The 71576-nt window shown below is 38.3% G+C and overlaps 6 protein-coding genes, 1 long non-coding RNA gene and 2 pseudogenes across 25 annotated transcripts; 3 read left to right on the top strand and 6 right to left on the bottom strand.

Moving 5' to 3' along the window:
• Window positions 1–370: 370 nt before the first annotated feature.
• On the bottom strand, window positions 371–2426 carry LOC147490065 (uncharacterized). Of its 2 annotated transcripts, none has more exons than XM_086571771.1 (2): window positions 918–2426; window positions 371–681 (listed from the first exon to the last, which is right to left on the bottom strand). In XM_086571771.1, the coding sequence occupies exons 1-2, from the start codon at window positions 1345–1347 to the stop codon at window positions 653–655; spliced, it is 459 nt and encodes a 152-aa protein (XP_086427897.1). In that variant the 5' UTR covers window positions 1348–2426; the 3' UTR covers window positions 371–652. The 2 variants fall into 2 exon arrangements, with proteins under 2 accessions (XP_086427897.1, XP_086427898.1); XM_086571772.1 differs by having other exon boundaries at window positions 1002–2395.
• A 2916-nt stretch (window positions 2427–5342) lies between these two features.
• LOC147490064 (protein LURP-one-related 15-like) lies at window positions 5343–6865 on the top strand. Its single transcript, XM_086572103.1, has 3 exons — window positions 5343–5845; window positions 6213–6440; window positions 6553–6865. The coding sequence occupies exons 1-3, from the start codon at window positions 5600–5602 to the stop codon at window positions 6697–6699; spliced, it is 621 nt and encodes a 206-aa protein (XP_086428229.1). The 5' UTR covers window positions 5343–5599; the 3' UTR covers window positions 6700–6865.
• Window positions 6866–15158: 8293 nt separating this feature from the next.
• On the bottom strand, window positions 15159–16296 carry LOC147490063 (protein LURP-one-related 10-like). Its single transcript, XM_086573039.1, has 3 exons — window positions 15894–16296; window positions 15525–15752; window positions 15159–15406 (listed from the first exon to the last, which is right to left on the bottom strand). Exons 2-3 carry the CDS (start codon window positions 15663–15665, stop codon window positions 15266–15268), a joined length of 282 nt encoding a protein of 93 aa, XP_086429165.1. The 5' UTR covers window positions 15666–15752; window positions 15894–16296; the 3' UTR covers window positions 15159–15265.
• A 1566-nt stretch (window positions 16297–17862) lies between these two features.
• Window positions 17863–18867, bottom strand: LOC147490062 (PR5-like receptor kinase pseudogene; annotated as a pseudogene).
• A 741-nt stretch (window positions 18868–19608) lies between these two features.
• On the bottom strand, window positions 19609–59685 carry LOC147490057 (PR5-like receptor kinase). 18 transcript variants are annotated; one of them, XM_086573026.1, is made up of 9 exons: window positions 59217–59515; window positions 53714–54770; window positions 53488–53607; window positions 53245–53313; window positions 52434–52680; window positions 51555–51779; window positions 51400–51436; window positions 45943–46014; window positions 44177–45660 (listed from the first exon to the last, which is right to left on the bottom strand). In XM_086573026.1, exons 2-8 carry the CDS (start codon window positions 54742–54744, stop codon window positions 45965–45967), a joined length of 1779 nt encoding a protein of 592 aa, XP_086429152.1. In that variant the 5' UTR covers window positions 54745–54770; window positions 59217–59515; the 3' UTR covers window positions 44177–45660; window positions 45943–45964. The 18 variants fall into 18 exon arrangements, with proteins under 18 accessions (XP_086429150.1, XP_086429159.1, XP_086429152.1 ...); XM_086573023.1 differs by having other exon boundaries at window positions 45622–45660; window positions 45974–46014; XM_086573024.1 differs by lacking the exons at window positions 44177–45660; window positions 45943–46014 and adding an exon at window positions 19609–20002.
• LOC147490060 (uncharacterized) lies at window positions 34831–44070 on the bottom strand. The gene is made up of 4 exons (XM_086573038.1): window positions 40457–44070; window positions 40212–40356; window positions 39965–40036; window positions 34831–35179 (listed from the first exon to the last, which is right to left on the bottom strand). The coding sequence occupies exons 1-4, from the start codon at window positions 40530–40532 to the stop codon at window positions 35161–35163; spliced, it is 312 nt and encodes a 103-aa protein (XP_086429164.1). The 5' UTR covers window positions 40533–44070; the 3' UTR covers window positions 34831–35160.
• Window positions 36993–39936, bottom strand: LOC147490061 (protein LURP-one-related 15 pseudogene; annotated as a pseudogene).
• Window positions 47734–50986, top strand: LOC147490059 (uncharacterized). Its single transcript, XM_086573037.1, has one exon. It carries the CDS (start codon window positions 49252–49254, stop codon window positions 50818–50820), a length of 1569 nt encoding a protein of 522 aa, XP_086429163.1. The 5' UTR covers window positions 47734–49251; the 3' UTR covers window positions 50821–50986.
• Window positions 54769–59612, top strand: LOC147490058 (uncharacterized). Its single transcript, XR_015202389.1, has 2 exons — window positions 54769–55356; window positions 58903–59612. It is a non-coding gene; the product is annotated as an uncharacterized LOC147490058 (long non-coding RNA).
• Window positions 59686–71576: the final 11891 nt, after the last annotated feature.

The following is a 71576-nucleotide window of genomic DNA, read 5'->3' as shown; positions in this document are numbered from 1 at the left end:
TTCATGCATGCCAATAGACATAGCACGAGCAAGATCAAGAATATGACGGTTTTTTCTTTTTGATTTGCCATTTTGCTGTGGAGTCTGAGTGTTAGAGGTTTGAAGCAAAATACCATTGGCCTCATAGAACTGTCGAAGACCATGAGACAGAAATTCCCCACCCTTATCGGAATGAAATACTTTAACTGTTGTACCAAACTGTATACGAACCATTGCAGTAAAACTCTGGAAAATGGAGGAGACTTCATCTTTGGATTTCATTAAATAAACCCAAGTACACCTAGAGAAATCATTAATGAATAACACAAAATAACGAAATCCTAAAACATAAGTGACCGGGGCAGGACCCCAAACATCAGAGTGCACAATATCAAACAAAGACGAAGTTTTATTACTACTTAATGGATAAGGGCTATAATGATGTTTAGCCAGTTCACATGTCTCACAAGATAGACTTGACATGGATACTTTGGAAAAGAAAGATGGAAACAAATAACCTAGATACTTAAAAGAAATATGCCCTAAGCGGTGATGCCAATGTAACACCCGCTTTACATTTTCACTATCAGATGAAGACTCTAACTGGAGGGCATGGGGAGAGACTGAAGAAATAGGTCTATCCAATACATATAAACCACCCTCTTCACATCCACTACCAATCACCTTCTGCGACACCAGATCCTGGAAAACACAGTAAGATGGATAAAAGGTTACACTACAGTTTATATCTTTGGTAAGTTTACTAACAGAAATAAGATTGGTGGTCAACTTGGGGACCTGAAGAACATCAGGTAACAAAAATGAATCAGTAACTGGGATACAACCCTACCCTACAATAGGCATTTCAGCCCCATTGGCAAGACGAACTGTCCGTTTCCAAGAACTAGTTGCATAATTCCGAAAAAGAGAAGACATACCAGTCATATTATCAGTGGCACCTGAATCAACAATCCAGGGTGAAGTCCGGGATGCAAAAGCACTATTGGCAGATGTAAAATTACCTGCATGAGAAGGTCCCAGTTGAGAAGACATAGAGAGAAATTGCCGAAACCTGCTGATCTCTTCCGGAGAAAGAGCACTAGAAGCAGAAGACTCTAATGTACTAGAGTCAGCAGATAGGTGTGCTGAGGACTGAGATGTTGATCGTGGTGGTTGAAAACCAGGAGGACGACCGTGTAATTGATAACATGTTGCCTTTACATGCCCAAATCTACCACAATGATCACACTTCTTGTTTGGAGGACGAGAACTACCAGAGGCCGTTGGCAATGGCAAAAGCCCAGGTAATGGTGCCCGAAAAGTTTGTGGAGGAACCGGTGGTGGCGGATAAGCATAACGGACTGCCATAGCGTAAGTCTCGCATTAAGACCAGAGTATGAGGCACGGTATTTCGGCGACTCGATCGAGACAATAGGCATGTGCTTCCTCAAGAGTTGGGAACGGATGCTTGTCAAGCGGATGAACAACAAAGATACTCAAACTTCGAGATTGAGCCTAGCAAGAGCTGAAATACTCGATTCTTCTCCACAATTTTTGCATAAATCTCTGCTTTGCATTAGGCGGCCATTCAATAAAACTATCATAATGAGATAGTTCTTCCCAACCGATCGAAGTCTCGCGATAGTACACCCCAAGAGATCTAGTTCCCTGTTTGAAATTTCCAATCTCATTGGAAAGTTGGAAACTCCTTGCATTATTCGTCTTTGAGAATATCTTTGTCGAAGAGATTCCCAAATAAGATATGCAGTGTCTGTAAACAAATAGCCAGCAGAAATCGTTGGTTGCATAGAATTAATCAACCAAGTCCTCACCATAGAATCATCTGAGAACCACTTAGCATACTTCGGATCGGCGGGCAGTGCTTTTTTCTCGCCCGAAGAAATCCTATCTTTCCACGACCTCCAACAAACGGTTTTCTGATCGTACCCATCGAACATAGTTCAAACCATCTAGTAGCTGTGAGGTAACTTTCAAATTTGGATTATCATGAACAGGGTAGAAGGACTGGACATCTTCACCCGTTCTAACCGAAGAAACAGTCGAGATAGTAGACTCATCACTATTAGTCATATTGATTAAATAATTACCTCAAAAATAATAAACAGATCTGAGATTCAGATCAACACCTATCGCATCTCGCGATTGGTTATAAAAAAAAAAAAAGGAAAGACAGAAAAGAAGAAAAAAAAAAAACGTGGAAGCTTAGGTTGCAATCAGAACAATTTGCTTTAATGGTTCTGATACCATGTAGAAAGTAATTTAGAGAAAAGTTAAGTGAATGAGAGAGCTCATCACTTATTTTTATAGAATCATAATAGAAACCCTAGAAAGGGTAATAAAGTAATTATAGAGGTAATATAGGAAAAATACTATAATAGTCCTGCTAACAAAAGGGTAATTTGCTTGTGACTGAGAATTTTAACTCGATTAGGCTAAACCATGGATTGATGGAAGTAGGGTATATGGATCATCAGGTTGCGGCTCCTTCAGATTCTGGAGTTGTTGATTATTCACATACCATGTCCATATCAATGATAGCTACATTGGATGAAGCGGGCAACCTTGTTCTAGGGAGTAGTCGTTAGTTTGTTGGATTCAATACAGACTTAGATGAATCTATAGTTGATCGAATTTGGAAATGAGCTGGGGAGTTCATACCGAGCTTAAGAGATGTAGGTCTTGATCAAAGAGCTTTCCAAGAGTCGGAAAGTGAGAGTAGGACCGTGTCCCTATATGCCTGACGGAAAACCAATCATCTCTCCTGTTCCTTGTGTTCGCAAGGTATTGGTTGCAGCTGGACTATGAAGGAGCAGGACTAACTCTAGCTTGCTGAAATGGTTTTCGACCATGTTGTTTGGGAACCCTTCGGCAATCAATTATGCGCCTTTCTCTTTCCATGGTCAATGATGCAAGTGAAGGGATGATAAAAGAAATGAGATGGATGTAGCATGGGAAATGCTTACTATGAAGTGTCTAGATTGCAGATCAAGATTTGGGAGCTCTTTCATGCCTGCGTTATGAAGGTGCATCCCAGTGCTAGGCTAGTTGATCTTTCAGGCCAGAATAATGTTATATGCAATTCAAGAGTTTTTAAGAGAGTCTACATTTTGAAATCATGGAAGTTAAGTTCCACCAACCATGCTTCCATTGCACATTATATTGACAATCTCATCTTTATAACTAGAATGTGCGTTGCCATATCCTTTTTACCTCGGTGTTTTTTACATTGTAGCAACCACATGTTAATGACTTGCATTTGTTTTTCTCCTTAAAACTGAAAAGAAAAAGTTGCATGGGAGGAACCAAAATTGTATTGCATTGTTTGTAAACCGCATGTATAGCATACTCTTTATTGTGAACCTACTCTCAGCCTTTTTCACCAAAGGTACCCACTTTACCAAATAAATAAATAAATAGGTTTAGTCTAGTATAAATTATAAAAGCCACTTTCTAACATCAATTATATTGGAATCTTGAAAAAAAATGCAAAACAACTATATGGAAAGCCACTCCACCAATCAGAAGCTAAGGTTTTGTGGACAGTAAATAGTTGCCAGTCCACAAACTTATTCTGTAAAATAAATAAAATTTCCTAGTGCGTGTATCAGTAGTGCTGACAATGGGTTGGATCGGTCTGGATATAGGCAAATCCAAAACCAATTCGCTTTTCAACAATACAGACCCAGAATCGAACCTGACCCGAACGGATATTTGAGTTAGAGAACCAAAACCGAACCGAAAACTTATTTTTGATTCCGGATCCGATCTGTTCCGAACCAATAAGCTCAATTTCAACCCCGGTGAACCAAGTTTTTAATAATTGGATCCTAATTTTTGTTATATAAATATTAAATAATTTTTTTTTGCTAAACACAAAAACAATGTACACAAATAAAAAAGGCATAATGAATTATTTGAAATCCAAATTTGTAAGAGAGGATTTTCCTTTAGATAGAAACCATCTTTTTATTATGTAAAAAAATATCGTAATATTACATATGTATTTTGCATATCTGATTTTGGAACTTTAAATATTGCCATGTTGTATCAGGTAATAGAAATATATGGTGGAGGAAAATTAGGAAGAATAAGGGGTCATTTGTTTTTGGGGCCTCTTATAAGACCTTAAGGTCTTATAACCTCTTATAAGATATGACCCAGTGATTTAGGACATTTTTTTTGTTTGTTTTTTGCATCTTATAAGAGACATTCTACTATAAATGTCTTATAAGAAGCTCCAATTCTATAAGTACCAAAATTGGATCTACTTCAATTCTATAAGTCTTATAACTTGAAAAATAACTTAAACACCCCCGTCTATATACCCCTAGCCTCATTTCTCTCTTCTTCCCTTTTCATTATCTTCTTCTCCAAATAACTCCATTGTCTTAGCCACCACCGGCCACCACCACTGCCACTACTACCACCACCATCATCACCTTCACCACCACTACCACCGTACTATTAAGACTATCACTACCACCACCACCATCGTGCTATTAAAACCACAACCACTTCCACTACCACCACCACCACCACCATCACTACCACCATGCTATCAAGACCAATATCATCACCTCCACTACCACCACCACCACCACCACTACCACCGTACTATTAAGACTATCACCACCACCACCACCGTGCTATTAAGACATCCACCACTTCCACTACCACCACCACCACCGTGCTATTAAGACCAATATCATCACCTCCACTACCACCACCATCGTGCTATTAAGACCACTACCACTACCACCGCCAATTAAGATAGTTTTCTAAAGTTGATATTCTAATTATCAAAATTGATTTGAAACTGAAAATCAAACTATACGCTTGTTTCAAATTAATCTATTCAAGTTAAATGTGATGTAAAACAAAGTTATATTTGTCAAATAACCATCTATAGGATGTCGTGTATTTGTTTTTTCTATTTTTACAAGTGCTTATAAGAAGAACTTAAAATGAAAAACAAACCACTTTATAAGACCATCTTATAAGACCCTCTTATAACACATGGTCTTATAAGGCCCTCTTATAATTTAACCCAAAAAAACAAATTGCCCCTCAGACTAAAAATTTTAATTGGATTAGACCCATAACGGTTCGTACATACTTAATCCAAAACCAATCCAATAAGAGTCCAGTTCTGATTTTCAAGACCCATAACCGGTCCAATATGCTAACTACCTGTTCCAGAACCGCTTTTATTGGTTTGGATCGGATCAGATATCGGTTCTTATCCGATCCATTGCCAGTCCTATGGATCAGTACATTATACAAAAAGAATGTGAATGAAATAAAAAAGTACTTAGTCTGTGCCTTGGGTGTTTTGGCCTTTTGTTCCACATGGAATCAAATCAGACACGAGAAGGTTCGGTGCTCTGAAAACCGCGTTGAATTGATATATAACGCACTATAGCAACACCAAAGGACCAAGGCAAAAAAGGTACTTTTTATATCGGTCACCGACATCATGACAAGGCGCGTTTAATGGTCAAACAGATAAACTCAGTGATCTATAAATATACGTGCACATAAACTCTATTATTTGATCATCAATCTATCACCTTTAATTCTCTTAGTTTACTTTTTCGCCATGGCTCAACCAAGTTATGCACCAATAACAAATCCAATTAGTATTGTTGGACAACAGTTTTGTGCACCATATCCTGTTGATCTTACCATCATGAGGAAAGTTATTAGCATTACTGAAGGAAACTTTGCTGTTTCTGATGTTAATGGTAATGTTATTTTTAAAGTCAAAGGTTCTATGTTTTCTCTTCATGATAATCGTGTTCTTCTTGATGCTACTGGCAATCCTCTCCTCACTTTGCGCCAAAAGGTACACTCCTTGGTCCCAACCTTTTTCCTTTTTCCATCGGAAAATTTGTAATTGAATTGCTCGATCAACTTGGTTGGTAAATGCTTTGAGAAAGTTTAACAAGATATAATTGTACTGATGCATCTTGTAAACTCAGTAAACAATATGCATGCTTTATGTGAATCTATCACTCCTATTCATACTGATTCGTAGAAAGAACATTTTCATTCTCGTGATCTTTTCCATTGGCCGGAATCATCTTGATGAGAATATTGCATGAACATTTTTCTGAATACAAGTTATCAATTGGTTCATGGTTGTACTATTCTTTATCTGCCCTCTATTTCAATTCTAATTTTGCTTTGTTTTTTTTCTTTCTTTCTTTCAGATGATTTCTGCACATAGAAGATGGCAAGTATACAGGGGAGATAGCTCAGCTGACAAAGATCTCCTATTTAGTGTTAAGAAGTCCTCCATGCTTCAGTTTAAGACAGAATTAGATGTGTTCCTTGCACCAAACACCAAGGAGGATGTCTGTGATTTCAAAATCAAAGGAAGCTGGTTGGAGAGATCTTGTGTAGTCTATCTTGGCAACTCTTCAAACATCGTGGCTCAAGTAAGATATATACCACCTCCTCATATGTTATTTGTGCACTTCGTTTATATGAACTTATAGGGATGTTCATAGAGTAATCTCTCTAATGGTGTGTCTAATTGGGGCATTGCAGATGCACAAGAAACATAGTGTTCAGAGCATAGTGCTTGGAAAGGATACATTCATGGTGACTGTGTACCCACATGTCGACTATGCTTTCATTGTTTCTTTGGTAGTGGTTCTCAATGAAATTAACGCGGACAGGAAAGGCGAGGATTGATCTGGGACGGAACTGTTTGCTATCAGTGTAATTAGTGTTTCTTCGTTGTTTGGCTCAAGTGTGTTGCTGTGTAAAACTTTCATACGCTAATATTTAGTACTTTAGTGTTCATGTTGTATCAATTAATGTACTAGTGCTTATACAAAAAATATGGTTTAGCAGTGAAGCTCGCCTTTGTGGTTGGCATTTTGTGATCCTGATAGTGTTATTTTCTATGTAGTTCATCTAGACTCACTTGTTCACTTCTAAATCTTATTGATGTCGCAAAGGAATCATAATCAGAAGGTAATCCATTTAAAACATGCATCAGTAGATCTTCTTCTATTGGACTTTCAACAGCAGCAAGATTATCAGAAATTTCTTTAATTTTCTGGAAAAACTCAGAGATAGTTGAGTTACATTTTTTCAAAATTTAAAGTTTTGCTTTGAGTTGAAGTTTGTGAGAACGAGAAATTGACTCCATAGAACTCTTGCTGTTGGTGCACCAACTACATAGGGAAGTAGTGATTCTGATATTGTTGCGTTATGAGAAGATTTTGATCTTTCTTGTTCCATTCGACAAATTCTGGATTCATAATATCAACTCTTAATTCACCAGTTCCAGTAACAAGAAAATTTCTCTTGGACAAACTCCAGTTCCATCAATGATTTTTTTTTTTTTTTTTCGATAATGGTTTATATATATATATATATTATAGCGAAATAGTCTGGACATTGTCTAAAGCATTACAAGGTGGAAGAGTGATATGATCTACAGCCTTAGAAGCCCAAGCTGCTAGATCATGAGCCTCCCCTATAAAATTCCTACTGAGCCAACAGAACTTAACAGTTCCTACACACAGTAAAATACTTTTAATATGGTTCACAACACTTCTATATTTCCAACAGCACTCCTCAAGAGGGTTCTTCAAAGTCTTTATCACACTTTGATTGTCCCCGAAAAAGATCACCTTCTCGCATCCCAAATCCTTAGCTAGTAAGACAACCACTTCTGTAGCTACTAGTTCCGCTTCCTTAGAGGTAGTTGCACTGAAATTCCTGAATGCTGCCTTTAGAATTCCACCTCTCTCCAACTTAGCTATTGCTCCAGCTGCTGCTCTGCCACTAGCTCTATCAAAGGAAGCATCAAAAGAGATATTAGTACTGATGTGAGCTATCTCATTATTACTACTACTAGACTCATTATAATCTACAAAAAAGTTATTTTAGTCAAAGTTATAAGGTGCTTGACTAGCCGAGTCTTCAAAAACCTTCATAGTTCTGGTCCATAAAGCTGCTGTCTTCCTGATGATGGCGCTCCTATTCTTTTGCCCTGCCTAAAAAAGGATACTGTATCTGTGTTCCCAGATATTTAAAATCAGCAACAGTGCATAGATCCCCAAGCTCCTTATGTATTCCTCTGTGTTTTCAGTCTAGCCCAAGAACTCATCTAACCAATCCCTTGTACTTCTATACGGATACCCATCAACTCTTATGCTTGTGAGAGCAGTAAACCACAGCCCTTTGATCTACTGGCATTGGAAGAATATATGCTCAGTTGATTCCACCCCAGTTTGGCAGAAAGGACACAGGAAATCTCCTTCCAGCCATTTACTCAGCAGGACATTCCCTGTAGGAAGACCCCCCATATAGACTTTCCAAATGAAATGATGTGCTCTCACTGCCATCTTGGCCTTCCAAATCCTTTGGATAGTTTTTGATTGGAAAGATAATCTCTCTCTTTCCCATTTGTCTTGAGTGAGCATCTTGTATGCCGACTTGACTGTGTACTTACCTTTTGGGTGACATCTCCATTTTAGGCAATCCTCTTTATTAGAAGGTCTCACCATGATTGTCACACCCCAAATTCGACAGAATTCGGAAAAAACAATATTTGTTTCCGACTCTTCGATTTTCGAGGTGTGATGCACTCTCAACTTCCAAAAACCCATAAACAGTTTAAATATGCGGAAAATTAAAAACCAATAAAAATTTTCAATTAAACAAAAGTCCTCTTCATTACAAAAATTCACAAATAAGATTAGGTTACAAATCTCTTTTTAATAACTCTTTATTTAAAATTACAAATGAAAATACAAATAACATTGTCTCAACTGAAAATCTATATCACCTCAAGGGAAAACAAAACCTATCTTGAAATGCGACGCTAACGCAAACCACAAGCAGCAACCAACCTTCTTCAATACTAAACCTGCCAAGACTTATTAACTATGTTTATTTAATGAACACACCCGATAAGCAAACATGCAAATCGGGTCAGCATTATAAAAATGCTGGTGTGAGAAGCTCTAAAATACAGCATGTACTTATACATATATATACACAATCCATAAGGCAGTTAGTTCCTCCACCGAGGCGCCTTAACTTCCAACAACTAATACGACATCCTTAAGTACAATAATTAAGGCAGGTAGTTCCTCCACTGAGGCGCCTTGGCTTCCCAACAATAATACAAAAGCATTTAGTTCCTCCACCGAGGCGCCTTAGGTTCTAACTAAACTAATAACCAGTCAAACATATTTTATACTTACCGCATCAAGTAATTAGTTTGACCCACCCTTCTGCAAAACCATATACAATCATCTATCTAAAGATATATCATTAACCAACATATTACTATAATTATATTAATTAAGGCTTTCTTTGTGTGTCCCTAAAATCACGTCGTATCTATGTCTTACCTAGTTTCCCTGGCTACCACAATCGCTTTCCAACGCCGAACATGTACATCCACATGCCTCCCCTCACATAATGAACCACTCTGTGCGTAACTACCCTGAGTGGGATGCCGCACACCAGGTAACCCTCACACGAAAGCCATTATGTAAGTACTGCCACTATTCGGCATAAAATATTGTGCGTCTCGTTCTAATTTTGCAAACGGAATAATCAAGCCCCTATTCGGCTACGCCAGAAGGGCCATTCAGCTTCACTGAAACGCCAGAAGGACCAATCACATTACTTACACTAGAAGGGCCATTCAGATTCACTGAAACGCCCGAAGGGCCAATCATATCGCATATGCCCATCACAAGGGCCAAATCACATGAGTTGTGGTAGCTAAGTTCTAGGATTTTCGTTACGTAATTTATTCAAGTGTCATACATTAGTATCTCATAACCATTTCACTCTATCACGTGCCAAATAAATTATTGCATTAAGCCACCATATTTGGAAATATCTCAATAATAATTCTTGTTCTATCTCATGCCAGTATTCTTAATTGTACTGAAGCTCAACATTTCTCGTTATAATACAATCCACATTATCACGTGCCAATACTATTCATTGCACGATATCCAAGTATCTCTATATCAAATCTCAAAATTTATTATTTCACGTGCCAATCATATATTGCACTACACCATATGAAATATCTCAAGCTTTCATAAATACTACAATTCATTTAAGTAGCAACTCATTATAATAATCAATCATGTAATGTATTCGTTCCATATATTTATGTGAACTCAATACACCATTAAAGCCCAATACTAAAGTCCATGAATCTAAGTCCGTATACAATTTAATTCTCATAAAAACATATATATCTAAGTCTTATAAGAATTCTCCTCTTGTTACGTGCCAATATTTATATGTTTTACACACTACTCACGTCAAATCTCAATTAGATAATGACAACCAAAATTATACAATTTTCGACAATATTTTATTACTATATTTGTCCATATTCTTAAATATGTGAAAATCTGGAAAAAAACCAACATTCCACAGTCAACAGTCAACAGTCAACAGCCAATAGGCAATGGTCAAAGTCAAAGTCAACACGTCATTTCCATGTTCAACAGGTTCAGGGTCATAGCCATGGTTCATGGCTAAGGTCAAAGGTGCAGAGCTCATAGGCTCATGACTAAGGAAATGGTTCGGACCCAACTAGCCAAGCCCAAACCCAAACCTTAGAACCCAACCCCAAAAGTCTAAACATTTAAAGACCCAATTAGATCTATTTTAAGTTATATGGACCGGCCCCCAAAACAAACTTGAAACTGGCCCAAAACTTTAATTGGTTCGGCCCAAAGAAAACTAAAGTGGTATGACCCAAGAACAAAAATAGAACTGGCCCAACCAAACAACTAAAACCGGGCCCAAAGAAACAAAATAGAACTGGCCAAACCAACCCAAATAGAATAGGGCCCAAAGAAACAAAATAGAACTGGCCCAACCAACCCAAATAGAATTGGGCCCAAAGAAACAAAATAGAACTCTGCCCAACAACTAAACAAGCTAAGGCCCAACCAAACAAATGTTTAGGCCCAAGCCCCAAGCCCAAACACAGCAACAATGTCATCTTCTCCCTCCAGCATCCTCCACCACTGGATCGACCACCGTCAACCTCCACTCGTCCACCCATTTCAACCAAGCAATTGGACTCCTCATAAAAAACCAAACAACATTAATACACACAAAAACTCAATTCATTACCTCGATCCCCCTTCATCAATTCTAGATCTGGTTTTCGCGCCGCCATTAACGCCGGACTCAAAGCTTCAATCCGCCCTACTATCCAGCCCCCAATCAACCTTCCACAACCAATAACCAAACAATAACCAACATCCCAACTAAAAGAGTTCAAACAAATCAATAGGATTTCGTTCCTTTGGCTGAGCGACGCCATTAGTGCCCCTTCAGAGCTTCGCCAGCACCTATTCCACTACACAATCCAAATTTTCATTCCCTAAACCCAAGTCAACAACAACACCACTTCCCCATACCCCCGACAGTTCAACCACCCATTTCAATCTCGACAGCCCCAACAAACCTCAACAACCAAACCTCAAAACTATAAACACAACTATATACAAGTTCAATCCATAATGTACAGGGGCTTTAGCCGCCATTAACGGGCCCAAACAAGGTTCGACAGTTCAACGTCGATTTCCGAGTTTCAAGTTTTAACAACACGACAGATTTCAACAAAGTTTTAACAACATGACAGACAGGACGCCGAATAAAACAGGAGAATAAGCAGAAATAAAACGGAACCTTGGACAGACATAAATATCTCTGTATACATATATGTAAAACAACTATAGGTTCAATGAAATAGCAAAAATAACTACTCACTTTAATTAACAGCTCGACAAATCCCTCCTAGTCCGAATCGTCGCGCTCCAACGCTTGAGCCAAAGAGCTTTTATCTCCACCTCCATTTTTTTATTTTATTTTTATCTCCAAACCCTATTCTCTAGAAAAATATGAATGTATACCTAGGTTTGAAACCTAAGCCCAACACAGACTCGAGCCTAGAAATCAGGCCCACATATCCCAAATCCAATCCAGCGAATTTTAAATAAATAAATAAATACGTATTTTAAATACGGGCGTTACAATGATATTTCCAATATATCCACAATGGGTTTTGGAAATAAGAATTCCAGGAAATACTTGTTCCACCCATCCTTATTGTGGTTCAGAATCCCTTTGACTGGTGTGTTTCTATCAAAGTGTGGGTTCCATATGTGATCTTTCAACAGAATTGGCTTGTCATTAAGACAAATCAAGGATCATTACACCGAAGTGTGTTCACCATTATTGATAGCCCATAGCAGCCCAGGCTTAATGAGATCATAGCACCTAGCCACTCCTCTCCATAAGTAAGATGCATGTTGTGGGATACAAGTCTTTGTACTCCCTCCCCCCGGCCACCACTTCTTATAGATGGATCTGAAAGTAGTGGACCAAAGAGAGGACCTTTGCCCTCCACCCTCAACAACCTGAAGCATTGCTTGCCCAACAGAGCATTATTCATAGCCTTAGAGTCTCTGAACCCTAAACCTCCATGAGACTTAGGTCTACATAACCTTTCCCAGTTCATGGTGTGAATGGTATGACCTTCTTCCGTACCATTCCACCAAAAATCTTTACATGCTTTGTCTATCCTTTTACACATTTGTGAGGAAGGGAATAAGAAGACATAGCATAAATAGGCATAGCCTGAGCCACTGCCTTGACTAAGATAGTTCTACCAGCTTGTGAGATGACCTTTGCCCTCCACCCTCTAATTTTAGAATACACTTTGTCAAGAAGATATCCAAAATCTTCAGACTTATTCTTGGAAACCTTTATAGGAGCCCCCAAATACTTTTTAGTTTTCTTAAGAAAATTAACCCCCTAAAAATCCTTTAAAGCTATTTGTTGGTTAGTATGTACAATTTTACTACATAAAATACTAGTTTTGTCAAAATTTATTTTTTGCCCTGATGCCTCACAATAGACATCCAAAATCCTTTTCAAGTTCTCATTTTCCTTCATATCGGCTTTGCAGAATAAAATAAGGTCATCTGCATACATGAGATGTGACAAAGAGGAGAATTCCTTCTAACCTTTATGCCATGGAGGTTCCCATTCTCCTCTTCCTTAATAATAAGCTTGGAAAGGGCATCAGATAGCATAATGAACAGATAAGGGGACAATGGATCCCCCTGTCTCAATCCTCATTGAGGAAAGATATGGGGTAAGGGGGATCCGTTAAGAAGAACTCTGAAGGAAACAATACCCAAGCAATTGGATATAAGATTCCTCCACTTGGGTGAGAAACCCAGTTTATTCATGATATCATCCAAAAGACCCCATTCAACTCTATCATAGGCTTTTGCTATGTCAAGTTTGAGGGGCACACCAAACCATTTTTTTTTTTTTTTTTTTCATGAGTTTCATTTGGTGGAACACTTGACTTGCTAGCCCTATATTATCACCAATGTTTCTGCCCTTCATAAAAGCACCTTGAAAAGGTGAGATGAACTTGTGAAGGTGGGCTTTTAGTCTATTAGCAAGGATCTTTGATATGATCTTGTATGTAAAGTTGCATAAGCTTATTGGTCTGAATTTTGAAATGTGATCAGGGTTGGTAATTTTTGGGATCAGGGTGATGAAAGTTTCATTGATCTTGGGGTGGAGATTCCCATGAGTGAAAAAATACTTGACCATCTTTATGATATCAGGACCAATGAACTCCCATAATTGTTGGAAAAAAATGCCTTGGAATCCATCTGGTCCTGTGGCTTTAAGTTTGCCCATCTTCTTAACAACATTCCACACCTCACAATCTGAAGGAACCTCAGTAAGAATTTGGTTTTCCCTGCCAGTGATCACAAGGTGGAAAAGATCAGATATCTCTTGTGAGTGTTTTGGTTGATCAGAAGTAAAGAGATTAGTGAAATACTCATTAACTGTATCTCCAATCTCCTTCTTAGTGTTCTTCTAATTCCCCAAGTCATCTTTTATTTTCTCCACCAAATTTTTTCTTTTTCTATAGATGGTGGACAGGTGAAAATACTTAGTATTTTTCCCCCCATATTTAATCCCAATGTTCCCAGCCCTTTGGCTCCAGAGGGACTCCTCCCTTTCTAGCCATTCTTGCAACTCATTTTTAACTTGTTGTGACTTATTATAGTTCTCTTCAGTGTGCTCCTTTTCCAGAAGCTCAGTACGTAAGGGATTGTTTCAGCCTTTTGATATTTTGGAACACATTTCCAAAAACTTCCTTATTTCATATTTTAAGCTCAAGCTTAGTATTCATGAGTTTAGAGATAGCAGTAACATCGGCAGCTACTCTCAGGAATATTCCAAGCATGTTGGATAGTAGGAATACATGTATTATTATTTAGCCACATATCATAAAATCTAAAATGTTTAACCAAATTATTATAACTAATATACAAATTAACAACTAGAGCTAGGTGGTCAGAGGTGCCAACAACCACATTCTTAACTTTGGCCTGATGGAACATCTCAATCCACTCAGTAGAGCCCAAAGCTCTATCAAGTCTTTTCAAAATATGATTATTGAAAACTCTGTTGTTGGCCAAGTAAACTTAGGGCCAGAACAACCAAGATCAAACATGCTCAGATCAGAGATGAAATTATTAAAATCCCTCATACATTTATTAAAGATGGCCTTTCTTTCTGTTTTTTCTGTAAAATTGGATATAGCATTGAAATCTCCGAGCAACAGCCAAGGGTCACTAATAAAAGGGGCTAGGTCCCTAATCTCATTTCAAATTTTTATTCTAGGGCTCGAAACAGGATGACCATACACAATCATTACTTACTAGAATTGACGAAAACAACGCTTTCCAAATTCCAAAGAAGATAATTATCCTTCGTTATCTTTATTGGTACAAAATTTGCAATCTTTGTAATTGATTGATTACTAATGATGAATAGTTGTTTGTGAACATTTATCCAAGAGAAACTGAAAAATTGAATGATTATTGATTGAAAATCAAAAGCTTGATTTCAGTTGAGTACATATCTGAAAATTAGAATTTCAATTGATTATATCTAATGAAGATTAATCTTGATTTCTTGTGTTTTTTAAATAAATTGATGAATTTTGACGATGAGATTTGATGATTGTAGATTGAAATTAACTTTTGAGGATGAAGACATTTATTGAATTGGATCTTCACCGTTTGGTGTTCTATGCTCTGAAGCAATGATTGAAGAATGATTCTCATTATTTTGCAAATGAATTATTAAAACCTTGGAGATACGCAACAAACTATGAGGAGTAATATACAATAACAGACACAACAAACTTCTTCTAGTATCCTCTTCTAAGATTACTCTCATGGAGATACGCAAGCACAGCAAAAATGAAAGCATGGTCAACGTATGGGTACACAGTGACAGTGTATGTGCCCTTCCCTGGCACTTCGCCATCAGCATTATGATTCTTCTGCATCTGCATCAACAAAATAAATTAAGTGCTTGCGAGATCAGTTTAAGGCTATAGAAACCAAGTACACAATGCTTTTACCAAGGACAAAAACAAATACTGTTAGATGGTCTATAAATCTTACTCGAGCAATCACATTTGAAGAGTCTCCGAGATAGACAGAACAACAATTCGTCATCCAGCTTCCTCTGATATTGAAATCACACACCTTCTCTTGGGTGTTTGATGCAAGAAACACTTCATGTGCATGACTACGGTCATACATGGCAGAAGCCTTAACACTAAATAGATAGTGTTTGTCTTTAGAACTATTACCGCTGTACGCATTATATCTGTTGTGTGCACTAAAAAACTGAAAGAGAAACCAAAAAGTATCTTAAGAGTACTTTGAATACTAATATCACATACGTGGGCAAATAGCTACAAGCCCGAGTGTCTATAAATGACACCATTGAGAAACAGAACTAACTAAAAGTGTGATTAAGGACCAAACCTTTTCTCGTAAACCGACGAGAGGAGATCCATTAGCATCAAGAAGAACATTGTGGCCTGGATGTGTAGCATTAGCTTTAACACGAACAATACCTCTGATTGTGAAGATTGTATTTCCCTTAACGTCAACAGCAGCAAGGTCACCATATTTGAAGATGAAATAATGAACTGTTCTGGACGGTATAATTTACAGGAACAGGTGTGATGTATCTGAAGTATTGAGGTCCGATAACAACGATTGGATTAGCTGGTTGCATAGGTTGGCTGCGCCATGGTGGAGAAACTAAGTCAAGAAACAAAGAACTAGAGAGAGGTGCCAAGGTGGTGAGTGGCTTCAATGTGAATGTAGTTATCTATATCTATCTATTACCATATACTAAAGCAGAGTGCACCAAGCGAGGATTTCTCTCTACTACATGCCTCTCTCTAATATCAAAGAGTTGAGGCCTTGGGAGCTTACCAAGACAGGATATTATCTCTCCTACATGCCTGTCAATATCAAAGAGTTTAGGTCTTCCATGCCACCACGTGGCTCTCTAACATCAAAGATCTAACAAGTCTTAATATTAAAAGCTCGCACCTAGTGTATTTTTTTAAGCTATTAACATTGTCAACCACTATTTTGTTTTCTCTTTTAGTTTGGTGAGATCTAACAGTTGGCAAAGAAAATGTTATGTAGGGAATAATACACTAAATCAAATAGATCTAACTTTATAAATACACAAAGCATAAATAAATATAATTGAGAAAACGAAAAACTTATCGATTGATCGAGACATGTGCTTTGCACACTTTCCTTAAGGTATTATTGCCGCTGCAATGATGCTGACAACCTCTTGGCAACTACCTCCCAAGATACAACGATTAGTTCTCTACTAACAACATTGCAAAGAGAACTTAGAACTCTAGGTTTGTACTCCAGACAAAATTTGAAGAAAAACTATACTTCTCTCTCTCTCTCCCCCTCTCTCTCTCTCTCTGTACATATATAGATTAGATATAGATAACCATAACTCTCATTGGCACACAAAATTGTAACCACAAACTCTTTAAGTGGTGTTGACTCTATAATAATTAGCACAATTAAGTACACTTTTAAGACACAAAAATAGAGTTATAAAATATATGTAATCATTTCATTCTATTAAATATTATTATAAAATTGTTTATTTTAAAAAATAAATCATGTTTTATAAAATATATTTGACATGTTTTGTGTTTTGAAAGATCCCCAACTTAACAGGTCAAAAAACATGCTCGCGTAATCAAGTGAGCGGAGCGAACGTTCTGGGCCGAGGGGGGTATGTGGCCAAAATTTCATTTGGTTGGTTTCTGTTTGTCCTCATCTCTTCTCTTCATCTCCCTCTCCCTCTCCCCTCTCCACGCCCTTCCAACTCTCCGCTCACGCCCCCACTGCTATGCAATATACTAGTTAGTATTCATAGCACTACTATTCCACTCCTAACGCTAATTTGTATAACTATGATGAGTTTGTGAAAGACATTAGACTTTTCTTCGTACTATGATGAGTTTGTGAAAGACATTAAACTTTTTTTCGTACTCAGTCATCATATGTTTCCTGATGGAATTGTTGAAATATTGAAATAATTTGGTCTCCAGAAAATCATTCCAGCCTTTTACTGGGCACTTTATGAGCATAGTTAATTTGACAAGCTATTGATAATCATTTACGTTTTGTCTAAGATATTTTATAATAGTTGTATGGAGGAAATTATTGTAGCTGAATTTTCTTCAGCTAAATCTCTTTCACTGAAAATTATAACAATTGTTGTAAATACCAGTGATCATACCTTTTATCATATGGTGTTTGAACTTCAGTTTTCCAAAAAACTTTCATGCTCAAATGCTCGATGCAGCCGTAAGCAACATGAGTATCCAAAGCTAATTTCATATATAAAATGTAATCTTAATTTCATATACAAAAGAGAAATTAGTAATGGTACCTTTTATCAAAGCCGGCTGGGGGTGAGAATTCCTGCGAAACCATCACTTGTGCTGCTTTCACCGGAATCAGAGTACGGAAATGGGTTTGTGCTTGGAGGCTGAGGTTCTATTTCACCCTCGAGCATCTTCACCACACTGCTCATTGGTGGTCTGTCTTGAGGATTAGCCTGCTGGCCACACAATAGTGCAACCAAAGATAGCCTCTTTGCTTTGTTTCGATGATTCTCATTAATACCACATTCGATAAGAATTTCGTCCAGTCGACCGTTCTCAAAATATTTCCAAACTTTTCCTGGAAACCAGCCGTCTCCCTCACTATTCTTCTTCTTCCTCAAGATTTCAAACAACATCATACCAAAGCTGTAAACATCACATCTGGAAGTTATATCTTTTGATCCCAGACACACCTCTGGGGCTGCATAACCTCTGGTCCCCCTAAATCTGCTCTGTGCGACTAGACTTATATCCATATCAAAATTCCTAGCCAAACCAAAATCTGTAATCTTAGGACAAAATTTTGAATCCAGGAGCACATTAGCAGCCTTTATGTCATGGTGAATTATTTTCTGCTTGCAACTCTCGTGCAAGTAAGAGAGCCCCTTCGCTATTCCAATTGCAATATCATATAACTTCCCCCAGTCAATATTAAGATGGTTATTGTACAAAACCTTATCTAATGATCCATTCTCCATGAATTCATAGACAATTGCTTTCTTGTCAGCCTCAAAGCAAAACCCATATAATTTGATTAGGTTTTGATGGTCGGTTACACCCATTGTGCTCACTTCGGCCATAAATTGTTGTTGTGTTACGTCGTTTTTCAGTACCTTAACAACAACTTGTGCTCCACCACCAGGAAATTGACCTTTGTAGACGTCTCCAAATGCGCCTGAACCTACTTTTTCATTGAAGTTTGATGTAAAGCTCTGAAGCTCCGTTTGCGAAAATAGTTGTCCGACATCTTTGATTGATTCCCAATGCTCTTTTAAACTACTTAGCTTTTCCGACATCTTTGTTACACAAGAAAGGAAAGCCTGCAACTGAGATTCAACATATGAATCCGATCCTGGAGTGATATATTTCAGTGAAAGGATATTTTAAGTGCTTACTTCACCAAGCAAACTAGTTCTATCAAGATGTTGAGTGAAAAAAGTTAATTACAAAAATATAAAGAATAAAAAAAAAAAGAACATAAAGTGAGACTCATGGAAGGACTAAAGGCTAATTTTTGCAGGGGATAAGAGTGTACCTGGAATGAATGAATGACTTGATCAGCTATTTCCAGTCATGTTCCATGCCCATCAGCCCATGTCTGCTTTCATCTTTTTGCAACAATTTTAATTCAAAATAATGAGTAACAATTAAAGGCTTTCGTGCTGACCAAATAACCAATGCAATCTCAAGTAGTCTTTGTGCCAGGCCGGATTAGGCTAATAAGAAGGAGAAATGAAAGACTTTGACTTTCTAAGTCAATTGATTTTATTTCTTCCGAACATCGTGGTAGATCAGTTAAGAGCAGCCATGAATCCAAAGCCGCCACTTACAATGGCGGTAACGGGATAGTGTTTATGGACCCAATTCTTTTTGGCGTAATTTGAAATAGTAACCTATCCTAGCCGCCATTGGTAATGAAAAGCAAAAAATTTTTTGGTGGCCGCCACTTACAAAGGCGTGTGGACTGTGGAGTTTTAAAATTAAATTCCCTATCTAATTTGCCCTTTTTTTTACATTAACAGAGCCACACTACAATCTAAGAAGAGTTTTGGCATTAGGTGTACATTCTGACCCTGGATTGCCCACTTTGCCAACTCATGGGCATCCCTATTAACCTCCCTACCAATCCAATGAAACTTACAGAACCCAAAATACCTACTTATCTCATCTACCATAAGTTTTATAGGTACAAGTTTCCAATTACACAGATTTGATTCTATAGAGTTTATAGCATTTTGTATAGCTAGCTTGCTATCCCCCTCGAACAAGAAAGAGTTAGCTCCTATGCTCCTAACCAGCTTTACTGCACCCTCTATGGCCACCATTTCTGCTTTCTCTGCATCCCTTACTTTAAACCTCCTTGTCGCTGCTTCTAGTAGACCCCCTTCATTGTCCCATGCCATAGCTCCAGCAGTTGCATCTCCAGTCTCCCTGAAGAAAGCAGCATCAAATCTTATTAATACTGTGTCAATTTCAATTACAGGAAATAGATTTTCACTAAGACACTTATTAGACTTTATAGAAACTTTATTCTGGGACTGTTGATTCCCAACTCCCTGATTATCATCAAAAGCCCTGAGGACTCTGGTTCATGTTGCAAAGGTTCTTCTTATTAGACTCTCTCTATTCTTGCTTCTGCCTTCAAACTTCACTTTGTTTCTAGCCTCCCAAAGCTCATGCATGATTACCATAGCTAAAATTCCTTTTTCTGCTACTCCATCATCATGGTCCTTGGTCCATTCAACAAACATATCCAGCCATTCCTTTACAGTGTTTCCTGCTGCTGCTTCTTCCATTCTGCTCCCTATGTTAGATCCAAACCAGATGGATTGAACCCATTCACATTGGAAGAAAAGATGCTATGGATCTTCTTGGGCCACCCCACAAAGGGGCAGAGGAAATCACCCTTCATACCTCTTCTGCTGAGCAAATCCCCAGTGGGGAGGCTGCCAATATACAACTTCCACAGAAAAATCTGAATGTTGGCAGTGATAGGTGTTTTCCATATAGCTTTTGCAGTCCTCATATTGCAAGAGGAGGACTGTGCTATCTCTTGATTTCCCATCAACTTTTGATAAGTTGATTTAACAGTAAGAGTACCATTTCTAGTACTCAACCATCTTATCTTATCTTGATCATCATAATTTGGTCTAATGATCACTTGCTTGATGAGATTTGTATCAGCTGAGGGAAATAGGTACTCAATCCTATTTTCATCCCAGCCATTTCCATCTTCCATCATAATATCCTTCACTTTGAAAGCCAGAAGCTCTTGCCTCATAGACATTAGCTCATTAATGCTAATAGGTTTATTGTTAATACTCAGCCAAGGCTGGTTCATCAGGAAAACCTCATTCCCTTTACCAATACTCCACACCCACCCATCAGTGAGTGTTCTTGTCACCCTATATATCTCTTTCCAGAACCAGGATACATGAGGGAGTGGGTTTTCTTTGACATCAAACCAATGTCTACCATAGACAGCTAAAAAAGTTTTTGCCCACAAGGAGGTTTTATCTGTGAAAGCCTTCTATGCCAACTTGGCAAGCATAGCTTTATTCATATCTAGGGTTTTTCTGAACCCTAAGCCACCTTGGACCTTAGGTCTACAAATGCTATCCCACTTCTTGGTGTGGATGCTTTTACTTTCCTCTATTTCATGCCACCAAAAATTTCTGCAGGCCGGCCTTGTCTATCTTATCACAAGTGGACACTGGGAGGAGATAGGTTGCCATAGCAAAAATAGGAGTGGCCTGAACAACAGCCTGGATGAGAGTAGTTCTTCCAGCCAAGGAAAGAACTTTAGCCATCCATCCCTTGATCTTCCCATGAACTTTATCAACCAAGTAATCAAAGTCCTCTCTCTTCTTTCTTGAAAGGACTATAGGAACCCCCAAAGACTTATCTTTTTTTTTCAAAAAACCTCATTTTCCAAAAAAAAAATTATATTTATTATTCACATTCCTACTACTATAGAAACTAGACTTCTCATAGTTAATCTTTTGTCCAGACACCTCACAATAATCTTCCAATTTTTTTTTCAAATTCCCATTCTCAGTAAGATTTGCTTTAGTAAACAAAATAAGATCATCTGCATACAACAGATGTGTGATAAGAGGAGCTCCTTTCTTAATCTTAATCCCATGTATCTCCCCTTTGTGCTCAGCAGCAGCTATCATCCTAGATAGAGCTTCTGAGACCAAGATAAACAAGTAAGAGGGAGAGGATCTTCCCTGCCTCACCCCGCCTGCCAGGATAACAAGATATCGGAGGAGCCCCATTCAACAATACTTTAAAAGAGACCGTAGTAAGACATTGGGAGATGAGGAGTCTCCATTTTTCATTAAAATCCAAATTTTGGAAAATCTTATCTATAAAGGACCACTCTATGTTGTCATAAGCTTTAGACATATCCATTTTTAGAGCAACAAACCCTTTTTTTGCTTTCATATGTTTCATATTATGAAATATCTCACTAGCTTATAAACCTATGTTATCACCTATATTTCTATCTTTTATGAAAGCTCCTTGGAAAGGAGAAACAATCTTATTTATGTGAGCCTTTAATCTGTTGGCTAATAGCTTGGATATAATTTTATAACAAAAATTGCATAGACTAATAGGTCTAAACTTAGAAGCATGATCAGGATTAGAGATTTTTGGAATTAAAGCAATAAAAGTCTCATTAAAACTAGCATTCATCTTACCATGCATAAAAAAATCTTGAACACAGGCTATAATACTATCCCCAACCACATCCCGACATTATTAATAAAAAATACCTTGAAACCCATCTGGTCCAGGGGCTTTAAGTGCCCCCAACTTCTTAACCACATGCCAAATATCATCTCTGGAAGGGCAAGCACTGAGAATCTGGTTTTCCCTTTTCGGTGATCTGAGGAGTAAAAGATTACTAATCTCCTCATTCTCCGGAGGATTACTTGATTCAAACACATTCTCAAAATACTCATTGATGGTATTACCCACCCCTTTTCTGCCTTCTTTCCAAACCCCATCATCATCTTTAACTTTATCTATGTTATTTTTCCTACGCCTATAAATAGTATATAAATAAAAAAAAACTTAGTGTTCCTTCCTCCCTCTTTAATCCAGTGTTGACTAGACTTTTGTTTCTAGAACTCTTCCTCTTTTTCATACCAATCAAACAATAGATTTTTTAAACCCTTTGCTTTATCCAGATTAGAAGGGTTAAGAGGCCTTTGTAACACTCTATCTAACTCTTTCTAGGTCTTTTTTATATTATAAAAATTATTTCCAAAAACCTTTTTATTCCAGCTTTTAAGACTCTCAGCAGTACTTTTTAACTTATTTATAACATTCCAGTCTGGAAGATTATGAACAACTGAGTTCCAAGCTTTGTCTATTGTAGGTCTACAAGACTCATCTTGTAGCCACATATTATATAACCTAAAAGGGTCTCCTTGTTCCTCCCGGACAAATCTTCTTGAGAAAGATGGTCGGGGCGTAGCATTAACCACATTAGTAACCAGCATATGGGGGAACTTAGCAAGCCAGTCAGAAGAAGCAAGAGCTCTATCTAACCGTTCTATAATATTATCAGCAAACCTTCTATTATTATTCCAAGTAAACTTAGGACCTCTATAACCCAAGTCCATCAAGCCCAGATCAATCAAAACAGAATTAAACTTTTGCATGCTTTTTGTGAAAATAGATCTACCTCCTACCTTTTCATCAATAGATAAAATCGAATTGAAATATCCAAACACCAGCCATGAACCAGGAATGTAGGGAGCCACTTCCCTTAATTCTGTCCAGAACCGGTGTCTCAGACTTGCATTGGGTTCCCCATACACAAAAGTGAAAAACCAAGGTTCATTACTATGATAATTATTTAATTTACCTGAGATTTGGTTGGCATTTGCTCCCATCACCTCCAGGTCCACTCTCTCCTTCCACAAAAGAGCCAGACCACCTCTAGAACCAGCAACCGGTACACAAAAGACATGATCATACTTGATAACTTTTTCTAACATACTAACCCTACTAGAACTGACTTTAGTTTCTGATAAACATACGATATCTGGTTGATGTTGTCTCACCAGATCCTTTAGATTTTGAACTGCCGTGAAGGAACCCATTCCCCGACAGTTCCAGACGTGTATCATTTCTGGTGAGGCAGCTGTTTGGGGATAGCTACCGCGAACCCTAGAGAAGGACCACACAGACCTCCACTGCTGTTAGACTCACCACTGAAACCATCAAACCTTTTTTTCTCCCCATAGCCACTAGACTCTCCTTTTTTTTCTCCATAAAACTTTATTCTTTTCTTCTGTTTACCAAGCTTGAAGTTTGGATGTCTTACCACTGTTGAATCATCAATTGCCAGAGGTTGGGGTTGAGAAATGCTTCTTTCAGACTCATACCCCACCCCCTCTTGGCTGCCTTGAACCAACTCCTTTGGTGCATTTCCCAGAGAGACTTCATCATAATAATCTTCATTGAACACCACCATATCTTGACCCCCTCCCACTGATATATCCTCCTCTGATGTGTCATCATCTTCCTCTTCTGATGGGTCCTCTTCATCCTCATCAGTGAAAGCATCTGAGGGGATCTCATCTTCTGGAAAGCTTGCTCCAGAAAAGTGGGATGGGACACTAGAAGCCCTAGAGTGCTTGGAGAGGGTTGGTTCATTTTGCTCTGTCGTATCACTAGAGATAGTGATTGTGGGAGGATTCTCAGGTATCAGAAGATTCCCCATCCCTCTTGCCCTCAAATCATCAGCTTCCAGCTTTGCCCTTTTTTTATCTCTGCACAGCCAACCTTAAACTAATCCTTCCCCACCCATGATCTCCCATAGTAATTGCTTCCTTTTCTTTACCAAAAAGACTAACCGATTTCCTTTTTTTTCCCACACCAACCTCTTCAGAAAACTTCCTAACACATCCAAATAAACCCCTCCTTTTTCCTCCTCGATAAGCCAAGGATTTGTAACCCCTTCCACGTGTAGGTAGCCCAATAAATCAAAAGCTAGGTATCTCTGCCCTAGCCTTGAGCGAAGCACGTTTAGTCCCATCTGACTCTCTCTGTTCCAGCAGCGGAATAATTGCCTCGGAAAACTGAGTACAACTGTTAAGCGGCGAGGCATCATTATTATTCCCTACACCTTTTCCTGTTCCCAATCTATCAATCGCCAATTCTAGGTCTCCCCTTTCTACAGTATCGCGACCCATCTCATTCCCATTATCAGGACTTCCCACAAACTTGGGCCTATCTTGGGCCAGGCCCGTTTCTTTCATACTGCTTTCCTTACCCGTATCCATGTCCACTTCCATACCTACCCAATTTTCTATCGGGTTCCAAACCACCAAGGCCCCATGAGTTGGACCTTTTTTGTTCAGCCCATCTGCTTGTATTTTTTGAATTCCCTGGGCTTGGGTATTCCTCTATGGCCCCAAAACTTTTCCTGAATCATTTGGGCCCCCCCAGTCCATCTACAGTAACGGTCACTGACTCTGACTCTATCCTTGCAGAATTAGCCGTTTGTCCTTCGTCCTACCTAATTCTCTTTCCTCAGAAGCCATCTCCCTATTCCCATGCCTAGTTGCCACGTGTAGTGTTCTTGGTGGTGTTGCCAAAAGCCCAGCCCCATTCCACCTCCTTTTCACCGGAGAGCCTCTGTTTCTCATTGGAATCTAGTCATATCTCGGTTTTTGTGGTGTACCAGAGAACGTCACTGCCACTGGACAAGAGCTGGCCACCCCATTGTAGAACACATTTGCTCTCAGCATGAAAGAGAAATTGTTCTTGACATCTCTTGGAGATCCACCAAACTTCCTCATATCCATACTATATTTTTCGCGTTGATTACAGAAATGGATATCATGCCCAATGCAACCACAGAAATAACATAATATATCCAGCTGCTCATACTTAAAAGTTACTGGGAAAATTTCACCCAATTCCGTTATGAGGTCTAATCCTTTCAGGAGCTTTTCCTTGATATCCATCTTCACTCTGACCCTTGCCACCGGTTTTTTGAACTCCGACGAGCATAGTAGGTCTACATTCTTGACTTTGCCCAAACTGAGTCCCACCTTTTTAACGTTCTCTTCATTTATCCAGTTACTAGGGAGTCTATAGATCTGGACCCAAAAATCTACCATATCAAATTTCCATTCTTCACACACTAGATCAAAGAATTTCCATTTGTTAACAGAGATTATAAACCCCTGTACCATCCAAGGACCATTTTTTCTGACATGATCATATTCCTCCAAGTTCTCAAAACTCAGTTTATATAACCCTTTTGATATAGCTTCTACCTTTGTATTATCTCGCGTTTGCCAGCATCGGTGCAACTCCTTTGCCAGAGTTTGTATGGGTATCGCTTTTCCCCCAAACAACTTACCCATCAAGGATGTCTGCCCCTCAGAACTTGATTCTTCATTTTTGCAGCCGATATCTACCACTCTTTTTTTCTTAGAGCAGAAAAGGTTATGCATTTTCTCTTGCAATTTTTCAATTTTGGACTTTGATGCTTCTCCTGGCTCCAACCCACTAGGTGAAACCCCTACCCCGAGTTCCATGTAACCACCGCCATAAAGGGACCGGATAAGAAAGGCAAAAAGAAACCACTAACACTACCAGGAAACTAACAAACTCAACAAACCAAAAAAGTGAGAATCTCAGAAGGGGGGAGGAAAGTTCAGAGATACAAGAGAGAGGCAGCAATTAACTAAAGAAGAATATTAAAGAAGAAATTTAAAATTGAAGTTGTAGAGAAAGAGGGGGAAACTGTTTTCAGCCGCAGTAGAGCATCGAGAAGTTTGTATGATAATTTGTCATATATTTTGCCCTTCTTCCAATTCTCTCTCCTTATCACTAAAAATATGTTAAAAATATAAAATATTATGGATAAAAAGGTAATTGGACAAACTTAATTATTTAAAATCAAATTTGGTCAACACATTTTCTAGCCGCTTCTGATAGTGGCGTGTGTGAAATGCTTTATCTTCTACCCGCCATTCATAGTGGCGTTCAGAGCATACACTATCTCGCTAAAATTGGCAGTATAGATATAGATAAAATAATAGTGATAGCGTTAGCGGCATAGTGTATTGACGCACCATTAGATCTCAATTTTCCTCATATTTAGTGCGATGACGCACCATTGGACTTAGCCTTAGGCAGTATTAAGTGGTGCGATTGATGCGGTATGCCAAATTAAACCTCTTTGTAGATTGGGCTTGAACATTTGTGCACCATATGTGCCTAGACCAAGTGCTGAATGTAAGTACCCTCCGTTTTGCACTACAACACACGTGTCCACACACCAAGTTGTACTTCACCAGCTCGTACCAAGCCATTAGAACGTATCGATGACCCAAACCCAGGTCGTCCCAAATACTAGTTACAGCAAATGATCTAGTGCAATCCTGGAGCTCAGTCAACGCACCAATCAAGGAGATATTTACTTTGTAACATCAGGAGTAATGACGAATCATCAAGATAGCACAAAATATGGATCTACACTTGACAACGACCTAGAGCAAATATGGAAGGTCAGCTCAAACATCTAAAAGTAGAGAGAGATGAACTACGTAAGGCTTGATTCAAGTTTACCCCGAGAAACTTGATACGTGGGCAACACTTATCCCAAGAAAGAGTGCAGCCACTTCCTATCAATCCTAACCTCAGGCTGTAGATCCCAAAGTACCAAACCTTTACATTGGTGTCGTCTGCCGGTTCGTTCCCTTAAGAAAACACACACAAACTATTTTCTTAAGCCCACGAAGCTGGACAGAAAAACCACCATGGAAGCACAACTACAAGCTTTAGCAGATCAAATGAGGACGCTCCAAAATTCCTTCATAACCCTTCAACAAGATAACCAAACTATGCACGACCAAGCTACCTCCAACATTAACAACGACACTCCAGACACAGTGGAGAACAACGTAGTCACAATCCTCACCACTACCACCAATTAATGACTAGAAGACTTCTCCCAGAGATTGGAGAAGTCGAACGACAAAGCTAGCGCAGTCCATATTGCTCAAAATATGCTCTAGTCATACAAGGCATCACCATTCACCACTGAAATCAGGGACAAGCAGCCTCCCTCAGAATTCATCCAACCAAAGTTCCCGCTGTACGACAATAGCTCGTGTCCAGGCCAGCACGTAGCTCGTTTCAGCCAGATCCTCGCACTCTACAGTGCTCCAGATTACGACTACCTGAAGTGCAAACTCTTTCCAGCCAACTTGAAGGACGGAGCACTAGACTGGTTCTACACGCTCACCCCTGATTCAATCAACAACTTTGACAAGCTGGCTGAGACGTTCGCAACAGAGTTCGTCCACAACAGAAAAAAACAAGCCGACCTAGACTCCTTGTTTCAACTTAAGCAAGCACACGGCGAGACAATTCACGCTTTCCTAGGACGTTTCAAGAAGGAACTCCTATCAATGGAGCCATGCCTCAAGGACAGCTTTGCAACTTCTGCATTCACCAACGCCCTCCTAGATGACTCCGATCTAACAGGGTCTCTAATGTGCAACAATCCAGAACGCTTAGACGACCTGTACCACAGAATCGACAAGTACATCAAGTACGAAGAATGGATGGCCCTGCACAAGGGCAAAGAAGTCCTCGCAGTAAGCAACAAGCGAGGACCTAAATAAAACAATCACTACTCAGGCAATAACAACAACAACAACAATAACAACAACAAGGGCTCTAGCTCCCACAAGCCCTCATACACAAAAATAGAATTCTCCAACTTTTCCAAGATGCTAAGCCATATCCTGAATAAGATATATACAGCACCATACTTCAAGCCCAACATCAACAAAGTCATAGCAATCCAAGGACGTCCATATTTCCATTTCCACAAACTCCACCACCATGACACGGATGAGTGTTGGAGCCTCAAGCACTACCTCCAAGACTTAGTCGAAGAGGGAAAACTGAAAGAGTTCCTACTAGAAAGCCACCTCAGGCATAAGCTGAATGCCAATCGTAATCGAAGCGCGGCGGGGAGCCGAAACGAACGACTCGCGCCGAAAGAGCGTATAGAACGACGACGATCTAAATCTCCAGGTCGGTCGAGGCACAATAGGAGACAACACTCCTCCGACCACGACGAGAAAAATGTAATCAACATGATTACAGACACCTCCAACAACGAGACCTCAGGTCATGAAAAGCGCAGGCAGGTAGGTGAGGTGATCACTCCTACTAGCTCTCAAACAACAACCACAATTTCATTCACCGAGAAAGATCTAGACAAGGTATGTTCCACAACGATGCCCTGGTAGTGCATGTCAAAATCAACAGGTGGACAGTCAAAAGGCTCCTCATCGATCCAGGCACCTCCTGTGACATTCTCTTCTATCAAACATACAAGAACATGCACTTGCCAGACTCGGTGATGATAGAATTAAATGCACCACTCTATGGGTTCAATGGAGACCGCACAGATGCCATTGGAGATGTCATCTTACCAGTCTCCATTGGAGAAAAAGAGGACATGGTCAAGACCTAACACGTTTCAGCGTGATTGATGTCAAGTCGTCCTATACTGCCATCTTAGGATATAGGTGGATTCATAAGATCCAAGCAGTTCCATCCACCTTACACCAAGTCCTGTGGTTCCCCAGACCCCGAGACATCATGGAGCTTAGGAGCAACCAACTAGAAGCTCATAGATGCAATCAAGTCAGCGGAACAACCACGGCCAAAACTCAGGTTGTCCAAGACAAAAACGTCTTAAAGCCGCAAGAACGTCAAGCATCCAGCTCACAAGCACCAGCAACAAACAAGCTCAAGGAGAAACATGCACAAATCGAACCTGGAGAAAAAGTCAATTTGGGCACAAATAATGACCCAAAATTGTTTATGTAGGGGCTGATTTAGACCTCAAGCTCAAAGAGCAACTTGTCAAATTTCTATCTCCCAATAAAGATGTTTTTGCTTGGTCGTATATTGATATGCCAAGAATCGACCCTCAGGTCGCTTGCCACAAATTAAATGTAGATCCAATTGTAAAGCCTATCAAACAACGTCCTAGGAAGCTTGCACTCAAATTTCAAAAAGCCATCAATGAAGAGATAGAAAAGCTCAAAAATGTTGGATTCATCAGAGAAGTCGAGTACCTGACCTGGCTAGCTAACATCGTAGCCGTTCCTAAGAAAAATGGTCAGATACAACTCTGCATAGACTTCACCAATGTCAACAAGCATTGCCCAAAGGAGAGCTTTCCCCTACCAAGGATTGACATTCTGGTATATCAAACTTGCGGACATGAACTTCTATCATTTATGGATGCATACAGTGGGTCAATTAGATACCACTTGCAGAAAAAGACCAGGAAAAGACGTCCTTCATAATCGAACAAGGAACGTTCTGCTAAATGTCCTACCATTCGGCTTGAAGAACACCGGTGCGACCTACCAGAGATTGGTCACAAAAATGTTCAAAGATTTGCTGGGCGACACTATGGAAGTCTACATAGACGACATGGTAGTCAAAAGCGAAAAAACTGGCGATCACATTTCTCACCTCCAGGAAGCCTTTGAAAGATTGCCCCAAAACAAGATGAAACTCAACCCAGCAAAATGCGTATTTGGAGTAGCCTCAGGGAAATTTTTAGGATATCTCGTTTCACAAAAACACATTGAAGCAAACCCAGAACAAATACGAGCTATCTTAGAAATGTCAGAGCCAACTACTAAGAAACAAATCTACAAGCTATCTGGCATGGTTTCAGCCCTCAATAGGTTTATCTCCCATGCATTTGACAAATGCAAACCGTTCCTGCAAATACTCAAGAAAGGCGCAACATTCACATGGACAGACGAATGCCATAAAGCCTTTAACAACCTGAAGGCTTACCTATCAACTCCGCCCGTCCTATCCAAACCAAATGAAGGAGAAACACTTGGGCTTCACCTTGCAACTACCGACTTAGCCATCAGCTCAGTCCTCTTTGGCGAAAGCGAGAAATCAAAAAATCAGTCTACTTTACCAGCAAGACATTGACAGATGCAGAAAAACATTACTCTGCAATAGAGAAAACAATGTTGTCTTTGTTATACTCACTGCTCGGAAGTTCCGACCTTACTTTCAGGCTCACAACATCAAGGTCATAACAGATGTACCCATCAAGCAGGTCTTGAGTTCTAACAACAAAACATCCCGCATGGCAAAATAGGCTGAAGAACTCGGAGAGCATCACATCGAGTTCATTCCCAAAACGTCTCGTAAAGGCCAGGTCGTTGCCGACTTCCCCATCGAAGATGTCAACTGGGAACCTGAGCCCATCACTTCACTCCATCAACCAACCACCCCAGACACATGGCACCTCTATGTAGATGGAGTGTGCAACAACAGTGGTAGTGGACTGGGGGCTGTGTTAACTTCACCAGAGGGAACACAGCTACAAAAGTCAATCAAGATCGATTTCGCAACATCCAACAACGAAGCGGAATATGAAACATTAATCACAGGCATCCACATGGCACAACAACTACAAGTCGGAAAGCTAAAGGCTTACAGTGACTCACAGCTAATCGTCAAACAGATCACCAAAGAATATGTGACAAATGGAGCAAACTTAGCAAAGTATACCCAGGTCGTCAATAATATCATCAGCTCATTCACAACATTATCCCTGGAACACATTCCCCGAGAGGATAACTGACATGCAGACAGCCTGACTTTCTTAGCCTCAAAAACTTAAGAGGCATGTCCCAGCATAGTCTACATTGACATCCTTAAGAGGCCTGCCTACCAGCAAGAAAGTGTCAACAGCCTCACAGACTTCCAGCCTTCATCCGAAGAAGAGATCACTCAATCTTGGATAGGCCCATTCTAAAAATTTATCGTGCATGGTGAACGCCCAGCCGAGGCAGGAAATGCTCGTGCTATAAAATTTCGATCTCCCAGATACACCGTGATCAACAGACGATTATTCCAAAATTCTGCAGGAGGACCCCACCTAAGGTGCATAACTACACGTGAAGGCCAACTCATCTTTGATAAAATTCACAAGGGCGAATGTGGGAATCATGCAGGAGCAAGATCTTTAGCTCATAAAGCAATCGCCCAAGGTTATTATTGGCTAGGCATGCACATCGAGGCAAAGAAGTATGTTCTCAAATGCCACTAATGCCAAACATTTGGCCATAACCACCTAAGTCCAGCACGGGAATTGATCAACATAGCCAGCTTGTGGCCTTTTCACATGTGGGGGCTAGACATCATGGGACCATTTATCCCACAAAAGAAAACAAGACTCAAATACGTCATGACAGCCACAAATTACTTCACCAAATGAGTTGAGGCAATCCCACTTGTTCAAGTCAAGGAAGCTCACGTCATCAACTTCATATGGACTAATATCATCACAAGATTTGGTCTACCCCACACCCTCGTCATGGACAATGGAACCCAATTTGCTAGCATACAAGTCAAGGTATTTTTACAAAAATGGCGCATCACTCAAGCATTTTCTACACCTAGATATGCACAAAGCAATGGCCAAGCAGAGGCCACAAACAAAGCTATCAAAGAAAATCTCCAAAAGAAGTTGGAAAGCAAGAAAAGCTAATGGCCAAAACAGCTCGAGAACATTTTATGGGCATACAGAACAATAGCCAAAGCCAACACCAATGAATCTCCATTCACACTTTGCTTCGGAACAGAGGCAGTCATACCATCAGAACTTATAATCACAACCACACGTTCTGAAATCGTCGAATTAGGAGAAAGTGACAACATCTTAGCCAAAGAAGTTGACCTCCTAGAAAAGCGAAGGGAAATAGTTGCAATATCTTTAGCTCGATACCACCAAACAATCTAACGATCATACAACAAGAAGGTCGTCCCAAGATCTTTTCAAGCTGGCGACCTAGTCCTCAAAAAGACTTTAGCACCAGCCAAACTTGACCCAACTTGGGCAGGCCCATACATAATTCACAAAGTCGTTGGAAATGGAGTTTACTGGATCAAAACTCAGATCGGTGATGTGCTTCCCCGACCTTGGAATACAACTCTACTCAAACATTTTTACCAATAATTTGTCTCCAGATGTATCAAGCAGTATGAATAAAAATCCATCAACATTTCGCGTATAAATGTCATCTTTGCATTACATGAGTACCATGCATCTTGCACCAACAACCCGACCTGAGACATCAAAGCATCAGGTCGTACACCAACACCATGGTTAAGCACGACCCAACTATAATTACCACGCAGTGGTTAATTATCAATCAAATTCAATCCACGGTCCCCCAAAAGGACCACAATCAACTTAGCACCAACGCCAGGGTTAAGTATGATTCAACTGTATTTGCCACTTAAAGGCCAATTATCAGTCAAATACAACCCCAGGGACCCCCAAAAGGACCCCAAGTCAACTTTAGGCCTTTTGAAAGGGTTAAGTGTGGCTCAACTATAATTTCCATTCAAAGGCCAATTATCAGTCAAGAATCAATAAGGAGTTCCCCCAAAAAGGAATGACTCAAGCAATACACACACATAAGGACACAAGAAAACCTAGGTAACAACTACGCGCATCTATCAGGTCGTGAACTAAATAGCTACGACCTACAAGCATCAGACGATCTAACATAGTTCAATAGGTCATCGAATCTAGTACTATGTAGCACAGGTCGTCAAATAACAAAGCACAAAGCAGGAGAATCAATCACCACAAAATTCAAACACAATCTCAATAACAGACAAGTAAGTACTTTAAATAATTTTTTACTTAATGCAAATTTGGTCAGATACAAGAGACTCCTAGGTTATCCTGGGAAAATGACCTTAGTATCCCCGTCAAAAAATAGGAGTATTAGTGTCAAAAGGAGACATAGTTCAAAAATTTATCCAACACCGCTCAAAATTACAAGAAGAGCACAAATCACTGAACACAGGGAAGATTATCCATATTCAAAAGGTCCAGTGGACAACCTTCTTCACCAATAGGGCCACCAGCTGGATCACCACTAGCATTCAACATGTCTATGGCAAAGTTTTGTTTTACCAAACCTTTAATGGGGCACGAAAGCAGCCAGGAGCATCAGTTTGTGGATTACCGGTGTCGGATGGTAGATCAGGTCGTCTATTAGCATCTACAATAGCACATTCCATAGCTACTATTGCAACCACATTTTCAACCGACCTCTTGAGGGTTTTATACTTATGTTCTAGCTCCATAAAATCATCCACCATAACGTAAACATCACCACTCTCTACCAAGTCGACCAACTCGTATTCATTCCGAGCAGACTAAAAGGTTTTTATAAAAAAAATTAAAACAGCCCATGGCGACCGCAAATAATTTTTGCACTCGGCGGAACCCTAAAAATCTAGTCTTTGAACCTCCACCTTTGAAGCATCAAGTGATGGTTGCAGGAAGGCCACCTTCCCGCCAAAAATGGACTTGAGCCTTCAAAAATTTACTTCGAGCCAGCCAAAAGCTTCCACCTCTTGCACCGGCCAGCTTCCAAAGGTAAACTTGTCATAGGCCTTTTAAGGAAGTATATTGGCATTTTTAAAGATCCGGCTCCTTCATTTGTATAGGTCGGAGATAGTTGTCATCTCCTTCAACTTCCTATACATGGCTAGGACCTAATGACAACCAACAAAATAAGTCACAAAGCAATAAATCAAAGTACAAAACAAAAGCTCAGATCGGAGGGACACTTACAAAGCAGATGGAGTGAACCATATCTTTAAGGTTCGCCTCCAAGTCCTTCATAGTCTCCAGCTGGTGCCTATCTTCATCCAAGGAAATACTCTGCAGCAGTCGTCCAACAACTAGTGAAGACTTGAAGTTGCAGGATCTTTTACTTAAATCTCCTATTCTTCACCGACTTTGTCAATCCAGCGATTGGGTCGTAGTAGGTGACCAGACCTATCGGGGACTTCGTGACATTTTCGGCAATTTTCCCTTGTCACTTGGGATGGTTAGATCCCCGACCCCTTGCACTTTTGGGCAGCTGGCTCGATATCATTAGCCTTCTTCTTTGCCCCGAGCATCAGCCACCCCCACATCAATAGCCAACTCCTTAAGATTCATCTTCTTCAAAGAAAGAGCCCCCTGAAGAAATGTTTTGACCTTCTAACCCCACACCGGGTTGTTCAATTCGGAATTCGGTTCGGGTCCTCTTCACCCCTGAAGCCGGTAAAACTTCACCATCAAAAAATTTCTCATAAACGCCTCTTCACCGGGCCTCGAAAAGCGGAGCAGAGCATCACCACTTCCACCAACACTTCCATCTACACCTCGACCAGCTCGGTCACCATCACCCCTCAAAACGTCTAGAAGCAGAACGGCTATCAGTAGCTCCTCCAGCCGTTCTCACTCCAGAAATAGGTTACCTCCTTTGGCTCTCCTTCTCCATCTCAGGATCCGAGCTAGAATCAAAGATATCAAGAACAAGCTTACGAGCCCTCTTCTTCTGCTCAGCTTTCTTCTTGTTAATCTTCGCACCACCTCGTTTCTCTTAAAGTAGTGCGCAACCTCCCCAAACAAGGATGTTTTGTCTTCCCAAGTCAGCCTCACAAACTCTTCAATCGCCCCCGTAGACGTACTATCCCGAATTATGACCTCTGCAAAACAAACAAATATCATAACATCATCATATCAACTTATAACCAAAACAAATTACCTACAACCTATAACATAAAAATGACCCACATCAAATTAAACGACCTACCATCAGTCCTCACATTATGATTCTCCACCTCACATCCAGGAGGACAATAATTCCCCACAATCAACAGAGGCCTATGCCACCACTCCTCTTTACTCACACCAACAATCACCGGTGATTTACCCTTCATCACTTGAAAATAACCAAAGTTCAAAGCAGAGGATATTTTCACAGTGAAATATTCCAGCACGTCAGACAAACAGATATTATAACCTCTGAGTCTCAACAAATCCAGAACGGGAAACACCCTCCAACTATTACCCACAAATTGCAAGGGTGCCCTACCACAGAAGTTCAGAACGTCCAAAGTCAGACGTGAGAACGGTAATCTCAACCCCGCCTTTAGTTGGCCATACGTAATTACAACCCCACCATCTTAAGGCACATAATCTGAGCCAAACACATTCTTCTCACCACTCAGGTCATATATTATCAGGTCGGGGCTATCAATCCCAAACTCCTTTCTCAAGTCTCCAAAGTTATCAAACACCGACCTAGTCACCACCTCTTCGGTCATCGTCTCTAATGAAGAAAACGAGGACGCCTCACCTCCACTACGTGACCTAACACCACCATCATCATCACCCAAAGTTCTCTCTCTCCACTGATCCAACTCAACTTTCCCACTAGTAATCGACATTACAAAACAAAAATAAAAATTTTTGAGATGAAAAGTGACGCACCGGCCTGAAGACGAAAAGTCGAAAAGTTTTTGCTTTCTTTTTCTTTGCTTTTTTTTTTCTTCTATTGAGATGATAAAGTGAAGAAATGAAAGACCACCAAATCCTAAACCCTTCAGCTGCTCAAAACCTCGAAAAAGACAAAATGTTTGGATTTCACACACAACACAATCATAACTTCGCCTACAAATCATTGCGATTTTGGGCCCATGGGTCAGATCCAACAATTCCCACACATTTTCCAAACCAAACAAAACCAGCTGCGCGACACGTGTTGAACGCTTTATTTTATCTTTTCTTTTCACATCATAGTTGTCCAAAGAATAAATAAAATAAAGGGGATGTGTAAGTACCCTCCATTTTACACTATAACACACGTGTCTACACACTAGATCGTACTTCACCAGCTCGTACCAAGCCATTATACGCGTCCGGCGACCAAAACCGTGTCGTCTTAAATACCGATTCATGTGCATATATGGAAGCAAATGATCTAAGCAATCCTGGAGCTCAGTCAACGCACCAACCAATGAAACATTTACTTTGTAACATCAGGAGTAATGACGAATCATCAAGATAGCACAAAATATGGATCTACACTTGACAACGGCCTGGAACAAATATGGAAGGTCAGCTCAAACATCTATAAGTAGAGAGAGATGAACTATGTAAGACTTGATTCAAGTTTATCTCGAGAAACTTGATACGTAGGCAACTCTTATCCAAAGAAAGAGTGGACCCACTTCATATCAATCCTAACCTCAGGTGGTAGATCCCAAAGTACCAAACCTCTACACTGAATAAAAGAGGATTCATTTCTCATGTTGTTTCGCTCTGATGAAAAAATTGGTTTTTGATAAATCATGGAGAGTTAGCTTCTAATTAAAGCATGTCCCACACAATGTCTCCTTTCTTCTTCAAACTAAGGGAGACATCTCACATTTTCAAAGACTTTATAAGCGTATCAGTATCACTAGTCGCCTAGTCTTGGCCCTCTATCAAATTTAACATGTCGTTAGACACTAATAATTTTTCTCGTCTCAACAACAACATTGAGACTCAAAATGATTTATCAACAATTCAAAAGCCATCAGTATGCCAAAATAAACTTAGAAAGATGTTATTTAAACACTTCCAACATTCATACATCTTTGCAATAATAATAACATAATAGACTAACAACAACAACAAAACCAGCTGAATCATGGAAGACTGCTTAAGCCTAAATAGATGGACTTTGACTTAAGATTTGTCACCCCTGTACACCTTCCATCTTTTATGTGCACATACCATCATAAGATTTGTCAACAAACTTCTTCTAGTATGCTCTATGATCTCACTCTAATATCAATTTGATGGAGATATGCAAGCACAGCCAAAATGAAAGTGTCGTGGGCAAATATTGTCAATCCGATATTCCAGCCCATATATCGTGACTAATAAGAAATATCGATGTAAAGATCGATATTTTGCAATTGTAGTTTGTATGTTGCACGTTTAAGTGGGAAAAGGAGGAAGAGAAAGAGAAGAGACACGTGGCACAAGCTGATTGGACAAAGTTGTACTTACACCACTATATAAAGATTGGAAAAGGAAGAAAATGATTCATTCCAAAATCATTATAGAAAATCTGTAAACAGAGAAAAGAGAGAGAGAGAGAGAGAGAGAGAGAGAGAGAGAGAGAGAGAGAGAGAAATATTATAATCGACATTGTTCTTCAATAGAAAACTTCATTTTCAGTTCAATTCAAACCATGACCTTTACTTTCAGTAATTCCTTCTTGTCAATCATAATCAGTTTCTTTTGATCACTATAGAAAGCATGGTCAACGTATGGATACACAGTGATCATGTATGTGTCCTTCCCTAGCACTACGCCATCAACACTATGATTTTTGTGCATCTGCCATCAACAAAATAAGTTAACCCTTTGTGAGATCAGTTTAAGGCTATAGAAACCAAGTACACAATGCTTTTACTAAGCACAAAAACAAATACTATAGGATGGTCTATAAATCTACTTGAGCAATGATGTTAGGAGAGTCTCTAAGATAGACAATACATGATGTCATTACCCAACTTCCTCTGATCTTGAAATCACATACTTCCTCTTGGTTGTTTAATGCAAGAAACACTTCATGTTGATTAAGAAAGTTAAACATGGAAGACTGCTTAATACTAAATAGATAGTCTTTGTCATCAGAAACTATCTGTTAGTGTGTGGACCGAAAAAGATGAATAGTCCCACATTGAACAAGAAAGGAGTTCATCATGGGTTGATAAAGTGAGAAGATCACTAACTAGTACCGAGACCTTTTAGGATAAAACCCCACACCCATGGCCAAGATGTGGCCCACGCCCAATGGGTGGTTAAGTGGGGGACAATATCGGTACTAGTTATCCCATGGGCGCAGAGGCCCAGGCCTGGCGGGTGTACCCAGGTCCTAAGAACTAGTATCAGAGCCGATGGTTCGGCAAGGACAAAGGCATTAATCATGCAGAGAATCAAGAGACGAAATCATTCAAGCTGGAGCACCAGCGAAGGCCGCAATTCAGGTGAAGTTGCTTAACAAAGCGTGCCCATTACACCAAAGATTGGTGCCTCTTGGATGTTGTGGAGATTTGAGATGGTGAAACTCGAGGTGAATCTAACAACATGGAATGATGTTCGAGGTGGAGTAGGCTCTGAGGTTGAAAAAAAAAACCACCTCCCTTAGAGGCCCAAACACACCAAAGCTCTGGTCTGGCATTAGATTGTGCTTGACGATGAACGAATGGAGTCCCTTGGAGTTCGGTCCAAGGTGGAGATTGTTAGAGTGTGTGGACCGAAAAAGAGGAATAGTCCCACATTGAACAAGAAAGGAGTTCACCATGGGTTGATAAAGTGGAAATATCACTAACTAATACCGAAACCTTTTAGGATAAAACCCCACACCCATGGCCAAGATGTGGCCCAAGCCCAATGGGTGGTTAAGTGAGGGATAATATCGGTACTAGTTATCCCAGGGGGAGCGAAGCCCAGGCCTGGCGGGTGTGCCCAGGTCCTAACACTATCACCCTGAAAGAGAAACCAAATAGTATATAAGAGTAATACTGATCTCATATATTTGCCCACAAGCACGAGTGTCAGCTTAATAAATGACAATATGGAGAAACATAACTAACTAAAAGTGGTGATTAAGGACCAAACCGTTGCTCGCGAAGTAACGAGAGGATATCCATTAGCATCAAGAAGAACATTTTCGCCTGGAAAGAAGAAAGAACGAGATAGTCTGACTCCGAAGATTATATTTCCCTTAATGTCAACAGCAGTAAGGTTACCATCGTTGATGCTCCTAACTTTTCTGACGACAGTAAAAGTTACGGGAACAGATGCGCAGTATTGAGGTCCAATAACAGCGATTAGATTAGCTAGTTGCATAGCTTGGCTGCGCCATGGTGGAGAAACTAAGTCAAGAAAAAAGACCTAGAGAGAGGGGTTAAGTTGACGAACGGCTTCAATGTGTATGGAGTTTTATAGCAGTATAGCAAGTTGACCACCTTTTTTTTTTTCTTCTTTTTGGCGGGGAAAAAGTGGCCGAGAGTAATAGTAATTCTGACAATTGGCAAAAGGAATGATCTGCATTTTGAAAAATCTCCAACTTAACAGGTCAAAAACATGCGTGCGCTATTAGTATTCAAAGTACTACTATTCCACTCCTAACGCGTATAACTATGATGAGTTTGTAAAAGACATTAGACTTGTTTTCCTAATCAGTCATCATATGTCTCCTGATGGAATTGTTGAAAAATTGAAATAATTTGGACCCCAGAAAATCATTCCAACCTTTTACTGACCACTATATGAGCATAATTTTAACAAGCTATTGATAATTTTTTACGTTTTGTCTAAGATATTTTATAATAGTTGTACGGAGGAACTTATTATTGTATCCGAATTTTCTTCAGTTAAAATATCTCTCACTTAAAATCTAACAATTGTAGTAATACTAGTGATCATACCTTTTATCAGAGGCAGCTGAGCTTGACACTTTTTGGGATAGACTGCTAGTTTCTGAGGAACCGCTGCACTTGCTGCTTTCACAGGAAGATATACTACATTTAGAATGTTCTAAAAACACATACAATAGAAGGTGTTTGAACTTCAATTTTCCAAAAAAATTTGGTGCTCAAATGCTCAGTGCAGCCGTAACCAACATGAGCATCCAAAGCTTAATTTCTTATATAAAAATGTAATTGGTAATGGTACCTTTTATCAGAGCTGGCTGGAGGACGGATAATTCTTGCAGAACCACCACTCACTCTGCTTTCACCGAAATAAGGGTCATAGTACGGAAATGGATTTGTGCTTGGAGGCTGAGGTTCTATTTCACCCTCGAGCATCTTCACAACATGGCTCATTGGTGGTCTGTCTTGAGGATTAACCTGGGCCACATTAACGCAACCATAGATAGCCTCTTTGCTTTGTTTTTATGATTCTCATTAATTCCACATTCGATAAGAATTTCGTCCAGTCTACTGTTGTCAAAATATTTCCAAAATTTTCCTGGAAACCAGTCGTCGCCATCATGATTCTTCTTCTTCCTCAAGATTTCAGACAACATCATACCAAAGCAATAAACATCACATTTAGAAGTTATCGCTTTCGATCCCATACACACCTCTGGGGCAGCAAAACCCACGGTTCCTCTAAATCTGCTCTGTGTGACCTGACTTATATTACAAAGCCTAGCCAAACCGAAATCTGTAACCTTAGGAGAAAATTTTGAATCAAGGAGCACATTAGCAGCCTTTATGTCATGGTGAATTATTATCTGCCTGCAACTCTCGTGCAAGTAAGAGAGCCCCTTCGCTATTCCAATTGCAATATCATATAACTTCACCAAGTCTACATTAAGGTGGTTATTGTACAAAATTTTATCCAATGATCCATTCTCCATGAATTCATAGACAATTACTTTCATGTCAGCCTCAAAGCAAAACCCATATAATTTGATTAAGTTTTGATGGCAGGTTACGCCCATTGTGCTCACTTCAGCCATAAATTGTTGTTGTGCTACTTTCTGGAATGTTATTTTTCAGTACCTTAGAGCATTTGCAATGCAGGGGATTTCAAGGGGTTTGTGATAGTCACCAGTTTTAGGGAAAAACTGCTCTGCAATGCAGAGGTGATTATTTAGTGAATATTTTGCCAAGTTGATTCCAAGGTGAAACTCATCACTGAGATAGTGGCTGACTTGTTAACTTCGGACGGGATGTTGGATTCCGTATGGATTACAAAACTCACCAGACGGAATCCAACATCCTGTCTCGCTATATTTCTTTTTTTCCAGACGGAATCAAACATCCCGTCTGGAGTCCTAACGGCTAGTTCACCAACGGTCAGAAAGTCAGAACGGTAAAAAACCATCAAAATAAAAAACTTTAGTATATATACAACATTTGTTTCATTTCAACTCACACTTCCAACAATCATATATCACATTTCTTCTTCTTTAAAATCAGTTCTTCAAAAAAACAAAATATCAAATGGCATCAACTCAAGCATCTCAAGCAAGTGGTAGCACTCAAGCAAAAGCAAAAACTCATTTTAGCATGTCCGAAGATCAAGCTCTATGTCTTGCTTGGATAAAAATTAGTGAAGACTCAATTGTTGATGCTTTCCAAAATGCAAAAGGATTTTGGAATCGTATAACAAACGAGTTCAATCAAGCACGTGAGTCGGATAGGTCTTCCGATTCAATTAGCGGTAGATGGAAATATATTTCAAAAATGATGAACAAGTTTGTTGCAATTGTGAATGCGGTGGAGGCTCGACATGCAAGTGGTACAACAATACAAAGCCGTGTAATTACAACGTTGTCAATTTGGAATTTATTGATTATCTTAGTCTTAGTCTAATTATTTCCGTCTTAGTCTAATTATCTTAGTGTATTTATTATTTCCATTTTAGTTTTAGTCTAATTATTATCTTAGTCTAATTATTATTTTAGTTTAATTATCTTAGTCTTAGTGATTATTTTAGTCTAATTACCACCATTTTATTTTTTAGTTGTCCGAGACAAGGATGACGTACCAACTACAATAAAAAACGGCTTTTTCACTTGATCATTGTTACGTTATACTTAAGGGTAATCCAAAGTGGAGTAACGTTTTTGAGGCAAGGTCAAGCCGCCCCACAAAGGGAAAAGGTCGCAAAAATGATGGTGAAGATTCAACTTCTAATTCACCAAGTGTTGGTAGAGTTGAATTGGAGGGTACTCAAGAAATAAAGCATTCTCAAGAAATGGAGCGTCCTCTTGGATCGAAGAAAGCCAAGCCCAAGAGGAACCAAGAAAAATCAGTTGGTATGTTGGAGGGTTACTTTACACGTTTAGAGGATACATTTTCACAGGATGCAAATGAAACACAAAAATGTTTAGAACTTAGGGAAAGGGAACTTGCATATGGTCAAAGAACTGTGATGGCAAGAGAAGAAAAAAATTGGATTCAAATGGAAAAAAATAAAGTTTAATTGGAAAAAAATCGGCTTCAAAAGATGCAATATGAAGCTAAGATTTTAGCGACCGATACAAGTGTCCTCCATCCAGATACCACTTTTTTAATCGAGCAACAACAAGCTGAAATACGTGCTGAATGGGCAAGGGCTAGAGGTGGTTCTAGCTCTAACTAAGCTTATGTAATATCTAGTATTTTATTTTAATTAAAGCACTATGTATTTTAATTAATGCACTATGTATTTTAATTTCACTGTCTTTTTAATTAATACACTATGTATTTTAATTTCATTGTATTTTTAATTAATGAACTATGTATTTTTATCTCATTGTTTTTTTTAATTAATGTACTATGTATGTTCTTTCCAATATAATTATTTTCATAGAAATACAATTACCAATAAAATTAAAATACATTATAATATAGTTCATTAAAACACAACTCATTAAACACATAAGAACTTATTGGAATTACATAGGAAATACATTAGGAAATACACAGGAAATACGTTGGAACTTAATAGTTCACGTTAGGAAATACATAGGAAATACTTTGGAACTTCGTAGTTCACGTTAGGAAATACATAGGAAATATACTTTCATTTCCATTTTTATTTTCGCCTCCTTCTCCCTCCTCTGGATCCGACCAATTTAGATCATAAATTGGTACCGGATCTGCTGTTTCTTCAATGTCAGTCCAATTAAAAACATGCTCAACTAAGTCCTTTTGAAGATTAGTATGTGTAACTTCATTTCTGATCTTATTTCTTGCTTTAATCATCTGATAGACAAAATGAAAACCATCATCTTCCTGAAAGAGCGTAGGTATTGTTTCTTTCCTTTGACCTTTCCAATTCCAAATTTCACTTTCATATTCATTCTCAACAATCATATTATGCATTATAATGCATGCCTTCATTATGTCTCCAAGAACAACAACACTATGACAATGCGCAGAAGCTTTAACAATATGTTATCGTGTCTGCAAAACTCCAAACGTTCTTTCAACATCCTTTCTTGCAGCTTCTTGACGTTGAGTAAAGATCTTTTCATACTTATTTCTTGGATAACGAATGGCTTGAACAAATGTGCCCCATTTTGGGTAAATATCATCAGCAAGATAATATCCCATATTGTAGTCATTACCATTCACATTAAATGCAACAGTAGGAGTCTCACCTTGCTCTAATGATTCAAAAACATGAGAACAATGAAGCACGTTAATGTCATTATGCGAACCTGATAAGCCGAAGAAGCAATGCCAGATCCAACAGTGTTTGTCTGCAACGACTTCAAGTACCAAAGTTGGTTCCTTCTTGTACCCTACATGTGTTCCAGCCCATCCACTTGGACAATTCTTCCACACCCAGTGCATACAGTCGATTGATCCAAGCATTCCTGGAAAACCCCTTGCCGCATTTTTAGCTAATATCCTAGCAGTGTCTGCCTCAGTTGGTCGTCTCAAGTACTCTTCCTCAAATGCCGTGATTATTGCCTTGCACCAACGCTTCATAGATACATTTGCTGTGGCATCTCCAATTTGTAAATACTTATCCGTTGAATCAAAAGAACAACCAGTTGCTAATTGTGCAACTGCAGCTAGTCCCTTCAGAACCCGAAATTGCTTTGCCGACCCAATCCATCCACCTTGTCTTTAAAGTAATCGTCGAATGCTGCAACAGTTTTCAACATATACATAAAAAGCTCTCTTGTCATCCTGTACCTTTGTCTAAACGTATGAGGAGGCCACCTACAAGGTGTTGTGAAGTAATCTCTCATTATCTTTTATTTACTGAAATCACCACCATCTCTAAACGTGTACTCTCTGCCCTTCACAGATCCACCGCGTTTGTCTGTATCCATATCTTCAATTTCAATGGTTGCTTGAGTCATTAATGCCCCAGCAGTGGATAATAACTGCAACCTCCTCCTCCTTCTTCGCCTCATCATATCATTATGCTCATCCCATGTAGTCATCTTCAGCAGAAGTACCAGAAGACGACCCGATAAAATCAGAAGACGAACTATTACTACTAGATCCTCCCCATAACCTTTGGTTAAATGCAATTCTTTATTCTCTAGACATTTTTTTTATTTTTAGCTTGGTTGTGGGGAAGAAGATGGCTGTTTGTTTGTTTGATCTAAAAGAAAGAATAATAAAATGAAATATGAAAGGTAAGGTCACATGTGATAGTTCGATTTTGGTCCACTCTCCAATTGACAACACATTTTATCAGATTTTTGTTCACTCTCCAAGTGACAACACATTGTATCCAAATGTATTCTCAATAATTCCAATTTATGGGCCACCATCCATAATTCTAATGTATGGAATAGTAAAAGACGCAGTGGGATGGTAATTACACTAATTACACAACAACAAACTTGATATAAACTAACATAAAAAATAATCTAAAACGTACTTGAGACTCCGTCACTCGATTTGCTACGTGTCAGACCGATGTTGACGCTAATGGTAGGTGTTCCTCGATTTCACAACGCGGTGGAAAATTGAATCCAAGTTCAATTTTGTCCTCCTTCGCCCACATTTTGCATTCTTGACAACGATCCTTTTTTTTTTTTTTGGGATATTTTGACATTTCCAAACCATCGGGAATGTTTTTCATGTGGTGAGGTTGGTGGGGATATATTGGGGAATGGAGAAGTCATTAGGAATTGAAATTTGTGAAAAAAAGTTGTTAATGGAGGCTAGAAAATCACAATAGAGGCTGGAAAGAAAAGTGAAAATGGAGCATGTTCGCGTCTGTTCATATTGACTCATCAGACGGGATGTTACATTCCGTCTCAATCAAAAATCTCCAGATGGAATCTAACATCTCGTCTGAGATATTTTATTCACCCTTGTATTGCACAGTTTCACCTTGGTTTTCACCGTTTTGATGAAAATGGGGTGAATAAGTGTTGAACTGGCGGTGATAAAGGGAGATTATATTTACCTGCATTGCAAATGCTCTTAACAACAACTTGTGCTCCACCATCAGGAAATTGACCTTTGTAGACGTCTCCAAACGCGCCTGAGCCTACTTTTTCGTTGAAGTTTGATGTAAATTTCTTAAGCTCCTTTTGTGAAAATCGTTTCTCACCGATGATTTTATTAATTGATTCCTAATGCTCTTTTAAACTACTTTGCTTTTTCGTCATCTTTGTGGTGTATGCCTATGAATAGCGATCCAGCCAAATCTGACACAAGAAACGAAAACCTACAACTGAGATTCAACATTTGTATCCGCCCATGAAGTGATAATATTTCATCAAGCAAACTGGTTCTATCAAAATGTTCCATTTGAAGATATTATGTGTGAGCAAAAAAAAGTTTATTACAAAATGATTACTAAGAAGAATTAACCGATCCTATTCGAACTTGGATGCTTAGATGTCGATTCAGTTAGTTCTAGCCCGTCCTAATATGTCATTATAAAGTGAAAACCTAAATATATTGAATAAAGCAAGGCTACTGCGTACCTCAATGGTCCTTTGCAACTGACTAAATAACCATTGTTTTTTCATTTGGAATTTCTTCTTCTCCCACTTTCTCTGTGCCAGCCCGGATTAGAGTATTAGACTAATATTTGACATTAAACAGAACACGTCACTTTGACTTTCTAAGCTCAATTCATTTTATTTTCCTTCATTTCGACACATACAAAAAACGCGTCATTTTGTTATTTCTCTCCATTTTTTTTTTGCGTCATCCTGTAACACACCATTCTTTCTGTTCACTTAACGTCGTTTACCATAATAAAATTGCACAACTTTTCTGCAAAACCAAAAAACTATATAAAAAATAAATAAATAAAGTCTTGGCCCTCAACCCCCTTTTATAGTTCTATGATACAGAACCAACTTAACATATCACCGACAATATTGAAACTCACCATTATCTCTATTGTCTAGTCATAACAATTTAAAAGTATACCAAAATAAATTTAACAGGATACTCGGGTTAACATATGTGATCTACCCCCAATTCATTTATTTGACGGGTCGGTAAATAATCTAAAAACTTTTTTTCCCAATCAGAACCTACTAATTTCGTGTCGGGTTAGAGGGTCGTGTACAAAACTGTCGCCCTAAATAAATCTGTAATTGATGGAGGCATGTGTTTGCACACTTTCCTTTCCTCAAAGCATGTTCTCTGTGTCTTAAAATGCTTTACAGCCTCAAATGCCTAGGCAGCAATCAGTCAATACTTGCGAATAAGGCACTGCACAGTGCATGCTTCTTTTGAAGACACAGCTACAGATTTGGGTTGTTTCTGCCTAACCCCAGCTTGCGTCTGCAGAATAAACTTTAACATGAAAAGGTTTAGAACTAGTTTCACCCCCCTCTTGTTAGCTTTTGTTGTATGTACATCCAAGAAAGGATGCACAAATTTTGTCCCCAGAAGAAGTAATAGACAAATCAATCGATAAAATGCTATGAAGCTTAACACTTGCATATACTCATAAATTGCCACCAAATAAAACATCTCAGGTTTTGTAAACTTGGAACAGTACGGGGTTGCCACCCTAACGATGTTAGTCAACATAATTTACTTGATTTAGCATCTGAAACCTGAAGGAACCACATACTAGCTTGTGTTGGATAGTAGGTGTCACTTTGTTGCTGTGGTATGCAGACATATAGACTTTGCCACAAATTATATAGCTGAATGCTTGGCTATACTTGAAGGTGTAGAATATGCGGTTCAAAGGAATTGGAAGAAGTTATGGGTTGAATCGGATTCGGCGGCTACAGTCCATGCTTTTGGGAGCTCACAATTTCCATGGGGGATGAAGCAAAGATGGGATAAATGTAAGGAGAAGCTAGAGTACTGCAAGATAACGCCTACATGGAGGGAATGCAACTTCTCGGCAGATAAAGTGGCCAAATATGCAGCAGACTTACAGACAAATGAACAACTAGTTTTTGATGTAAAACCACCATGGATTACCACATGGGAGGTTCCACAACAAGTTTACTTTAGATTTGACTAAAAATCCTAATAGTGTTACTGTTACAGTGGACTATAGGATACACATGTACCTTCTCCTCTCTTCTGTATTTACTCTCATCAATACAATATTTGCTTACTTAGAAAAAAAAAAACATACTAGCTTGGAAACAAAAACTAGAAAAATAACAATTAAAATAGGTTTATGGATCACTCAAGCAAACTTAATTCTTAACTACATACAAAAAACCAACGATATGCCCAGGGCCGGCTCATCCATGTAGCAAAATAAGCAACAGCTTAGGGCCCCGCAGCTCAAGGGGCCCCCAATATATTCCAGTCCAGTCCACTATCGGTAAGAGAAAAAAAACGTTTTTACATTGGAAAAAAAAAAAACGGTATACAGAGAACAGACCCTTCGTTTCTCTCGCCTTCAGCTTCTCCACCATTTCCCACGCCTTCAATTCTCAAGCAAAATAATGCACGCTTCCATAACTAATCAACGTTCTTCTTCATCTCTTTATAAAACCAACAATACACTCTTACCTCTATCATCTTCTTTTTGCTTTCTTTGGTTTTATAATCCCTCATTCTTTCTGACTCTCTATATTCTTCTTCTTCTCTCCATTTTCAAGAAAGATAAAAGAAAAGAAAAGGTTGGTGTCTTTTTTTACTTTAATTGTTAAATTGTTATATTCTAAATTCTAATTTAATTCCACTCAAACTCATTCTTTTCTTTTTTGGAGTGGATAGTGGTTTTAACAGGTATAATTGGACTAGTTGCTTACTTGCTTAGCCAAAGTGATTGTCGTGGTCTCGTGGATTGTCTACTTTTTTACCCTATACTTCAAACGCGACTTCGCCTATCAATTAAGCTTCGTCTCACGGTGATTGTTTCCATTTTATTTTATTTTTTGGTATGTTATGTGACTATGTGAGGACTTATTGCTTATTGCTTGCTGCTTGCATATTATTTTACTGTTTTGACATGAACCGAAAGTATAAATCCGGTAATAAAAAACATCAAGAAAAGAGAAAAGTAGATGAGGCGATTGAATCTCAAAGGGGAGCTATTTTTAAATTTATAAAAAACTATAAACAAAGTGAATTGGTTAGTTCAAGTGATAATGTAGTAAATGAACAACCTGACCAACCAATAGAAGTGGATAATAATGAAAATATAGAACACATTGATACTGATCCTAATGTAAATTTTGCTCCTAGTGTTTATGTTCAAGATAACATTGAAGAAAATCAAACAAATGAAAGAAATGATAACTCAACAGAAGATTTGCTTGCTAGTATTGATGAGAACCTCAATGAACAATCCAACTCTTTAGTTCAAGATATTTATGACCCTGGACAATGGGGTAAAATTGATACAAAACTAAGATATTTGTTAGTTAAGAAGGGTCCAATTAGAGTTAGTGACGTAGAATTTCCTATTGATATGAAGACAAAAAGAAAATTTTCAGCTAAATTTTATACCCAAGTAGCACCAAATGGAGAGAAGTTTGATAGAAATTGGTTAGTTTATTCAAAATATTGAAATAAGGTCTTTTGTTTCTGTTGCAAGTTATTTAACTCAAGTTGCACCCAATTTCAATTAAACGGTGAAGGGACTGATGATTGGCAAAATATTGGTACCAAACTTAAAAACATGAACTTTCTCTTGGTCACACCGATAATTTGACACTTTGGGATGAGTTGTTTAAAGATTAAACAACAAAACAACAATTGATAAACATATCCAAGAGCAAATTGATAGGGAAAAAGAACATTGGAGTAATGTACTATTAAGAATTATTGCTGTTGTTAAGACAATTTCTAAAAACAATATGGCATTTCGTGGAAAGAATGAGAAAATTTATGAAGCTAATAATGGTCTGTTTTTTAGCTTAATTGAAATGATTGCAGAGTTTGACCCAATTATGCAAGAACATCTCCGGCGAATCAAATATGATAAATTAAAGGTTCATTATCTTAGTCACAATATACAAAATGAATTGATACAATTGTTGGCATCTGAAATAAAAAATAAAATTATTCTGAAAATTAAGGAAGCAAAATATTATTCTGTTATACTTGATTGCACTCCTGATATTAGTCACCAAGAACAAATGACTGTCATATTACATTGTGTAGATGTTTCCTCAAGTCTCATAAGAATCGAAGAGTATTTTCTAGACTTTATAATAGTAGAAGACACGTCGGGTAAAGGACTTTTTAATGAGCTATTACGTGTTTTAGAAGAATATAAATTAGATTTTAACGACATAAGAGGTCAAGGGTATGATAATGGATCAAATATGAAAGGTAAAAATCAAGGCATCCAAAAAAGATTGTTAGATATAAATCCTAGAGCATTTTACTCTCCATGTGGATGTCATAGTCTTAACTTAGTACTATGTGATATGGCGAATTCTTGTTCAAAGGCAATATCATTTTTTGGAATTTTGCAACGTATTTATTGTTTGTTTTCTTCTTCTACAAAACGATGGGATGTTTTATGTAAGTATTTAACTAAATATACGGTGAAGACTTTGTCACCAACACGTTGGGAAAGTCGAGTTGAGAGTGTTAAAGCATTGATTACTCAAGCACCAGAAATTAGGGATGCTCTACTTGAGCTAGCAAAAATTAGCGAGGATCCAAAAACAAAGAGTGAAGCCGAAAGTCTAGCATTGCATGATTTAGAAAATTATGAGTTTTTGTTTGGAATGGTTATTTGGTATGATATATTAGCTACTGTGAATTTGGTTAGTAAGGATTTACAATCTAAAGATATGCCCATTGACATGGCTATAAATCAAATAAAAGGTCTAATCACATTTTTTAAAAAGTACAGAGAAGAAGGATTTGAAAAAGCTAAAATAGCATCTATGGATATTGCACGTCAAATGGATATAGAACCGGTATTTCGTGAAAAACGTGTAATTCGGAGAAAGAGACAATTTGATGAGAATGTTGACAATGAAGTAACTCAAACACCTGAAGAGTCATTTAGAACTAATTTTTTCTTATATATAATTGATCAAGCGATATCATCTTTTAATAATAGATTTGAACAGTTAAAAAGTTTTGAAGAAACGTTCGGATTTTTATTTGACGTAAAAAAATTGAAATCAATAGATGATGATAGGTTAAAAGAATATTGTCTTAATCTTGAAAGTTTTTTGAAACATGGAGAGAGTTGTGATATTGATGGTACAGATTTGTTTTTAGAATTAAGACTACTAAGAGAAATTTTAGATACCAAAAATAAATCCGCAATTAAAATATTGAACTATCTAAAAAGAATACAATCTTTTCCAAATGCTTATATAGCTTATAGAATATTGTTGATGATTACACTGAACCGTTGTTTCAAAGCCAGAAAGGAGTTTTTCAAAACTAAAGTTAATTAAATCTTACTTAAGATCAACCATGTCACAAGAAAGATTGAGTGGATTAGCTACATTATCTATAGAAAGAGATTTTCTAGAAGAACTTAAATACAAAGATTTAATTAGTGATTTTGCAGCTCAAAAAGTAAGAAAAATGAAATTTAATTGAAGTTTGTGACATGTAAAAATTTCTTCGCATAAAAAAAAAAAAAAAACTTTTAAATCTGCCAAAGTATTTTGATAATACATTGCCGGTCCCAAGCCCGGATAAAGGATGAGGGTTTGCACTCATATGATGAAATAACATAAATAAAGCAATACGTTGTAAACAATTTTTATTGGTATTAATTGTAGAAGGCCCCCTATTCGAACTTCGCTTAGGGCCCCGAATAGCCTTGAGCCGCCCCTGGATATGCCGAAATTAAACACGTCCAACATTCATACATCTTTGCAATAAGAATATCATAGACTATATTAAGCTATATTGACAACTAGAAACTCGACATCAATTGGTTTCACCCTCATTGAGAATCACAAGCAAAGCAACAATGAAAGCATAGTCGACGTATGGGTATACAGTAACCATGTATGTGTCCTTACCTCGCACTATGCCCTCAGCACTATGATTCTTGTGCATCTGCACCAACAAAATAAGTTAACCCTTTGCGAGATCAGTTTGAGGCTATAGAAACCAAGTACACAATGTTTTTATTAAGCACACAAGCAAATACTATGAGATGGTCTATAAATCTTACTTGAGCAATGATGATTGGAGAGTCTCCGAGATAGATTGATCTCGCAAACCAGCTTCCTCTGATCTTGAAATCACATACCTCCTCTTGGGACGTGTTTGATGCAAGAAACACATAGTGTTGATTACGAATGGAAAGGACGGAAGACTGCTTAACAGTAAATAGATGGTCTTTTTCATCAGAACTATCCCGCCTGTACGCTTTCCATCTGTTATGTGCAGACACAGTCTGAAAGAGAGATCAAAGAGTAAATTTAGTTTCTAGGAAAAAAGAGAGAAATCAAAGAGTATCTTAAGAGTACTGCTCAGAATAGTGATCTCACTTTAAAGGTTGGTTTTGCGTAGAACCTTACAATTCTAGGAAAATGGGTTTGTATTAGATATTTGACTGAACTCAGGTCTGTGTCGTGAGCTGCCTACGTATCCAGTTCTCCAGTTCTCTGATAAACTAGATTCAAGTCAGATGTAGTTCATGTTTGAACTGAATGATCGAGTCCCCTTGGAGAGGAGATCATTCTGCTTTTATAGTAGTCTTTGTGACTTTTCATTTTCCTATGCGTCAGGTCAGGTCCCCATAATTGTTAGACTTCATTGACCTTAAATGGAGGATAAATGAATGCATGGCTGCTGTTACAGAATTGTTGAAACAGCGTCTCTCAATCTTTGAGCGTTACAAGACCTGGTTGAGGTTTTGATATAAGTGACCTAGCTGAGTATTTAAGCAATCTAGTTGAGGTCTTGATATGAGCGACATGACTGAGGTCTTGATATAGTTCTGTGATGAGTTGTGCTGGACACGTGTATATTAGTCCCTCACACTCACATAGGTGAGCAAAACTTAATAAAAGAAACTATAAACATAAGTGGCGATTAAGGACCACACCGTTGGCCGCAATGTGACAAGAGGATATCCATTAGCATCAAGAAGAACATTGTCGTCTTGAAAGAAGTTAGAACGAGATACTCTGACTCTGAGGAGGATATGCATTATATTTCCCTTAACGTCGACAACAGCAAGGTTACCATCGTTGATGCTCCTAACTTTTTGGATGACAGTAAAAGTTAGGGGAACAGATGCGCAGTATTGAGGTCCAATAACAGCGATTGGATTAGCTGGTTGCATTGCTTGCCTGCGCCATGGTGAGAAACTAAGTCAAGAAACACAAAGATCTAGAGAGAGGTCAGAGGTGTTAAGTTGACAAGCGGCTTCAATGTGTACGGAATTTTATAGCAGTATAGCAAGTCGACCACTTTTTTTTTTCTTCTTTTTGGTGTGGGAAAAAGTGGCCGAGATGATTAGTAATTCTGACAATTGGCAAAGGAAATGATTTGCGTTTTGAAAACTCTCCAACTTAACTAGTAAAAAAACATGTGTGCGCTATTAGTATTCAGTACATCTAGTCCACTCCTATGATGAGTTTGGGAAGACATTAGACTCGTTTCCCTAACCAGTCATCACATGTCTCCTGATGGAATTGTTGAAAAATTGAAATAATTTGGTCCCCAGAAAATCATTCCAACCTTTTACTGATCCCATTTTATGAGCATATTTTTTACTAGCTATTGATAATTTTTAACGTTTTGTCCATGACATTTTATAATATTTGTATGAAGAACTTATTGTATCCGAATTTTCTTCAATTAAAGCTCTTTCACTGAAAATCTAACAATAGGTGGAATACTAGTGATCATACCTTTCAGAGGCAGCGGATCTCGACACTTTTGGAGGTAGACTGCTAGTTTCTGTGGAACCACCGCTGTTGCTGCTTTCACAGGAAGATATACTACATTTAGAATGTTCAAAAAACACAATAGATGGTGTTTGAACTCAAGTTTTAAAAAAAAAAACGTTGGTGCTCAAATGCTCGATGCAGCCGTAACCAACTTAAGCATCCAAAGCTTAATTTCATATATAAAATTGTAATTAGTAATGGTACCTTTTGTTCGTGGCTGAGAGACTGCTAGTTCTTGCGGAACCACCACTCATTGACACTTTTGGGGGCAGACTGCTATTTTCTGTGGAACCACCGCTCTTGCTGCTTTCACAGGAAGATATACTGCATTTATAATGTTCAAAAACAAATTAGATAGTGTTTGAACTTCAGTTTTCCAACTTGAGCATCCAAAGCTTAGTTTCATATATAAATGCAATTAGTCTGGTACCTTTTATCAAAAGTGACTGGGAGACTGCTAGTTCTTGCAGAACTACCACTCATGCTGCTTTCACCAGAAGAGAAATCATAGTACAAAAACGGATTTATGAGTGGAGGCAGAGGTTCTATGTCACCCTCGAGCATCTTGGCCACATTGCTCATTAGTGGTCTGTCTTGAGGGTTATACTGAGCACACATTAACGCAACCATAGATAGCCTCTTTGCTTTCTCTTTATTATTCTCATTAATGCCGCATTTGGAAAGAATTTCTTCCAATTGTATGTTCTCGAAATAATCTCTCCCAAATTCTGCTGGAAACCAGTTGTCGCCATCATCATTCTTCTTCTTCCTCAAGATTTCAAACATCATTATACCAAAGCTATAAACATCACATTTAAAAGTTATGTTTTTTGCATTGAAACACACCTCTGGGGCAGCAAAACCCCCAGTTCCTCTGTATCTGCTCTGTGCTACCTGACTTTTATTCTTATCATAAAGCCGAGCCAATCCAAAATCTGTAAGCTTAGGAGAAAGTTTTGAATCAAGGAGCACATTATCAGGCTTTATGTCATGGTGAATTATTATCTCCCTGCAGCTCTCGTGCAAGTAAGAGAGCCCCTTCGCTATTCCAATTGCAATATCATATAACTCTGCCCAGCCTACATTACGGTGGTTTTTGTACAAAACATTATCCAGTGATCCATTCTCCATGAATTCATAGACAAGTGCTTTCATGTCATCCTCAAAGCAAAACCCATATAATTTTATTAGGTTTTGATGGTAGGTTATGCCCATTGTGCTCAATTCGGCAATAAATTGTTGTTGTGTTACATCTGGAATGCCGTTTTTCAGTACCTTAACAGCAACTTGTGCTCCACTGTTAGGAAAGTGACCTTTGTAGACGTCTCCAAACGTGCCTGAACCTAGTTTTTCATTGAAGTTTGATGTAAAGCTCGTAAGCTCCATTTTTGAAAATGGTTGTGGTTTCTCACTGTTGATCCTATTAATTAATTCCTGTGCACTACTTTGCTTTTCCATCATCTCTTTAGTGATGTATGCCTATCAGCCTATGAATAGAAAATGCACAAACAGAATGGCAACATTAATCCGAAATAAATCAAAAACTTAGAAACTCTTAAAATCATTCAGTTAAGTTCCACAATGTAAACTTAAGACACAGCATCAATTATCTAAAGCGAAGTGTTACAGCTCTTCAGAAGATACTATTAAGATTAACATTGATGGGGGCAGCCATAGGCAACCCTGGCCCCTCAGGTTATGCCATATCAGTAAGAAACCACCAAGGTGGATTTCTCAAAGATGTATGTAAGAATCTTGGTGGCAACACTAACTATTGGGATGATAGCATCGCACTAGTGGAAGCAATGGAGTTAGCTGTACGTTGTGGAACGTTGGCATAATGTTTAAAGAGAATCAGACGCAGCAGCAGTAGTCACAGCGCGGCTAAAGAAGGGTCCATGCACTGGAAGCTAAAAGGCAGATTTGAAAAAAGCAAGGAGAAGATAACTATACTCCACATCTCTCACACAATGAGGGAAGCAAATATTGCAGCTAAGCATGTGTCTAGGCTACAATCGTTAGAGAGTATTTCTTGTAATGAAAATCCCTGCCCCATGTATCTATAAATGGGAGGCGCCCAGGGGCGGCTCAAGGCTATTCGGGGCCCTAAGCGAAGTTCGAATAGGGGGCCTTCTACAATTAATACCAATAAAAATTGTTTACAACTTATTGCTTTATTTATGTTATTTCATCATATGAGTGCAAACCCTCATCCTTTATCCGGGCTTGGGACCGGCAATGTATTATCAAAATACTTTGGCAGATTTATTTATTTATTTTTTTATTTTTTATTTTTTTATGCGAAGAAATTTTTACATGTCACAAACTTCAATTAAATTTCATTTTTCTTACTTTTTGAGCTGCAAAATCACTAATTAAATATTTGTATTTAAGTTCTTCTAGAAAATCTTTTTCTATAGATAATGTAGCTAATCCACTCAATCTTTCTTGTGACATGGTTGATCTTAAGTAAGATTTAATTAACTTTAGTTTTGAAAAACTCCTTTCTGCTGAAGCAACGGTTACAGGTACTGTCAACAATATTCTATAAGCTATATAAGCATTTGGAAAAGATTGTATTCTTTTTAGATAGTTCAATATTTTAATTGCGGATTTATTTTTGGTATCTAAAATTTCTCTTAGTAGTCTTAATTCTAAAAACAAATCTGTACCATCAATATCACAACTCTCTCCATGTTTCAAAAAACTTTCAAGATTAAGACAATATTCTTTTAACCTATCATCATCTATTGATTTTCATTTTTTACGTCAAAAATAAAATCCGAACGTTTCTTCAAAACTTTTAACTGTTCAAATATATTATTAAAAGATGATATCGCTTTTGATCAATTATATATAAGAAAAAATTAGTTCTAAATGACTCTTGGTGTTTGAGTTACTTCATTGTCAACATTCTCATCAAATTGTCTCTTTCTCCGAATTACACGTTTTTTCACTTAAATACCGGTTCTATATCCATTTGACGTGCAATATCCATAGATGCTATTTTAGCTTTTTCAAATCCTTCTTCTCTGTACTTTTTAAAAAATGTGATTAGACCTTTTATTTGATTTATAGCCATGTCAATGGGCATATCTTTAGATTGTAAATCCTTACTAACCAAATTCACAGTAGCTAATATATCATACCAAATAACCATTCCAAACAAAAACTCATAATTTTCTAAATCATGCAATGCTAGACTTTCGGCTTCACTCTTTGTTTTTGGATCCTCGCTAATTTTTGCTAGCTCAAGTAGAGCATCCCTAATTTCTAGTGCTTGAGTAATCAATGCTTTAACACTCTCAACTCGACTTTCCCAACGTGTTGGTGACAAAGTCTTCACCGTATATTTAGTTAAATACTTACATAAAACATCCCATCGTTTTGTAGAGGAAGAAAACAAACAATAAATACGTTGCAAAATTCCAAAAAATGATATTGCCTTTGAACAAGAATTCGCCATATCACATAGTACTAAGTTAAGACTATGACATCCACATGGAGAGTAAAATGCTCTAGGATTTATATCTAACAATCTTTTTGGGCTTTGATTTTTACCTTTCATATTTGATCCATTATCATACCCTTGACCTCTTATGTCGTTAAAATCTAATTTATATTCTTCTAAAACACGTAATAGCTCATTAAAAGTCCTTTACCCGACGTGTCTTCTACTATTATAAAGTCTAGAAAATACTCTTCGATTCTTATGAGACTTGAGGAAACATCTACACAACGTAATATGACAGATCATTTGTTCTTGGTGACTAATATCGAGTGCCATCAATATAACGAATAATATTTTGCTTCCTTAATTTTCAGAATAATTTTATTTTTATTTCGGATGCCAACAATTGTATCAATTCATTTTGTATATTGTGACTAAGATAATGAACCTTTAATTTATCATATTTGATTCGCCGGAGATGTTCTTGCATAATTGGGTCAAACTCTGCAATCATTTCAATTAAGCTAAAAAACAGACCATTATTAGCTTCATAAATTTTCTCATTCTTTCCACGAAATGCCATATTGTTTTTAGAAATTGTCTTAACAACAGCAATAATTCTTAATAGTACATTACTCCAATGTTCTTTTTCCCTATCAATTTGCTCTTGGATATGTTTATCAATTGTTGTTTTGTTGTTTAATCTTTCGCTTAACTCATCCCAAAGTGTCAAATTATCAATGTGACCAGTAGAAAGTTCATGTTTTTTAAGTTTGGTACCAATATTTTGCCAATCATCGGTCCCTTCACCGTTTAATTGAAATTGGGTGCAACTTGAGTTAAATAACTTTGCAAAGTAAAACAAAAGACCTTATTTCAATATTTTGAATAAACTAACCAATTTCTATCAAACTTCTCTCCATTTGGTGCTACTTGGGTATAAAATTTAGCTGAAAATTTTCTTTTTGTCTTCATATCAATAGGAAATTCTACGTCACTAACTCTAATTAGACCCTTCTTAACTAACAAATCTCTTAGTTTTGTATCAATTTTACCCCATTGTCTAGGGTCATAAATATCTTGAACTAAAGAGTTGGATTGTTCATTGAGGTTCTCATCAATACTAGCAAGCAAATCTTCTGTTGAGTTATCATTTATTTCATTTGTTTGATTTTCTTCAATGTTATCTTGAACATAAACACTAGGAGCAAAATTTACATTAGGATCAGTATCAATGTGTTCTATATTTTCATTATTATCCACTTCTATTGGTTGGTCAGGTTGTTCATTTACTACATTATCACTTGAACTAACCAATTCACTTTGTTTATAGTTTTTTTATAAATTTAAAAATAGCTCCTCTTTGAGATTCAATCGCCTCATCTACTTACTTTTCTTTTTTGACGCTTTTTTATTACGGATTTATACTTTCGGTTCATGTCAAAACAGTAAAATAATATGCAAGCAGCAAGCAATAAGCAATAAGTCCTCACATAGTCACATAACATACCAAAAAATAAAATAAAATGGAAACAATCACCGTGAGACGAAGCTTAATTGATAGGCGAAGTCGCGTTTGAAGTATAGGGTAAAAAAGTAGACAATCCACGAGACCACGACAATCACTTTGGCTAAGCAAGTAAGCAACTAGTCTAATTATACCTGTTAAAACCACTATCCACTCCAAAAAATAAAAGAATGAGTTTGAGTGGAATTAAATTAGAATTTAGAATATAACAATTTAACAATTAAAGTAAAAAAAGACACCAACCTTTTCTTTTCTTTTATCTTTCTTGAAAATGGAGAGAAGAAGAAGAATATAGAGAGTCAGGAAGAATGAGGGATTATAAAACCAAAGAAAGCAAAAAGAAGATGATAGAGGTAAGAGTGTATTGTTGGTTTTATAAAGAGATGAAGAAGAACGTTGATTAGTTATGGAAGTGCATTATTTTGCTTGAGAATTGAAGGCGTGGGGAAATGGAGAAGAAGGCGAGAGAAACGAAGGGTCCGTTTTCTCAGTATTTTTTTTTTTTTCTTATCCAATGTAAAAACGTTTTTTTTTTTTCTCTTACCGATAGTGGACTGGACTGGAATATATTGGGGGCCCCTTGAGCTGCGGGGCCCTAAGCCGTTGCTTATTTTGCTACATGGATGAGCCGGCCTTGGAGGCGCCGTATGGTGTCTACTTGAGATTGAGCTAGTGAAACTCTATGGACTATCTTAGTCCATAAACATTGTATCATCCTTATACCTTCTAGCTTTAATAGAATTCTTAACTTATCATAAATTAAAAACCCCATACCTGGGCAAAGGAGCTGCTGCGAACCTCAATGGTTCTTTAAGCCCATAACTATTTCTTGACTACCCAGGTAAACCTGACAAAGTGAGACTCATGGAACTATGGAAGGCCTAAAGGCCAAAGGCTACCTATGCTCTAAGTGCTAAGTATATCCGTTAATTTTTGCAAGGGACAAGCTTGTACCTGGAATGAATGGCTTGATCAACTATTTTCGGCCGTGTTCCATGACCATGTCTGCTCGCATCTTTTGTACCTGTAAAACGAAAGAAGTTATTTACATTTACTTCACTTGTTTTAACTTCTCACCAAATAACCATTCTGATCTCAATTCTCAAGTCTTTGTGAATGGTGAGGGTTCTTCTCTCACTTCCTCTGTGCAGGCCTGATTAGACTAAGCAGGAGAAATGAAGCTTTGCGAAGTTCGTCTTGCTTAACCCAACATGTAATATAACAAAGAGAAGAGGGATTTTAGACTGTGACCTTAGTACCTTACACATGGGTTGTTGGTAGTCGGAACAAGTTGAACTTGTTTATACCACAGCAGAAGATGACTTTCTAAGGCCTAAAACACCAAACCACAATACAACAATGGATAGGGTTAGCGGGATAGCGTAGTCGGACCCAATGGTTTGTTTTTTTACCCTCAGTACTCAACTAAAAAAATCAGCCCATCCAGCCGCGATGGTAATGGCGGGTGGAAAAAAACAATTTTGATTTGTATCGGCCAATGGCAATAGCGCGTAGAATTTTCTGTTTCAAACCCATTTCACATTTTACCCTTTCTCCCAATTGAAATAACACTTTTGCCACCGAACCAAAATTCCAACTGCCACACAGTATGGACAATATGTATGGCGTGTAGATTAGATTTTTTCTAGCTGCCACTTGTACTGGCGTGTAGGCAAACGCTAAGGCAGGGTATTTAAAATAATTTATTAATTAATTAATTAATTAGTTTAAAATTTTTGAATTTGGATTTGGGATATGTGGGCCCGATTTACGGCCCGAAGTCCGTGTTGGGCTTAGGTTTCAAACCCAAGTATATATTCATATTTTTTCTAGAGAATAGGGTTTTGGAGATAAAAATAAAATAAAAATGGAGGCGGAGATAAAGCTCGTTGGCTTGAAGCGTTGGAAATGATTTATTCGCACTAGAAGGAATTGGCCGAAATTAATTAAGGTGAGTAGTTATGTTTTTTTTTCTTTTTCATCGAAACTAGAGTTTTAGAATAAAAACATTTACTGCCGAGTTTTTCTGCTCAGTTTCTTTGTGTTGCCCTTACTCTTCCTTCGATATTTTTCGTATCGCGCCGAAGTGGTAAACTTGCCAAATTGTTAAATTGATTACTGTTATATATGGTTTGTTGCTCTTAAATTATTAAAATTATTGAACTGTCGAAGCTTCGAGGAGCGTTAATGGCGGCGCAAGACAGAGAGACCGTCTCTGTTACTTTTTAAACTTGTATTGGGTTAAATATATGGTGTGTTAGTTGGATATAATATTGGTTGTTGGATGGAATACGGTGGTCGGGATATCGATTTGAGCTTGTGATGTCGGGGCTGTTGAAGCTTGGAATCCGGCATCAATGGCGTCACTGCATCTTGCTTTTTTGTTGAACTCTTTTTCTTTCTTTGTGGTTTTGAATTAGTTGATTTGTGTTGGGGGTTAAGTATTTGAGGTGGGTTGTTGGTTGATTGGGATGAGGCTGTTGAAGCTTGAAGGTGCGATAATGGGGGCGCGAGGGTGATACTGTGATACTGCTGTGGTGGTGGTATAGTAATTGAACTGTTGTATGGTATTATGGGTAGATTGATGGATGATTGGTAGTGGGGTGAGGGCGTGCTGGAGATTGGGTGTTGTTCAGAGCTTTGAAGGGTTGGTAATGGCTGTCAATGGCGGTTGGGGGTCGAGATTTGGAGGAGAGAGCTGCTAGAGGAGGAAGACGACCTATCTTGGGTCAGTTGGGCTTGGGCCTTAGTTAGTTTAAGTTGTTGGGCTGAGCTCTATTTTGTTTCTTTGGGCCCGATTCTATTTGGGTTGGTTGGGCCAGTTCTATTTTGTTTCTTCGGGCCCGGTTTTAGTTGTTTGGTTGGGCCAGTTCTATTTTGTTTCTTTGGGCCCGGTTTTAGTTGTTTGGTTGGGCCAATTCTATTTTGTTCTTGGGTCTGACCACTTTAGTTTTCTTTGGGCCGAACCAATTAAAGTTTTGGGCCAGTTTCAAGTTTGTTTTGGGGCCGGGTTCTAAGGTTTGGGTTTGGGCTCGGCTAGTTGGGTCCGAACCGTTTCCTTAGTCATGAGCCCATGAGCCATGCACCTTTGCCCTTAGCCATGAACCAGGGCTATGACCCTGAACCTGTTGAACTTGGAAACGACAGTTTGACTTTGTCAATGACAGGTTGACCGTTGACTGTGGAATGTTGACTTTTTCCAGATTTTCACATATTTAAGAATATGGACAAATGTAGTAATAAAATATTGTCGAAAATTGTATAACTTTGTTTGTCATTATCTAATTCAGATTTGACGTGAGTAATGTGTAAAGAATATAAGTACTGGCACGTAACAAGAGGGGAATTCTTATAAGACTTAGATATATACGTTTTTACGAGAATTAAACTACACGTGGACTCAGATTCATGGACTTTAGTATTGGGCTTTGATGGTGACTTGAGTTCACCTAAATATATTGAACGAATACATTTCATGATTGATTATTATTATGAGTTACTACTTAAATAAATTGTAGTATTTATGAAGGGTTGAGTTATTCCATATAGTGTAGTACAACATATAATTGGCACGTGAAATAATAAGTTTCGAGATTTGATATAAAGATATTTGGATATCGTACAATGAATAGTATTGGCACGTGATAATGTGGATTGTATTATAACGAGAAACGTTGAGCTCCAGTACAATTAAGTATATTGGCATGAGATAGAATAAGAATTATTCTGAAATATATATGTTTGACACTTAAATAAATTACGTAACGAAAATCCTAGAACCTAGCTACCACAACTCATGGGATTTGCCTTGGTGATGGGCGTATGTGATATAATTGACCCTTCTGGCGTTTCAGTGAATCTGAATGGCCCTTCTGGCGTAGCCAAATAGTGACTCGATTATTCCGTTCGCAAAATTAGAACGAGATGCGCGATATTTTATGCCGAATAATGGCAGTACTCACATAATGGCTTTCGTGTGAGGGTTACCTGGTGTGCGGCATCCCGCTTAGGGTAGTTACACACGGAGTGGTTCATTATGTGAGGGGAGGCATGTGGATGTACATGTTCGGCGTTGGGAAGCGATTGTGGTAGCTAGGGAAACTAGGTAAGACATAGATACGACGTGATTTTAGGGACACGCAAAGAAAGCCTTAATTAATATAATTATGGTAATATGTTGGCTAAAGATATATCTTTAGATAGATGATTGTATATGGTTTTGCAGAAAGGTGGGTCAAACTAATTACTTGTGCAGAGATGACCCACTCTGTAATTGAGCATGAAATGCGGTAAGTATAGAATATATTTGGCTGATTATTAGTTTAGTTAGAACCTAAGGCGCCTCGTGGAGGAACTAAATGCCTTTTTATTATGCGTATGGTTTGTTGTGTGGTTAGTGGGAAGTTAAGGCGCCTTAGTGGAGGAACTACCTGCCTTACTTATTGTAGTTAAGAATGTCGTATTAGTTGTTGGAAGTTAAGGCGCCTCGGTGGAGGAACTAATTGCCTTATGGATCGTGTATGTATATGCATAAGTATCTGTTGTATTTTAGAGCTACTCATACCAGCATTTTTATAATGCTGACCCGATTTGCATGTTTGCTTATCAGGTGTGTTCATTAAATGAACATAGTTAATAAGTCTTGACAGGTTTAGTGTTGAAGAAGGTTGGTTGCTGCTTGTGGTTTGCGTTAGCTTCGCATTTCAAGATAAGTTTTGTTTTCCCTTGAGGTGATATAGATTTTCAGTTAAGACTATGCTATTTGTATTTTCATTTGTAATTTTAAATAAAGAGTTATTGAAAAGAGATTTGTAACCTAATCTTATTGGTGAATTTTTCGTAATGAAGAGGACTTTTGTTTAATTTGAAATTTTTATTGGTTTTTTATTATCTGCATATTTAAATTGTTTATGGGTTTTTGGAAGTTGAGAGTGCATCACACTTCGAAAATCGAAGAGTCGAGAACAAATATTGTTTTCCGAATTCTGTCGAAATTCGGGGTGTGACACAGGGAATTGGGTCGGGTTTGACTCAAATCCGACCTGACCCGACCCAAATATATATGTTTATTTATCATAAAACTAGGTTCAAAACCCTGATTCTGGTCTTTATTAGCCTAAAACCCGTTGAATTTTTGAATTATGTCTAAAGCCCACCCGGTTTGTAAAAGTGCGAAATAAAGGTTTCGTTTTCGGTGAGTTTGTGAGAAAAAACCAACCGCACTTTTATTGTTTTTTCAAAATACCTTACATACCCTTTTATATGAAAGTTGTTACTTAATTTCTTTCTTCCTCAATTGGCAATGGTGATTTCTCATATCGTGATTTTGGACTGAAATTGAGACCGTCTTTTCTCTTTTCTTCTTTGTTCTCCTTTTCTTTGGACTTTCTGGAACTGTCACCACTAAGGTACATTTATTTACACCTACACTTCTATTATTATGTTATCTAGGGCAAGCAAAAGATGGAAATTGACTACTGATAATTTAACTTATCATCATCTTTGTATTTGATCATTTTTTTCATTGAATAATATAACCTGCACTCTTTTGAGATAATGGAATTGTTGTAATTTTTAGTTTCATTTCAATTTTGTGTTGTAGGATGGATTTTACTTTTCTTGGAGTTATATCCTACAAAAATTTGACTCTCGCGAGTCGTATTGGTCCGTCTTCTTCAATTATCGATGTCAAAAATGAGATTTCGACGAATTTCCCTTGCATACATGCTATTGCCTGTATTGGTAGTAAGGGTGATTCCTTTTATGGCTACATTGATGAAGGATATACGGTGATCGCGTTCAGGCAATGCTACTCACATTCTATCAAGCCAGTTCCGAATGGTTTTATGCCAAGACGCATGCCTGATTCTCTAAGTTTATCCGTGTAGTCCGAAGATTGGTCTGGTAGACCCAAGAAGAAAAGAATTGAAAGCACCGGTGTGATTTGTTAGTCTATGATCAGTTTTGATGTTCTCTCGCAAACCATATGTTTTAGTTGTCTTAATTGAGATTTTTAAGTTTGGTCTTTTGACATTTATTAATGAGAAATTGATATTCATTGTATACTTTTATGGAATGTTGATACTCATTTGAGATTATTCGCTAGTCGGTTTGTTTTATTTTTCATTTGTTATAATGAAATTTATAGTCTGTAAAATTATTCATGTTGCAGCGATTGACAAAGGCAACATTCATGTTGCATTCATTGGGCGGCCAGATTGAGAGTGCAACATTCATGTTGCAGTTGTAATTGATAGTGCAACATTCAGTGAATTGAAAGTGTAACATTCTTGTTGCAGTTGTAATTGATAGTGCACCATTCATGTTGCAGTCGTAATTGAGAGTGAAACATTCATGTTGCAGTCTGTTGTAGTCGTAATTGAGAGTGTAACATTCATGTTGCAGTTGTAATTGAGAGTGAAACATTCATATTACATGCAGTCGTAATGCGTGCGACTTACTGAACCCATCTCTTTTAAAGGAGACTTCTCCATTTTACAGGTGCCATGCTATGTACTGCAACTACATAGTTTGATGCTTCCTTTTAAACTTGGTGTTTTTGTCTTTGGAATCATGTACTCATAACGTAGACAAAGATAACCCCATTTATTAGAAACTTGGAATTCAGGAAGCAACTAGCTAATGAGGCATTCAACGCTCATCGATACAAATTGCAGTGGATTGTAGGTCATCCTATATGTGGTCCGAACTTTACTACACATTCATTATGATGCCCACCAACACAACAAAACATTGCAACCCCTATTGGACAAGGATACCATTCATAACAACAATCACAATTCACAAGAATGAACCTAAGCACAAAATGGGATTTATGAAGTACCAAATTCTCAAGAAATGAATTTAAAACGAAGCCTCAAGATTACCACAACCTTTCATCAATTTAGGCATAAAAAGTAACCAAACTTTACAATTATGCTACATTTTCTTAACCGCCATCATTCCAATTCAAGATCCATAACCATCATCAATTATAACTGGTTCTGTAAATTTACGCCAATAACACCAGATTGGCATTGTAATCAAACCATCTCAGATCTGAACTAGGTAAAACGAATGAAGAAATCAACCAAAATAGAGAACATTTAAACCCTAATTTCATTCACAAAAGATCTAACTCGATTCATAGGTTCCAAATCAACTATATATTACATCGACACCACTAACATTGAAACATTCTAATAATAAATACTAAAGACGTAAAACATTGAAACATTGAAACAAACCTTAAACAAACATTTTCAAGAACTAGTAAATTTGGTAACCGCCTTTGGTGCCTTGAAACGGCATGCTTAGCCAATTCAATAAGAAGAACAAGACTTAACAAGATGGTCCGAATCTCTCGAGAAGTGATGGTGGGCTTCTTGTTGTACCTTGAAAGCCTTGAAGATTCCGAGCCGACTTCTCAAAGATATCATTAATGAAACTGATGAGGTATCAAACTGATAGCACTAATAAAGAATTTTGTATGCCTTCAAAACTGACCAAACATCAATATTTGCTTTTATTGTGGTATTAACATTCACCCTATTTTCAATAAAGACACTAAAAAGATTTGCAAACGGTGTATCTATCATTTTTTCCTTATGCACTTCCGTTATATCAGCTCTAATCAAATCCATAATATCAATCATTGACTTTAAACTGGACCTATAATTCAACAACTCGCTTTTCACCAAATTTTCTTTACCTTTCTCCTCTATCTTTTCTTTGCCTTTCCTTTTTGGGTTTTTGCTCATTGAGGTAGTTGCATCTTTAGTTTGTTTCGGAAGGCTCAGTTTGGATTTAGCGGCCTTCCCTTGCTGCGTAACCTGAAAGAAAACTAATGAATTAGTAGCTTGTTGCAACCAATTACGACTGCAGCATGAATGTTTCAGTGTGTTTTTTTACTACAACATGGATGTTTCATTGGAAAACATGCCTCAAAACTCAAACAAACACCACCAATTTAAACCTCAAACAACACTCATGTTGCATTCGACTCAAAATACTCATGTTAAAGTGGGATTTGACACTGCAACATCCATGTTGCATTGGGATTTGATAGTGCAACATCCATATTGCAGTGGTAAGTGACAGTGCAAATGAAAATCTAAGTATATTCGATGCAACACTCATGTTGCAGTGAATACATTCAACACACTTTAACCAATTTTTCATAAAATGAAAATCCTAATATATCAAAATTGTGAAACTATCAATGAAATTTGGTATCTAACCTTTTTGCCATCTTGTTCTCTTTTTTTTTGTAGTAGATCTTGTGTTTGCTTGCACATTATCATTTGAATCTTTTCTTTTTTCTTCATTAGGGTTCTTCATTTCGAAATTTGGGTTTAATTTGAGGAAACTAGGGTTTAATTTGGGGAACTTGGGTTTCAAAATTTGGGTTTAATTTGGGGAAGTAGGATTAGAGTTTCAAAATTTAGGTTTAATTTGGGGAATTAGGGTTTTGAAATTTGCATATGTTGTTGACTGCAACATGAACGCGTTGCATATTTGTCTAGTTTGATTTTCGTTTTAAGGACAATTGTGTAATATTGCCAACAAATGGACCGGATGGGCTTTTGATATAATTAGAAAAAGTTGCGGTCTTTTTCCGTAATTAAATTGAAACACTGGGCTTCAAGCCCATTCTCTGTTTATTTATTCGGGTCAGTCGGGTTCGGATATAATTTTTGGGTTTTTTTTGAATTTTTAGTGTTATCCGATCGGGTTGGTCAAGTTCAGGTTGGAGATTTCGGTTTTATTCGGATTTGGATTCGAATATGGCCATATCAGACCCCGAACCCGACCCATTCCCTGCCTACGTGTAGCTATATCGTTAAAAATGACGGTATAGATAGGTAAAATTATACCGATACTGTTGGCGGATTAGCGTTTTGACGCACCATTGGACTTAGCCTAAGTTAATTAATTTTATTTATTTCGCCTAGCTAGGTAAGCAAAGAAGATGGCTATAGTGAATGTGTCTTTAATTCGTTTGAACTGTTAGATGAAAAGTTTAAAAATGAACACTAATTTTTGCATGGTTAGATATATCCAAATATTATAATTTTTTGTGAGAATGATCTTCATGGTGGGGAGATCATCTCCAAAAAAAACCAAACATTAATTCATTTGTATGTTGAAAATGTTGCTATACATAAGAATGTGCATCTATCCCTCCCCATATATTATACATTGTTTGTAATAATGCTCACTGTATCCCCGGCCTAGCTCCACAATTTAATGATACATAACCAGCCATTATACATATGGTGGTGTTTTATCTTAATCTCATCTCAACTATAACATTGGGCCTCACCATTATCTCTTTGGATAAATGTTATATTGGCACTTCCAGATTCATATATTTTTTAACTAAAAAGAGAATTTAGAGCAGATGTAAGTACCCTTCGTTCTACATGCATATCACTACAGTGCATGTGTCCACACACCAGATCGTATCTCCACAGCACATGCCTCACCGGTTCGTACCCAGCCAACAAAACGTAATAGCGACCTAAGCTCAGGTCATCCCAAACATCAGATCCAGCCAAATATGGAAGCAAATGATCTACTGCGATCCAGGAGCTCAGTCAACACACCAATCAAGGGGACATTTACTTTGTAACATCAGGAGTAATGACGAATCATCAAGATAGCACAAAATATGAATCTACATCTGATAACGGCCTGAAGCAAATAAGGAAAGGCAGCTCAAATCTCTATAAGTAGAGAGAGATGAACTACGTAAAGCTTTATTCAAGTTCACCCAAGAAACTTGATATGTAGGCAACTCTTAATTCCAAGCAAGAGTGCAACCATTCCCATTCAACCTCAACACTAGGTCGTAGATAGAAAACAGTACATCTATATTGGCACCGTCTGTAGGTTCGTTTCCTTGAGAAAAACATCAACACCATTTTCTCAAGCCCACGAAGCTAGTTAAAAATAAAAAAACCACCATGGATGCTCAACTACAAACTCTCATAGATTAGGTCAAGTTCCTCAGTGATTCATTCATCACGCTCCAGCAAGAGAACCAAGCTATGCGCTAGCAAACCACCTCCAACACCAACAGCGTGACTCCAAACGCAGTTGGCAACAACGCTGATCACACACCCTCATCGCGACCACCAATCAACGATCGAACCCGAGATTGATTGGATAAGTCGTTTAAAAGGCCAGTAGCGGCCGGATGGCCCAAAAGATGATGTAGTCGTACAAGGCATCACCATTCACCATCGAAGTCACGGACAAGCAGTCTCCCACAAAGTTCATCCAACCAAAGTTCCCATTGTATGACGGTGGCTCATGCCCAAGCCAACACGTCGCACATTTCAGCTAGATCCTCGCGCTCTACAATGCTCCAGAGTACAATTACCTAAAATGCAAGCTCTTTCCAGCAAGCTTGAAGGACGGAGCTTTAGAATGGTTCTACACACTCACCCCCAATTCAATCAACAATTTCGACAAGCTGGCCGAGATGTTTGCAGCAGAGTTCGTCCACAACAAGAAGAAACAAATTGACCTAGACTCGTTGTTCCAACTGAAGCAAGCACACGGCGAGACTATCCGCGACTTTCTAGGACGTTTCAAGAAGGAACTCCTATCAATGGAGCCAGGCCTCAAGGATAGCTTTGCAACTTCTGCATTCACAAACGCACTCCTAGACGACTCCGATCTGGCAGAGTCTCTCATGCGCAACAAGCAACAAGCCAGAACGTCTTGACGACCTATACCACAGAGTCGACAAGTACATTAAGTACGAAGAATGGTTGGCCCAGCGGAAAGGGAAAGAAGTACTCGCAGTAAGTGACAAGCGAGAACCCAAAGAAAGCAACAAGTACTCATGCAACAACAACAAGGGAAACACCTCTAGCAGGCCCTCTTACATCAAAAGAGAATTTTCCAACTTCTCCAGGATGCCAAGCCACATCCTGAAGAAGATATATACAACACCTTACTTCAAGCCAAACATCAACAAGGTTATATAGCAATACCAGAACGTCCATACTGTCATTTCCACAAACTCCACCACCATGAGACCGACGAATGTTAGAGTCTCAAGCACTACCTCCAAGACTTAGTCGAAGAGGGGAAACGGAAAGAGTTCCTGCCTGGAAACGACCTTAGGAATAAGCTAAATGCCAACCGCAACAGAAGCAGGAGCCGGAGCTATAAACGACCTGCTCACAGAAAGAGCAGGAGCAGAACAACCCGACAATCTAAATCTCCAGATCGGTCGATGCACAACATGAGACAACACTACTCTGATCACGACGAGGAAAAGATAATCCACATGATTATAGACACCTCCAGCAACGAGACCTTAGGTCGTGAAAAGCGCATGCGCGTAGGAGCACTGCAAGAAATCTACCACCTCTCCCATAAAGCCGAGGTGATCACTCTTACCAACTCTCAATCCACGAGCTCCATATCATTCACCGAGGAAGATCTCGACAAGGTGTGCCTACCCCACAATGATTTCTTAGTAGTGCACGTCAAAATCAACGGGTGGATAGTAAAAAGGGTCCTAATTGATCCAGGCAGCTCCTGCGACATCCTATTTTACCAAACATACAAAGATATGCACCTACCAGACTCGATGATGATATAATCAAATGCACCGCTCTATGGGTTCAATGGAGACCGCACAGACGCCATTGACGTCATCATACCAGTCTGTATTAGTGAAAAAGAGGACTTGGTCAAGACCTCAACACGCTTCAGTATGATAGATGTCAAATCATCATACACTTCCATCTTGGGATGTAGATGGATTCACAAGATCCAAGCAGTTCCATCAACTTTACACCAAGTCCTGCGGTTCCCCGGACCCCGAGGGATCATGGAGCTCAGAAGCAATCAACTAGAAGCTCATCGATGCAATCAAGTCAGTGCGACAACAACGGCCAAAACTCAGGTCGTCCAAACCAAAGATATCCTAATGACACAAGATCCTCAAGCTTCTAGCCTTCCAGCATCAGCAACCGACAAGCTCAAAGGAAAACAAGCACAAATCGAACCTGGAGAAAAATTCAATTTGGGCAAAGATGATGACCCAAAATTTGTTTATGTAGAGGATGATTTAGACCCCAAGCTTAAGGAGCAACTTGTCAATTTTCTATCTCTCAATAAAAATGTTTTTGCTTGGTCGTATATTGATATGCCAGGAATCGACCCTCAGGTTGTTTGCCACAAGTTAAATGTAGATCCAACTGTAAAGCCTATCAAACAACGACCTAGGAAGCTAGCACTAAAATTTCAAAAAGCCATCAATGAAGAGATAGAAAAGCTCAAAAATGTTGGATTCATCAAAGAGGTCAAATACCCGACCTAGTTAGCAAACATTGTAGCCCTTCCTAAGAAAAATGGCCAAGTACGACTCTGCATAGACTTCACCAACGTCAACAAGCATTGTCCAAAGGACATCTTTCCCCTACCCAGGATTAACATATTGGTGGATCAAACTTGCGGACATGAACTTCTATTATTTATGGACGCATACAACGGATACAATCAGATACCACTTGCAGAGGAGGACCAGGAAAAAATGTCCTTCATAACCGAACAGGGTACGTTCTGCTACAATGTACATCCTACCATTTGGTTTGAAGAACGCCGGTGCAACCAACCAAAGACTTGTCACAAAGATGTTCAAAGACTTGCTGGGCGACACCATGGAAGTCTACATAGACAACATGGTAGTCAAAAGCGCAAAGGTTAGAGATCACATTGCTCACCTACAAGAAGCCTTCGAACGATTGCGCCAGAACAAGATGAAGGTCAACCCAGCAAAGTGTGTATTTAGAGTAACCTCAAGGAAATTCTTGGGATACCTCGTTTCACAAAGATGTATTGAAGCAAACCCAGAACAAATACGAGCTCTCCTTGAAATACCAGAGCCAACTTCCAAACAACAAATCCACAAGCTATCTAGCATGGTTTCAGCCTTCAACATATTCATCTCACGTGCTTTTGACAAATACAGACCGTTCCTACAAATATTAAAGAAGGGCACAACATTCACATGGATAAACGAGTGCCACAAAGCTTTCAACGACCTGAAGGCTTACTTATCAACTCCGCCCGTCCTGTCCAAACCAAGTGAAGGAGAAACACTGGGGCTTTACCTTGCAACTACTGACTTTGCTATCAACTCAGTCCTCTTTCGTGAAAGCGAGGGAATTGAAAAGCCAGTCTACTTCACCAGCAAGACATTGACAGATTCAGAAAAGCACTACTCGGTCAGCAATTGAGAAAACAATGTTATCTTTGTTATACTCTGCTCGCAAGTTTCAACCTTAC

This window comes from Coptis chinensis, chromosome 7, assembly GCF_015680905.1.
Source record: "Coptis chinensis isolate HL-2020 chromosome 7, ASM1568090v1, whole genome shotgun sequence".
In the NCBI taxonomy this organism is placed as follows: Eukaryota; Viridiplantae; Streptophyta; class Magnoliopsida; order Ranunculales; family Ranunculaceae; genus Coptis; species Coptis chinensis.
Note: the sequence above shows the minus strand (reverse complement) of the source record. Positions and strands in the feature narration are given on the sequence as shown.

Excerpts from the sequence above, each read along its gene's own strand:
- LOC147490064 (XM_086572103.1), top strand. The coding sequence starts at position 5,600 with ATGGCTCAACCAAGTTATGCACCAATAACAAATCCAATTAGTATTGTT. Across the intron at positions 5,846-6,212 it reads TCCTCACTTTGCGCCAAAAG|ATGATTTCTGCACATAGAAG; the intron begins GTACACTCCTTG and ends TCTTTCTTTCAG. Across the intron at positions 6,441-6,552 it reads CTTCAAACATCGTGGCTCAA|ATGCACAAGAAACATAGTGT; the intron begins GTAAGATATATA and ends GGGGCATTGCAG.
- LOC147490065 (XM_086571771.1), bottom strand. The coding sequence starts at position 1,347 with ATGGCAGTCCGTTATGCTTATCCGCCACCACCGGTTCCTCCACAAACT. Across the intron at positions 682-917 it reads TGCCACTGATAATATGACTG|GATCTGGTGTCGCAGAAGGT; the intron begins GTATGTCTTCTC and ends TGTGTTTTCCAG.
- LOC147490063 (XM_086573039.1), bottom strand. The coding sequence starts at position 15,665 with ATGTATGACCGTAGTCATGCACATGAAGTGTTTCTTGCATCAAACACC. Across the intron at positions 15,407-15,524 it reads CTTCAAATGTGATTGCTCGA|ATGCAGAAGAATCATAATGC; the intron begins GTAAGATTTATA and ends TTGTTGATGCAG.
- LOC147490059 (XM_086573037.1), top strand. The coding sequence starts at position 49,252 with ATGGCATTTCGTGGAAAGAATGAGAAAATTTATGAAGCTAATAATGGT.
- LOC147490057 (XM_086573019.1), bottom strand. The coding sequence starts at position 54,744 with ATGATGGAAAAGCAAAGTAGTGCACAGGAATTAATTAATAGGATCAAC. Across the intron at positions 53,314-53,487 it reads CTCTCAGCCACGAACAAAAG|CAACAGCGGTGGTTCCACAG; the intron begins GTACCATTACTA and ends CTGTGAAAGCAG. Across the intron at positions 52,681-53,244 it reads AGATCCGCTGCCTCTGAAAG|GCAAGCAATGCAACCAGCTA; the intron begins GTATGATCACTA and ends ACCATGGCGCAG.
- LOC147490060 (XM_086573038.1), bottom strand. The coding sequence starts at position 40,532 with ATGATGGCGACGACTGGTTTCCAGGAAAATTTTGGAAATATTTTGACA. Across the intron at positions 40,357-40,456 it reads CTGGACGAAATTCTTATCGA|ATGTTGTGAAGATGCTCGAG; the intron begins ATGTGGAATTAA and ends CACCAATGAGCC. Across the intron at positions 40,037-40,211 it reads CCAGCCAGCTCTGATAAAAG|CAAGTGCAGCGGTTCCTCAG; the intron begins GTACCATTACCA and ends CTGTGAAAGCAG.